Source organism: Oncorhynchus clarkii, chromosome 17 (genome assembly GCF_045791955.1).
Source record: "Oncorhynchus clarkii lewisi isolate Uvic-CL-2024 chromosome 17, UVic_Ocla_1.0, whole genome shotgun sequence".
NCBI classification, from domain to species: domain Eukaryota; kingdom Metazoa; phylum Chordata; class Actinopteri; order Salmoniformes; family Salmonidae; genus Oncorhynchus; species Oncorhynchus clarkii.
The window spans coordinates 43,971,899-44,043,987 of record NC_092163.1 but is presented as its reverse complement, the minus strand read 5'-3'; the positions used below and the strand labels follow the sequence as shown (position 1 = coordinate 44,043,987).

The window sequence follows — 72,089 nt, the reverse complement described above, 5'->3', positions numbered from 1 at the left end:
AAACATTGGTGGTTTACCCAATAAATTAGGGTGAGTTTATACATAGAGTGTGCGACTCTCTTTGTTTTTATAAAAGCATTTATAATGAACATAAAGTTAGGATTTTCTACTTTACATAGGTTACACATCGGCATCCATTTGATTTATATTTCTCTGTATTGCCAACTTAACATTTTCAACAATTATTTGTATTACTGTGACATCAACGTCATGTTTACTATAACTACAATGGGAAAAATAATACAATAAAATGAGCTGTTGAGGGTGGGGTGTAAAGAATGAATTTACAGTGCAGATGACTGGAGTGACATACTTCAAACAGTACTTAATGATGGGTAATGGTCGATAACCGATCATGTCTTCTATATTATCGTACAGACGGTCTGCACCTGTGGAGTAAACATATCAACAGGGACTCAAAATCACAGCAGTCAATAAAAGGGTTTAAAAGTTGGTCTGTCTAATACCCAGTTGGTCTGTCTAATACCCAGTTGGTCTGTCAAATACCCAGTTGGTCTGTCAAATACCCAGTTGGTCTGTCAAATACCCAGTTGGTCTGTCAAATACCCAGTTGGTCTGTCAAAAACCAAGGTAAACATTCTCAAACTAACAGATTAGGAAACCTGGACAACAGCTCTAACCAGGGTTTCCCAAACCCGGTCCTGTGCCCCCCACAGCTGATTCAAATCACCAACATCAAGCTTTTATTATTTGATTCAGTTGTGTAGTACTATGACAAATAACTAAATATGCACCCAGGGGTGGGCCCCACGACCGAGTTTAGGAAACACTGGTCTAAGGTACCTGTATTTCTTTGTACCTGTATTTCTTTGTTTAGAAAATAAGAGCTTATTTTATGGATATTCTTCTGAAAAAGTCTAATTAATATAAAAAGAGGACCAGTGTCACATGTACTCTCTCCAATGCTCATTATTACACACACCCATCACTACACGCACTAGCACCTCATCAGACTCACCTGGACTTCATCACCTTCCTGATTTTTTTATTTTACCTTTATTTAACCAGGCAAGTCAGTTAAGAACAAATTCTTATTTTCAATGACGGCATAGGAACAGTGGGTTAACTGCCTGTTCAGGGGCAGAACGACAGATTTGTACCTTGTCAGCTCGGGGGTTTGAACTTGCAACCTTCTGGTTACTAGTCCAACGCTCTAACCACTAGGCTACCCTGCCTTCCCTATCTCTATCACTTCTTTTGGTTTCTTCCCCAGGCATTAGTGTTTCTGTTCCAGTTTATGTCTGTATTATTGCTTCCTGGTCTTTGATTCGATTTGATTCGATTTGATTTGTATGCTACCTGTGTTTCTTGTTTTGTTCATTTCGGGAACATGCTTCCCGAGTCCCAGCCTACACGCTACAGAATAATGCCTCACCAGAGGGGAGCATCAGTGTCTTTAGTTTTTTTAAATGTCGGGTCTGGGTCATTGGCCGGCTTGTTAGGATTCCATGCCTTAGCTGGCTCTCCTAGTTCCCCGTGCATCACCCAGTCTCTCACCCAGGTTCCCAAGACTCAGCAGAGGGGACCGGTCCGCTCCTGGTCACTGGGATCGTCCCTCTGGTCGGCATCCTGCGGCTAAAGTCATGCGTCAAGGAGGGGGTACTGTCACATATACTCCCTGTCCGGCTCTCTAGGTCATCAGGCTGCTCCTTATTACACACACCTGTCACCTGGAATTCATCACCTTCATGACTCCTAAACAGCTAATCAAAGGGCTACCTAGACCTAGCAACGCTGCTGTTGCTCTGTTTATAATCTATGCATAGTCACTTTAACTCTACCTACATGTACATATTACCTCAATTACCTTGACTAAACGATGTCCCCGCACATTGACTCTGTACCGGTGTCCCTTGTATATAGCCTCGCTTGCTCTTTAGCTGCTGCTGTTAAATTAGTTGTTACTTTAATTTTCTATTTTTTACTTAACACTTATTTGTATTTTTTTCCCATAACTTCTTAGAGCATTGTTGGTGAAAGGCTTGTAAGTAAGCATTTCACTGAAAGGTCTACTACAACTGTTGGATTCGGCGCATGTAACAAATAACATGTGATTTGATTACCTTCCCTACATCTGTCACTCCCTTTGGTTCCTTCCCCAGGTGTTATTGTTTCTGTTCCAGTGTTCATGTCTGTACGCTACCCGTCTTTCTTGTTTTCTTCTATGTTCATTTAGTTATTAAATTCACTCCCTGAACTTGCTTCCTGACTCCCAGCGTACATGTTACAACCAGAACCAGAACCAGAAATTGTTCACACCGAACAATCATCAAGGACTCAGGGCTATAAAGTTCTATCTGCAAAATGTATAGTTTTGAGATAATGAGTACTTTTAAGTACCAGATCTCAGAACTGATTTGTGATGTCCTCCTGTTTTCAAGTATATCACCTTATGTACAATTATTTGTTATTGACAACCCAACATTGTGTGATTGGATTGCATATAGAACCTTAAAGCACCAAGAAAAAATGTGTTTGTAAATTTGACTCATCTCACACGTAAAGGACCACCTAAAGAGCAACTCGATGTGAATAACTCATTTTTGAACAACATGTCAGAACCTGATAATCCCAAAGTAACGAGGTGTCGTTTCACATCAATGTCCAAAGTGGCAATGTCTGCTAGAGGAACAGCTTGGAAAACATCATAAACACCTTGAACAGAAACATCCTGAGGGAAGCTGACCTGCAATTAGTGTTTCTGTGATTGATTATCTGGGATTGATGGAATCGGGCCATGCAGGATATTTTATTCCTTGTTATCAGGGATCCTTGGGATGATCCTACTCCATTGAAGTTGACGTTTAAAATAGTTAAGGTAAGGGTTAGGGTAAGGGTAGGTGTTAAGGTTAGGGTTTAAGGTAGGGACATCCCAAGGATTCCTGGTAGCACTAATTTTACTATTATGTTTTCATAAAAGCTACAATGATAGTGGTAACACATAATAATAACTTACATGAAAATGCCTTCATAAATGTTTGTAATATAATACAAGGATTAGATAGCTGGCAAGACTAACTTACCAAGCCAACTATAACATGGTAGCTGACATGGGCTAATTGGGTGACTGTCAGTGACTGACATAACAAGAGGAAAACTGTGGGTGCACTTCCACATTTAAACATTTCACATTGTGTATTGTACTAAAAAATATATATATATACTATATTAACTAACAGTAAGTTGAGACCACGACTGACATTGAACAAAAGTAGTTGCGGGCCCTAAGCGACACTGGGAGGGGAGTAGGCCGGGCTAACTCACCATAAACCCAGCTGATACACACTGACTGTATTATAACGAAGAGAAGCAGAGTCATCTGCATGATTAGTTATCCAACAGCTACCAACATTTCTGCGGAATGAGGAGGTATGTTGAAACACAGGGATATGTTGAAACAGATCACTTGGGAGGTACATTATCGATCATATATCTGGTTATTGTCATGATTTATCTAATAACGATGGCCTTGAAATTCTATATTTTATATCCTATATCCTTATAGAATGATGACTTCAAATGACCTCCCACCTCTGTGACCATGACCAGGCCAATGAAGAAGCTACCCACACTGATGATGAGGAAAAGGATTTTACGCCGATGGCCAACCAGGAAGATGGAGGGATACATGTCTGAGATAGCTGTCACCAAAGTTTCCAGAGCTACAAACTGAAGGAGAGATGATGGGGAAGTTCAGTGGAAACTCTGTTCTTTTAAATACGAACTACTCATTCACAGTTTCACATCCAAAAGTTTAGTGATGATTGCAGCATCTATTGTAGGTTATGTGACATTCCTTTGCAAAGAAAATATTCCGTAGACCTTCAGGGCCACTCTAACACACCTCACTGTCTAAACCCAGTAGGATTATCATGATGAAGAAGAAGATGGCCCAAAGCTGGGGTAATGGCATCATGGCCACGGCACGAGGGTAGGCGATGAATGCCAGGTCAGGACCTGTATGCAGTAATACAGGTCAACTCATTACTGAACTCTCAGCGGCAGAGGGAATAGTTAGATCCCTGAAATGCTAAGACACCTGTCTTGTAACAAAGCAGAACTTACAAGGGTATGTTCATTTGTTTGTTTGCGCATTTTTTAAGGTTTATTTAATTCATTCATTCATTCATTCATTCGTATCTCACTGCTGCAACACTTACCTGATTTGGCCACTGTTGAGATGTCTGTCCCTTGTTCATAAGCCATGAAGCCCAGCACAGAGAAGATCGCAAAACCGGCCACAAAGCTGGTTCCACTGTTCAAAAGGCACAGGTAGACACAGTCCCTAAAAATAGATTCACTTCCCTGTTAGTCACAACACGAAGGCATCCAAATGACCTACAATATGTAGATCATCACACTTTCCAGATACTCTACCATTTCTTCAACCCTAGCTCCAAAGAATTATGTGCACAGGGGACGTTTTTGCAGGCAAGAGAAAACGTTCTGCCAGCACATTTTATCTAGCAAGGCACATTTACTGTTTGTGTACATAATTCTTCCACACACTTGTAACAGTTTTTGTCACACCTGTGAGACACACCAGAGAGAGACACAATAGTCTTCATAGTTTCACAATTCTTATACACTAGTCTCATCCCAGGGTGTTAGAGGCAAATTCAAATGGTACCTATTTTGACCTTGTACAGTGGCAAGAAAAAGTAAGTCAACCCTTTGGAATTACCTGGATTTCTGCATAAATTGGTCATTAAATTTGATCTGATCTTCATCTAAGTCACAACAATAGACAAACATAGTGTGCTTAAACTAATAACACACAAATTATTGTATTTTTCTTGTCTATATTGAAAACATAATTTAAACATTCACAGTGTAAGTTGGAAAAAGTATAGGAGGAGGAGGAGATTTTACATACAAACATGGTGTCTGACCTTAGATATCCTTGTTATTCTCTATGTTTGGTTAGGTCAGGGTGTGACTCGGGTGAGAAAGTCTAGGTTTTTTGTTTCTTTGTTTTTGGCAGTGTGGTTCCCAATCAGAGGCAGCTGTCTATCGTTGTCTCTGATTGGGGATCATAGTTAGGTAGCCTTTTTTCCCACCATTAGGTTGTGGGATCTTGTCTTTGTTTGTTGCATGGTTTTGCATAGTTGCTGTGGAGCCTGCAGAACTTTACGTTTGTTTTGTATTTTGTTGTTTACCACGCTGCACCTTGGTCTCATTCCAACGACGGACGTACCAGAAGATCCCACCACCAACGGACCAAGCAGCGTGGCCAGGAGGAGTGGACATGGGAGGACATCCTGGACGGCAAAGGACCTGGAGGTGGGAGGAGATCCTGGCCGGAAGGGATCGCCTCCAATGGAAACAGGCGGAGGCAGCGAGGTGCTAGAGTGGGCATTCAGCCGGGACAGATTGTGCCGGCTCAGCGCTCCTGGTCTCCGGTGCATCTCTTCGAGCCAGGATATCCTGCGCTGGCTCTGCAGGATATCCTGCGCCGGCTCTGTGTCTCCGGTGCGCCTTCACAGCCCAGTGCGTCCTGTGCCAGCGCCCCGCAGTTGCCGGGCTAGGGTGAGCATCCAGCCAGGACGCGTTGTGCCAGCTCTACGCGCCCGGCCTCCAGTGGTGATCCATGGCCCGAAGCCTCTAGTGATGATCCATGGCACGAAGCCATCAGTGATGTTCCAGGGCCCGAAGCCTCCAGTGATGATCCATGGCACGAAGCCTCCAGTGATGATCCATGGCCCGGAGCCTCCAGTGATGATCCATGGCCCGAAGCCTCCAGTGGTGCTCCATGGCCCAAAGCCTCCAGTGATGATCCATGGCATGAAGCCTCCAGTGATGATCCATGGCCCGAAGCCTCTAGTGATGATCCATGGCCCAAATCCTCTAGTGATGATCCATGGCACGAAGCGACGGTCCCCAGTCCGGAGCCGTGGAGCCGCACCGGAGGTCTGGAGCGCAGAGCTGGCACAACCCGTCCTGGCTGGATGCTCACTCTAGCCTGGCAACTGTGGGGCGCTGGCACAGGATGTACTGGGCTGTGAAGGCGCATCAGGGACACAGTGTGCAGAGCCGGTGCAGGATATCCTGGGCCGAGGAGGCGCACTGGAGGTCTGAAGCGTAGAGTTGGCACAACGCGTCCTGACTGGATGCTCACCCTAGCCTGGCAACTGTGGGGCAGTAGCACAGGACGCACTGGGCTGTGGATGCGTACCGGAGACACAGTACGTGTAACCGCAAAGCATGGTGTCAGAAGGGTCACACGCTCCTCAAAGCGACTGTCTTGCTCTAGCCTCCAACCCCTCCAAACTCTTTCGTCCCTTTCCACTGCCAACCACTCCTCGCTCAAACGGTCCAAGATCTCCTCCTCTGTCTCGGACTCACCCCTCAGCACCAATGCCCACGTCATCTGCCCCCCCCCCCCAAAAAAAAATTGGGGGCTGCCTCTCGGGTTTCTGTCATGTCCTCTCCTCCTGGCCACGCTGCTTGGTCCGTTTGTGGTGGGAACTTCTGTTAAGCTCGTTGTTAGAAGGAGACCAAGGTGCAGCGTGGTAAGCGTACATCTTTCTTTATTAAGATGAACACCAACAAAAGAATAAACAAATGTATTATTCTGCAGGCAACCTAGTAACTGTGCAAAAGCAAGATCCCACAAACTAGGCTGGAAAACAGGCGGCCTAGGTATGAGTCCCAATCAGAGACAACGATAGACAGCTGGCTCCAATTGGGAAACATAGAAATAGAAAACTAGAATGCCCACCCAAATCACACCCTGACCTAACCAAATAGAGAAATAAAAAGGCACTCTAAGGTCAGGGTGTGACAATTATGGCTAATTGTCTGGCCCTATATGTCACCCTCAACCAGCACATTCTTGACAAAGGCTCCAGACAGAAACTTTGAGTTTATGTCTGTAATACCAATTTAAATCATAACATTTCTTTGGATTACCATGCTACTTTCTCATGTTTGGATTTTGCAGCTGTGAGTTTTCCTGAGTACATACAACAAACAGACAACATTTGGTGTACAGTCCCCCCTTTAATGTTTAATACATTTGCAAAAATGTCTAAATACCTGTGTTTGCTTCGTCATTATGGGGTATTGTGTGTAGATTGATGAAGATTTTTTAACATTTAATCAATTTTAGAATAAAGCTGTAGCTTAACAAAATGTGGAACATGGGAAAGGCTCTGAATACTTTCCAAATGCAGTGTACATAAGCATGCTTCGCGTTATAAATCAGACCCCTCCTGAAACTATGTGTACATGAGCGCATATTAAAACTCAGCCAGAAAAGAAAAACATCATTCACCGTTTATTTTCATAATAACGCCCTCATTTGCTGTACACTTTGGAAGTATTGGAATTATGACAAGGCACCCACTGGGCACAAACAGCTTAAATCAGCTTGAATAATTAAAAAAATAATAATGGTAAAATATTGTACAATCCAGGTGTGCAAAGCTCTTAGAGTTACCCAGAAAGACTCACAGCTGTAATCGCTGCCAAAGGTGATTCTAACATGTATTGACTATAACATGGGTGTGACCACTCATGTAAATGAGATATTTGTGAATTTCATTTTCAATATATTTTCAAACACTTCCCAATATTTTTTTTTATCACTTTCTCGTTATGTGGTTTTGTGTGTAGATGGGTGAGATGATTATTATTTTTTTTACTCCATCTTGAATTCAGACTGTAATACAACAAAATGTGGAATAAGTCAAGGGGTATGATTTTTTTCTGAAGGCACTGTATTTGGCCTTGCATTTTAGGTTATTGTCCTGCTGAAAGGTGGATTTGTCTCCCAGTGTCTGATGGAAAGCAGACTGAACCCGGTTTTCTTCTAGGACTTTGTCTGTGCTTAGCTCTTTCCATTTTTTTTATCCTAAAAAACTCCTTAATCCTTGTTGATGACAAGCATACACATAACACGATGCAGCCACCACTAAGCTTGAAAATATGAAGAGTGGTACTCAGTGATGTGTTGCGTTGGATTTGCCCCAAACGTATCGCTTTGTATTCATGACATATAGTTAATTTCTTTGCCAGATTTTTTTGCAGTTTTATTTTAGTGCCTTATTGTTTTGGAATATTTTTGTTCAGTACAGACTGCGTTATTTTCACTCTGTAATTTGGTTAGGTTTGTGGAGTAACTACAATGTTGTTGATTGTATTTTGTTGAACCTTTATTTATCTAGGCAATATTGTTGATCTTCCTCAGTTTTCTCCTATCACAGCCTATCTATGGAAATAAAAGTGAAGTCAGACACCATTTCAGTTGATGAGATAGTGTGTTGCTTTTGTAGGCTTCGTTGTCTTACATATTCACTACAAGTCGTATTTCTCCTGTTGTAACTTGTAACTTACAATTTTTTACTGCACAACTCATAAGTACTCTGGTGGAGGTAATATATATGTACATCTTCAAACAGAAAAAATGGTTGTTATACTCAGGCACTAAGCTCTCAGTTCTCTTCCCTTCTGGCCTGAAATGTCACATTAAAAAAGCGTCCAAATGTCATTATCATTTAACATATGAATGCAGAAGGCAGTATTACAAAGTACTTGAAAATAAAAGAGAGCCGCACACTCTAGGAGCTCAGATGCAAAAAATGTATTACCAACGTTTCGAGTGCCAAGCTGTCTTCATCAGGGTATAATCACAAACACTGCGGGATGACTCGTTTATATAGTGTCAAAAGACACAGGTGTCTGTAATCATGGCCAAGAGTGGCCTAATATCATTGGTTAATAATCAAATATTAAAATGTCATACAAAGAACAGCATGCAAACAACAAATGGATAGCATACGATCATAGATTAATTTGACTACACAAGCTTACAAACAATTACAATGGCAAAGTCACAATAATCACAAGAATGGCTTCAGATCAAAGTCTACGTTGAGACCGAAGGGCGCAAGGGTCTTTAAATTAAAGATCAAGGCAGCCTCTCGTTTTAACAATAAATTATCAAGGTCACCCCCTCTCCTAGGGAGGGTGACATGTTCGATGCCAATATAACGCAGAGACGAAATCGAGTGGCCTGCCTCCAAGAAGTGGGCCGCAACTGGATAAGTAAAGTTTTTACACCTAATGGTGCTACGATGCTCTGAGATATGTACTTTTAATTCGCGCTTTGTTTTACCTACATAATTTTCAACACAAGGACAAGTTATAAGATAAATGACTGCCTTAGTGGAGCACGTAATAACACCTTTTATTGGGATCGATTTCCCTGTTTGTGGGTGTTTGAAGGATCTACATTTATAAGTGCCATTGCATTGAGCACAGCCATTACATTTGTAATTTCCATCCAGTAGGGGCGCAAATAGACGTTCTTCATGAATATCTTGGGGTGGTAAATCAGAGTAACTACAATGTTGTTGATTTTATTTTGTTTAACCTTTATTTATCTAGGCAATATTGTTGATCTTCCTCAGTTTTCTCCTATCACAGCCTATCTATGGAAATAAAAGCGAAGTCAGACACCATTTCAGTTGATGAGATAGTGTGTTGCTGTTGTAGGCTTCGTTGTATTACATATTCACTACAAGTCATATTTCTCCTGTTGTAACTTGTAACTTACAATGTTTTACTGCACAACTCATAAGTACTCTGGTGGAGGTAATATATATGTATATCTTCAAGCAGAAAAAATGGTTGTTATACTCAGGCACTAAGCTCTCAGTTCTCTTCCCTTCTGGCCTGAAATGTCAAATTTAAATAGGGTCCAAATGTCATTATCATTTAACATATGAATGCAGAAGGCAGTATTACAAAGTACAACTTGTCACTCATCACAGTCACACTGAGAGATCTCATAGTACCACATACTGCAGGCATGTTGTACGACCCGATAACTGGCACACATTTAATAGGCAATCTGTCTCACCTTACACACAACGACAAACTTGTCAAGCTTCCTCATATTTGAATTGCAAGGAGCACATATCTTTTTTTATTCATTTATTTTATTTCACCTTTGTTTAACCAGGTAGGCCAGTTGAGAACAAGTTCTCATTTACAACTGCAACCTGGCCAAGATAAACCAAAGCCGTACGACAAAAACAACAACACAGAGTTACACATAAACAAATGTACAGTCAATAACACAATAGAAAAATCTATGTACACCACAGAGGCGAAAATAATTACAATTTAGAATTAATACTGGAGTAATAGATGTGCAGATGATAATTTGCAAGTAGAGATACTGGGGTGCAAAAGCGCAAGAGAGTAAGGATGAGGTAGTCGGGTGAGCTATTTACATAATGGCTGTGTACAGGTACAGTTATCGGTAAGCTGCTCTGACAGCTGATGCTTAAAGTTAGAGAGGGAGATATAAGACTCTAGCTTCAGAGATTTTTGCAATTCGTTCCAGTCAGTGGCAGCAGAGAACTGGAAGGAAAGGCAGCCAAAGGAAGTTTTGGCTTTGGGGTTGACCAGTGCAATTTACCTTCTGGAGCGCTGGCTACGGGTGGGTTTAGGCTATGGTGACCAGTGAGCTGAGATAATGCGGGGCTTTACCTAGCAAATACATATAGATGACCTGGAGCCAGTGGGTTTGGCGACTGATATCTACTGAGGGACAGCCAACGAGAGCATGCTGATCGCAATGGTGTGTAGTACTGTCTTTGGGTCTTCGGGGATAAAACGGATGGCACTGTGATAGACTACATCCAGTTTGCTGAGTAGAGTGTTGGAGGCTATTTTGTAAATGATATTGCCGAAGTCAAGGATCGGTAGGATAGTCAGTTTTACGAGGGTATGTTTGGCGGCATGAGTGAAGGAGGCTTTGTTGTGAAATAGGAAGCCGATTCTAGATTTAACTTTGGATTGGAGATGCTTAATGTGAGTCTGGAAGGAGAGTCTACAGTCTAACCAGACACCTAGGTATTTGTTGTTGTCCACATATTCTAAGTCAGAATCGTCCAGAGTAGTGATGCTAGTCGTGCGGGAGGGTGTGGGGAGTAATAAACATATCACCATTTCAAATCTCACCGTACCTTCTCCACTATGCAATATGGTTTCCGAGCTGGTCATGGGTGCACCTCAGTCATGCTCAAGGTCCTAAACGATATCATTACCCCCATCGATAAAAGACAGTACTGTGCATCAACCTGGCCAAGGCTTTCGACTTTGTCAATCACCACATTCTTTTCGGCAGACTCAATAGCCTTGGCTTCTCAAATGACTGCCTCGCCTGGTTCACCAACTACTTTACAGATAGAGTACAGTGTGTCAAATCGGGGGGGCCTGTTGTCCGGACCTCTGGCAGTCTCTATTGTAGTGCCACTGGGTTCAATTCTAGGGCCGACTCTTTTCTCTGTATATATCAATGATGTCGCCCTTGCTGCTGGTGATTCTCTGATCCATCTCTACGCAGACGACACCATTCTGTATACATCTGGCCCTTCTTTGGACACTGTGCTAACAAACCTCCAAACGAGCTTCAACACCATACAACACTCTTTCTGTGGCCTCCAACCACTTTTAAATGCTAGTAAAACTAAGTGCATGCTCTTCAACAGAGTAAGGAGAGGTATATCTATAATTCCATGTGTATAACTTGTATTATCATCTACATTTATGATGAGTATTTCTGTTGAATGATGTGGCTATGCAAAATCACTGAATGTTTTTGGAACTAGTGAATGTAACGCGCCAATGTAAACTCATATTATGATAAATATAAACTTTATCAAACTAAACATACATTGTGTAACATGAAGTCCTATGAGTGTCCTCTGATGAAGATCATCAAAGGTTAGTGATTCATTTTATCTCTATTTGTGCTTTTTGTGACTCCCTCTTTGGCTGGGAAAATGACTGTTTTTATTGTGGTTTGGTGGTCACCTAACATAATCGTTTTTGGTGCTTTCGCTGTAAAGCCTATTTGAAATCGGACAATGTGGTGGGATTAACAACAAGACTACCTTTAAAACGGTATAAGATACATGTACAGTGGGGCAAAAAGGTATTTAGTCAGCCACCAATTGTGCAAGTTCTCCCACTTAAAAAGATGAGAGAGGCCTGTAATTTTCATCATAGGTACACTTCAACTATGACAGACAAAATGAGAAAGAAAATCCAGAAAATCACATTGAAGGATTTTTAAAGAATTTATTTGCAAATTATGGTGGAAAATAAGTATTTGGTCACCTACAAACAAGCTAAATTTCTGGCTCTCACAGACCTGTAACTTCTTCTTTAAGAGGCTCCTCTGTCCTCCACTCGTTACCTGTATTAATGGCACCTGTTTGAACTTGTTATCAGTATAAAATACACCTGTCCACAACCATCTCTAAAATAATCTGCCGAAATGGTTGCAACCCCTATTACTAGTCTATTCAACCTCTCTTTCGTATCGTCTGAGATCCCCAAAGATTGGAAAGCTGCCTCGGTCATCCCCCTCCTCAAAGGGTGAGACACTCTAGACCAAAACTGTCTGGGGGGCAGTATTGACTAGCTTGGATGAATAAGTTGCCCAAAGTAAACGGCCTACTCCTCAGTCTCAGTTGCTAATATATGCATAGAAAACTCTCCAAAGTTTCTAAAACTGTTTGAATGATGTCTGTGAGTATAACATAACTCATATGGCAGGCAAAATCCTGAGGAGAAATCAAAACAGGAAGTGAGAAATCTGAGCTTCGTATGTATTCACCACAGTTCCCAATGAAATCCCTGTCGTGGAATAATCAGAATTTGTTGGTAACATATGTAAGATGTTTTATATTCATCATATGTTTGCAAGTTACTTCTCATCAAGAATGTTATTTTTGTATAATACTGTGGCAGGGTTGCAGTTATCTGTTCTATGTCAAGACTAAGTTGCATGGGCCGCAGAGAGGGGAGAGGTCAAAGTATCATCATGTGTAAACATATCTCTTGGCTCCACAATGTCTGTGTGCCAGTCAGTGTGTCTCTGTGATCTTGTCAAGATAGGATTGATTGTATTTAGAATTGGTTGTATCTAAATTACAATTTGATATATGCCTGTTGATATGGAGGGTTGGTTTATGGTTCTGAGTTTGAGAAAGGAGACAAAGCTGAACGATGAATTATGCCGATGCTGTCTTATCCTGTGTGTGTCTTTGCTATAAAGGACCTCATTTGAAATGTGGAAGGGGCTCTCAGAGAATTCATTTATAGACACTGAATTGCCTGAGAGTCACAGGGTTGTGATAAAGCTCATATAATTAAAGATGGACTTTGATAACTAACTCTGACTTGTGTTGTAGTTTGCTCCCATGATTTGGTAAATAGAGGACATTTCCACGACATCCCTTTGAGATATTAATGATGTTGCACTTCCTAGGGATTCCACTAGATGTCAACCATCTATAGAAATTTGAATGACACTTCTACTGTGTTGTGGGACTGAATGAGAGCAGAATCTATCAGACTGGCAGTCAGCCATTTTCTGATCACTCACATTCCTCATGGTATCCACTTGTGTTCCATTGCTCATCAAGACACAAAATAATACTCCGGTTGGAACTTTATTGAAGCTATATTTAAAAAAACATCCTAATGATTGATTCTGTACATAGTTTGAAATGTTTCTTCGACCTGTAATGTAACTTTTTGAAGTTTTTGTCCGACGTAACGCTGACCAGAATGAGCGTTTTTGATATGTATACCAAACGCGCTAACAAACAGAGGTATTTGGACATAAATACTTGGACATAAATAACGGACATTATCGAAAACAAACATTTATTGTGGACCTGGGATTCCTGAAGTGCTTTCTGATGAAGATCATCAAAGATAAGGGAATATTTATCGTGTAATTTCTTGTTTATGTTGACGCCAACATGGAGGCTATTGTGACTATTTCTTCTGAGCGCCGTCTCAGATTATTGCATGGTTTGCTTATTCCGTAAAGTTTTTTTGAAATCAGACACAGCGGTTGCATTAAGCATGTCCCAGTTTAGGTCACCTAACAGTACGAACTCTGAAGATAGATGTGGGGCGATCAATTCACATATGGTCTCCTGGGCATAGCTGGGGGCTGGGGGGTCTATAGCAAGCGGCAACGGTGAGTGACTTGTTTCTGGAAAGATGGATGTTTAAATTAGAAGCTTGAATTGTCTGGATAGTATGACAGAACACTGCAAGCTATCTCTGCAGTAGATTTCAACTCCGCCCCCTTTGGCAGTTCAATCTTGTCAGAAATTTTTATAGTTAGAGATGGACATTTCAGGATTTTTGGTGGCCTTCCTAAGCCAGGATTCAGACATGGCTAGGACATCCGGGTTGGCGGAGTGTGCTAAAGCATTGAATAAAACAATCTTAGGGAGGAGGGTTCTAATGTTAACATGCATGAAACCAATGCTTTTACGGGTACAGAAGTCAACAAATGAGAGCACCTGGGGAATTGGAGTGATGCTGGGGGCTGCAGGGCCTGGGTTAACCTCTACATCACCAGAGGAACAAAGGATGAGTAGGATAAGAGTGCAGCTGAAGGCTGAAAGAACTGGTTGTCTAGTGCTTTTGGAACAGAGAATAAAAGGAGCAGGTGTCTGGGTGTGGAAGAGTAGATTCAAGGCATAATGTACAGACAAAGTTATGGTAGGATGTGAATACGTTGGAGTTAAACCTAGGCATTGAGTGACGATGAGTGAGGTTTTGTCTCTAGATGCACCATTTAAGCCAGGTGAGGTCACTGCATGTGTGGGGGGTGGAACATAAAGGTTAGCTAAGGCATATTGAGCAGGACTGGAGGCTCTACAGTGAAATAAGACAAAAAATAATCACCAAAACAGCAATTGACAAGGCATATTGACGTTATGAAGAGGCATGTGTAGTCAACTGATCATAGGGTCCAATGAGTAGATAGGCGAGCTGGTGGCACGGCGATTCAGACAGCAAGCAGGCCGGGGCTAGCTGCAGGCTAGCAGATGTGCCTCAAGGGGACGTCGCAATGGGAGAGCCTATTTAAATCCCCTCGGACGGTTACATCGGCAGATCAGTAGTGATGGATCGGCGGGGCTCCGTGTCGGCAGCAAAGGGTCCAGGCCAATTGGCAAAAGAGGTATTGAAGCCCAGGAATTATCTGATGGATATCAGTTTTGTTTTGTTCTTCTTTATTTACTGTAATGCAATAACATAACAGGGCAACAAGGGACCCTTTCAAATGCTTGTTTATGTTAAGATGACTTTGGCATTATACTTTGTCAGTCTCTCCCTGGATTGGCTACTCTTTGAAATTTCAAATCAGTATTAAAAAGGTAGGAAATAATGGGCCAGTTTCCCAGACACAGATTAAGCCTAACCCAGGACTAAAAGGCATTCTCAATGGAGATTCTGAGAGATATGTTGTGTGAATTCATTAATTCTAATTATAATTCTTTGTCCAGAAAACCTGAATGACCCAGGGCTCTATTCAATCTGTGTTGCATAAATTCATCTTTGCAGAGTGATTGAGATTTAAAGGCAATGTTCATGCTTTAGTGGAGACTGCATTCACCGCAAACGCTGTATATGTTGGTCCAATCGGAAATTACCTTCACATTTCTATCGCAGAATCTGTAATGCTTCAGATTTACAGATTGAATAGAGCCCCTAGTCTTTAAACTCAGTGGAGTTTAGAACCAGAGTCTAACATCTCTGTTAGAACTAGTATTACAACATGCTGAAACACTAAGGGTGATAGCCTGACATGTGGAGTGACACAACCAATCACTGGACCTCAATGTCAAATACTACTGTAATACGTCATGTGCAGCTGGGGAATTGTGTAAAATGATCACAAGAACAACAAAAATACATCAAAATCTTGAAACACTATTATCACCCTAACCTGCTACATTGAGGGTCATAATGGTATCTATGAATGATAAAACAGACTGTCATCAGTGATAGTAGGTCAGCAATCATCAGAGCCATTTGTACACTGTAACACAGACCACAGTACCTCAATAAAGGATGAATATAGATAGATATTCTACAAACAACTGTCCAAAGCTACAAGTATTCATTTTTCATATCAGGCTAATTTCACCTCAGACACAATTGCAGGTGGGGTGTGCTCTGTGTTGGTTTAGCCTGAACTAATGATAACTGCTGTTAACTGGTCTTACTGGTCTTATCTGTAACTCATAGAAGGTCATTGCTCCTGTATTAGTCTTCAGCTCGGCTATAGAAAACTGTCTGTACCCTGTGGGGGAAACTTATTTATAGTCAGTGCAATAACGATGTCTCTGTTCAATTACCTCAGAGTAGGAGCGCTTATCTAGGTTCAGTTTAGCCTTTTCTATGATCCTAGATCATCACTTCTATTCTAGGATGCTTTAGGAATATGGGCCGCAGGTCTCTGATTATTGTGACACCTGAATATATTTCTGCAGCGAATTACACTTTTAATTTAACATACTCCAAAGAATAAGGGTGGAAAAAATAAGATATAAATCATGGCACAAGGTTTGATAAGTTTATTGATATTGGCATCAAATCCTATCACAGTATTTTACAGTGTTTCTACTATATATGTATTTCCACAATCCCTTCTCGTTAACCATCAATTTTCACAATTTTCAATTTTTTTTCACAATTTTCACAAATGTCATTCTTCACAAAGTCTTAAGAAATTACATAGTAGTAGAAAAAACTATAAAGGTATATGATTATTAAACCCACCCAAAGATAAAATGTTTCTTCAAAAAAATTGTTTGTTCACTTGTATATACAGACTCAGTTAACCAACAGGGACTAATAGCATAAATGTCCTGTTTTTGTTTCCACCATGTTGTGTGACAGGTGTTTGATCCATTCATCCATTACTCTGCCACGACCACAGTCCTGGTTAATTAAAGGACAAGTGCAAAGGTCCATATTTTGTGCCGGACCTTACTCAATATGTTTTCTCCTCATTTTGACATGCGTCAGAAAGATTGACCTGCAATTCTATTAATTCAGGGTTTTCTGGGCCAAACAGAATGACCGCATCTCTTTTTTCACACCAAGACTTCCCATAACCAGTGCTTCTACGTCTCATCAGCTCTCATACAGGAAATAGTGTGTGTTTTGGAAACACCCACATCTCCCTCCCAAGAAAAAGGCATGGGGTGGATTATGTTCTGTACTATACTTTTCTAAGCCTCTCAGGCCAAGTGAAGGGTCACATAAGTCTCTGTTACCCAACGGGAAGTATTTGTATTGTTTATGTCAGGACCTTGAGTGACTGCCTGGACCTGCTTATCTCTAGTCCTATAGGGATGGTAGCTGAGAGAGGGGGCCAGTGTCTCTACAGGGGGCCAGTGTCTCTGTCTAGCAGGTTGTGGCCCCAGGCTGGTATCTCTGTGTCCCCCAGGGGTCTGTCCTGCTCTGACTGCTTGGCCAGGAGGGAATTCTTCTGGGCCTTGGTCATGGGGAGATCCTTTGACGGCGTGGTGAGGATGGACAGTCTCTGAGGAATCAATAAAGAGGACAGAGGAGCATTTCAAAGAGAGACCACCAAAGGACTGAGACATAAAATAACTGGTGATGTTTGCAGAGCGTTGATTGTTTGACTTCTTTTCTTAGTTGGTAGAAGAAACATCATCATCAGTGTGTTTGGGGAGTAAATGGGGTTTGGGTAATGGATCTGATCATTGTATAAATAGAGACATAACTAGCGATAACAACACAAATGGTACCTGCCAACTTTTAAAATATCTGAAGTTTGGAATTGATAGTGAGAAATTAACCATGGTCTCTCATGACCATTGCTCCATCTTTGGAGAATGTACTCAAAGACTTAGCCTCTATCGCCAACCTATGTAACTAGCTATAGCTAGGCTACCTAAGATATATTGCTTGAATTTGTTGCTTTTGGACCACTTTGAGATGCTTTTCTGTTTTGAAACTCTAGTGCTTGACTTGGGCTGAGACAGTTGCCGGCACTCATGTTTGGTGCCGGTATTGTTTACAATTAGGTGCAGGAGCTCCACAATACTTTTGAGTTAATATTTGTTGTGGAAATGTCCTCTATTTAGCAAATCATGAGAGCAAACCACACACAAGTCAGAGTTAGTTATCACAAAGTCCATCTTTAATTATATGAGCTCTATCACAACCCTGTGACTCAGATCAATTAAGTGTCTATCAATGAATTCTCTGAGAGCCCCTTACACATTGCAACTAATATCCTTTATAGCAAAGACACACATAGCCAGACAGCATAGGCATAATTTATCGTTCAGCTTTGTCTCCTAAACTATGTTATTTTCTCAAACTCAGAACCATAAACCAATCCTCCATATCAACAGGCATATATCAAATCCATCCTATCTTGACAAGATCACAGAGACACACTGACTGGCACACAGACATTGTGGAGCCAAGAGATACACGCTTGACCTCTCCCCTCTCTCCTGCCCAAGTAACTTAGTCTAGAGACAAGGGAAATCTGTTTGATAAATGGCATGCTGCTAGTAAGGTAACTGATTTCAACTCTCTCCGGGAGTTAATCTTGTTGGAAGAGTTTAAAAATTGCTTACCCGAACGCATTGTAGTTTATCTAAACGAACAGAAAGTATCCTCCCTGGCAGAAGCGTCTGTGTTGGCAGACGAGTTTGTGTTGACGCACAAGAGTGTGTTTTCGGCTCAAACTGAGAGTAGAACCACTGAGTTTCCTACCTTTAGCCCTAGTCGGCCAGCAGTAGTATATCAAGCACGGCAGTAGAATGAGCGTTCCTGTTTCTATTGTCATAAAGTGGGACATATGATCAATGATTGCTTCATGCTTAAACGCAAACAAGGGATGCCTCTTCGTGCCAAGCCACCAACCGGTGTTGCTCTAATTCGTACGGTTGTGAGGTCTGCAACAAAACAGGTGCCTCAGGGTAACTGTAGTTTGAAAGTCTCAGTCCCCGACCGCAGTTATGAACCATTCATTTCCGAGGGGTTTGTGTCCCTAACGAATGACAAAGCGTCTCAGCGTCCGGTTAAAATCCTTCGAGATACTGGTGCGGCGCAGTCGTTTATATTGTCTGATGTGTTGCCCTTATCTGACGATACATACTGTGGTTCCAGTGTGTTAGTGCAGGGTATTGAAATGGGTTTAGTCCCAGTGCCATTGCACTTTGTGAAAGTACACTCTGAGTTAATCAGTGGAATATTCAGAGTGGGGGTACGTCCTAAGTGGCCAGTGAAAGGTGTGACCTTTATAATGGGTAACAATATTGCCGGAGGAAAGGTAGTACCTGTATTGGAAGTATTGGATAAAAGTGACCACTCTCTCTCGAATGAGTTGGCACAGAGTTATCCACATGTGTTCCCCGCTTGTGCTGTCACTCGTGCTCAGGCACTACAAGAGGGTGACGTGATAGATTTGTTGAACACTGTTCTGTTCAAAGAGGATGATCAAGAGGATGGATTGTGTGATACCTCTGAGAAGCTGATCACCTCTGACAAACAGCCCAGGAAAGAATCAAAGAACGTTGAACTTATTGCTGATGCAATACAGTTACCAGTCACTCGTGAGCAGCTGATTGCTAACCAAAAGGTTGACAACAAACTTGCTAAATGTTTTTCTAGTGTTGTCTCGTTAGAAGAGGTGAAGAAGAAGAATGTGGCTTACTTCATTGATGGTAATCTCCTCATGCGTAAATGGAAATCCCATGTTGACGCGGGTGGAGATTGGAATGCTGTTTACCAAATAGTGATTCCTACAGCCTTTCGACAAAATGTGTTATCCCTTGCTCATGATCACCAGTGGTCTGGTCATTTAGGAATTACAAAGACGTATGATCGGATCCTTCGACATTTCTTTTGGCCTGGTTTAAAACAAGATGTGGCACAGTTCTGTCGGACATGCCACACCTGTCAGATAACAGGAAAACCAAATCAGGTTATTCCTCCCGCTCCTCTTTGTCCAATACCTGTCATAGGTGAACCATTTGAGCATGTGGTGGTTGATTGTGTCGGACCGTTACCGAAGACAAAATCGGGTAACCAGTTTTTGTCTTGTGTCTAATGATTTTTGTATGTTTTGCAAGGTTGTTTGCTTTGTTGTGAGTATTAATTGTAATACTGTGATCGCAATCCCCCCTAGGGTTGCTCTTTTAAGGGTGGGAGTGTTACGGATACAAGTATCCTGTGTGTGTATCCTGTGTGTGTTTCTTTTCTCTCCGTCTCCCCTCACAGGTGAAAATCATCACTCCCCAATCAGTCAACAATCCAATCAACAATCAGAAGACACACCTCCTCCTGTTTCCTACCCTATCACAGTTCCTTCCCCATGGTTTAAAAACCCCATCATTTGTTTGCTCTGGAGCTCAATCTCTTTGTAAATGCCATGTTGGTAGATCTCTGTTCTTCATAGATGGCAGTAGCTCAATCTCTTTGTAAATGCCATGTTTGTAGATCTCTGTTTTTCGACTCTCTCTCTTTGTGTCTTAAACCTCTCCTTTTGTTGGAGCACCTCCAAATCACTTTGTCATCTCCTGTGAGTATTGTTTTGGTTATGGTGTTTGTTTGTTGCTGGTGGGAAAAGGGGGAAACCAAGACAAGTCGCCCATGGGCATACACTACCCGTAGGTAAACTTTGTTAAAACACACTAGTTAGAACTGGGCGGACCACCCACTGTATTTTTGGTTAGTTAGTTAGCTGTTGTTAAAGTAGGCTAGTCTAGCTTAGGGGTGTTTTGAATACTTATTGTTTCTTTCCTTGGGTCCAGCTCAGCCCCTTTTCCTGCTCCCCCCATTACCGTGTGTTTATCAAATAAACCTTGAGTTTGACGGTAGATTTCAGTTGTCGTGGTTATTACGTTCACACTTTTACTTTGTCACAATTATAATTTGCATGAGTTATGTTACGCGTCTCATTACCATCCCCCCTAGACTGTCGGGCCAAAAGGGATTCGTAACAACATAGAACAGATACTGCAACCCCGCCACAGTATTATACAAACACATTCTGATGAGAAGTAACTTACAAACATATGATGAATATAAAACATCTTACCTATGTTACCAACTAATTCTGATTATTCCCCAACATATTCTATAAGAGGAACAGGAGCTCAAGCTGTTAAACATTTTAGTTGCTGGTACTCAGCTCCGGAGAGCTCCTGCCCAAGTCAAGCAATGTGAAACTCTACAGAAACATAATAAATGATGTCCCTATTTACCTGTCGCAGTGTACCAGGAGTGACGCTCACGATGTAAACCATCCATAGAGGAACCATGAGGGTGGAGGAGAGAGTGAACCACCAGCCAAGGGCGGAACCCCACCAAGGATACTGAAAGGTGTTGTTGAACTTCAGCGGGGCTAACTTTATCAAGGAGAAGACAAATGTAACCTAGAACAAAAGATATGGATGGAGGTTGTAAAATAAACATTAAAGAACACAATGTATTTTCTGATAGCATTGTACTAATTATAACATATTAGGGTAACAGTGAGGGTTGAGTGAGGACAGAGATGAACAAGATAAGGTTAAGATCAATGTTATAGTTTCTCCAGTACGTTTAGGTCAGGCTTCTGGTGGAGCATTTATAATGGTCTAATAAAAAGCATGAGCTGGCGCACATCCAATATGTTCCCCCTGTTGATGATGCTTATCAGGCATTATAGTTGAAACAAAAGATTACATGTAACAAACATTTAATGAAATTGGAACAATTAAAAATACATTACTAGTAATAAGTTTGGACACACCTAATCATTCAAGGTTTTTTCTTAATTTTTTTTACCAATGTCTACATTGTAGAATAACAGTGAAGACATAAACAACTATGAAATAACACACATGGATTCAAGTAGTAACCAAAAAAGTGTTTAACAAATCAATTTATTTTAGATTCTTCAAAGTAGTAATTTGCCTTGATGACAGCTTTGCACACTCTTGGCATTCTCTCAACCAGCTTCATGAGGTACAGTAGTCACCTGGAATGCATTTCAATTATAAGGTGTGCCTTGTTAAAAGTTAATATGTTGAATTAAAGCGTTTGAGCCAATCAGTTGTGTTGTGACAAGGTAGGGGTGGTATACAGAAGATAGCCCTACTTGGTAAAGACCACGTCCATACAATAGCAAGAACAGCTCAAATAAGCAAATAGAAATGACAGTCCATCATTACTTCAAGACATGAAGGTCAGACAATGCAGAACATTTAAAGAACATTGAAAGTTTCTTAAAATGCAGTTGCAAAAACAATGCAGTTGCAGAAAAGTGCTATGATGAAACTGGCTCTCATGAGGACCTCCACAGGAAAGGAAGACCCAGAGTTACCACTGCTGCAGAGGACAAGTTCATTAGAGTTAACTGCCCCTCAGATTGCAGCCCAAATAAATGCTTCACAGAGTTCAATTAACAGACACATCTCATCAACTGTTCAGAGGAGACTGTGTGAATCAGGCCTTTATGGTCAAATTGCTGCAAAGAAACCACTACTGAAGGACACCAATAATAAGAAGAGACTTGATTGGGCCAAGAAGCACGAGCAATGGACATTAGACCAGTGGAAATCTGTCCTTTGGTCTGATGAGTCCAAATTTGAGATTTTTGTTTCCAACCGCCGTGTCTTTCTGAGATGCAGAGTAGGTGAATGGATGATCTCCGCATGTGTGGTTCCCACCGTGAAGCATGGAGGACGAGGTGTGATGGTGTGGGGGGTGTGGGCTTGGAAAAGCATTCCTCATGAAGCTGGTTGAGAGAATGCCTAGAGTGTGCAAAGCTGTCATCAAGGCAAAGGGTGCTATTTGAAGAATCTAAGATCAAAAATATATTAGGATTTGTTTTACACTTTTTTGGTTACTACGTGATTCCTTGTGTTTTTTTATTGTCGTGAGGTCTTCACTCTTATTCTACAATGTAGAAAATAGTAAAAAGAAAGAAAAACCCTTGAATGATGAGATGTGTTCCAACTTTTGAGTGCTACTGTATATGTGAAATTAAATTAAACAGTAATGTATGTTAATGTTAATCCTATGCTAGTGCTAATGATAACAATAGCCTAATATATTCAATGTAAATGTCGTGTTTACTATAACTTTTATTGGACAAATAACAAATTAATTTGCTGTTGACAGTGGGGTGTAAATAAATAAAACTTACAGTGCAGATGACTGGAGTGAAATACTTCAAACAGTACTTCAGGATGGGTAATGGTCGATAACCGATCATGTCCTCTATATTATCGTACAGACGGTCTGCACCTGTGGAGTAAACATATCAACAGGGACTCAAAATAACAGCAGTCAATAAAAGGGTTTAAAAGTTGGTCTGTCAAATACACAGTTGGTCTGTCAAATACCCAGGTAAACATTCTCAAACCACCAAGTAACAGACAGGTTTAAACAATTACAGATTAGGAAACCTGGACAACAGCTCTAACTAGGGTTCCCCAAACCCGGTCCTGTTCCCCCCACAGCTGATTCAAATAACTAACTCATCATCAAGCTTTTATTATTTGATTCAGTTGTGTAGTACTATGGCAAAAAACAAAACATCCACCCAATGGTGGGCCCCAGGACCGAGTTTAGGAAACACTGGTCTAAGGTACCTGTATTTCTTTGTTTAGAAAATAAGAGCTTATGTTATGGCCATTCTTCTGAAAAAGTGGTGAAAAAAATCAAAGTAATATAAAAAGAGAACCAGTGTCACATATTCTCTCCCTCCGACGCTCATTATTACGCACACCCATCACCATCATTACACGTACCAGCACCTCATCAGACTCACCTGCACATCCTCACCTTTCTGATTACCTTCCCTATATCTGTCACTTCTTTTGGTTCCTTCCCCATTATTGTTTCTGTTCCAGTGTTCATGGCAGTATGCTACCTGTGTTTCTTGTTATGTTTAGTTATTAAATACACTCCCTGAATTTGCTTCCCGACTCCCAGCGTACACTTTACAGAATAACGCCTCACCAAAGGGGAGCATCAGGGAGTATTTTTAGTTTTTTTATGTTGGTCGGTGACGTCGGGTCTGGGTGCCGCTGCCGGCCGAGGATGCCTCAGCTAGCTCGTCAGGCTTCCATGTCTTAGCTGGCTCGCCAGGTTCACAAGACTCGGAAGGCTCGGCAGGCTCCCATAACTCAGCCTGCTCGACAGGTTCCCGTGCCTCAGCAGAGACAACCAGTCCGCTCCTGGTCCATGGGATCGTTCCTTTGGGCAGCGTCCTGCAACTGAAGCTGCGCGTTCTGGGAGGGGGTACTGTCACGTATACCCACTGGCGCTCTAGGTAATCAGGCTGCTCATTATTACACACACCTGTCACCTAGACTTCATTACCTTCCTGACTCCTGAACAGCTAGTCAAAGGGCTACCCAGACCCCTCTTCTACGCTGCTGTTAACTCTAACTACATGTACATATTACCTGAATTACCTCGACTAACCGGTGCCCCCGCACATTGACTCTGTGCCGGTACCCCCTGTATATAGCCTTGGTTGTTATTTTACTGTTGCTGTTTTAATTATTTGTTACTTTTATTTTCTATTTTTACTTATCTATATTTTACTTAACACTTATTTGTATTTGTTTTCTTAACTTCTTAAAGCATTGTGGGTTAAGGGCTTATAAATAAGCATTTCACTGGATTCAGCACATGTAACAAATAACATGTGATTTGATTACCTTACCTACATCTGTCACTCCCTTAGGTTCCTTCCCCAGGTGTTATTGTTTCTGTTCCAGTGTTCATGTCTGTACACTACCCATCTTGTTTTATTCTATGTTCATTTAGTTATTAAATTCACTCCCTGAACTTGCTTCCTGACTCCCAGCGTACATGTTACAACCAGAACCAGAACCAGAAATTGTTCACACCGAGGACTCAGGACTATAAAGTTCTATCTGCAAAATGTATAGTTTTGAGATAATGAGTATTTTTCCAAGTCCCAGATCTCAGAACTGTTTGGTGATGTACTCCTGTTTTCAAGTATATCGCCTTACTTACATACAACTATTTGTTATTGACAACCCAGCATTGTGTGATTGGATTGCATATAGAACCTTAAAGCACCAAGAAAAAAGGTGTTTGCATAGATAGAACTTCCCATTTTTCATTTTGTCATTGTAAATGGACTCACATGTAAAGGACCACCTAAAGAGCAACTCTATGTGAATAACTCATTTTTGAACAACATGTCAGAACCTTATAATCCCAAAGTAACGAGATGTTGTTTCACATCAATGTCCAAAGTGGCAATGTGTGCCAGAGGAACAGCTTGGAAACAGAAACATTCTGAGGGAAGCTGACCTGCAATTAGGGTTTCTGTGATTGATTATCTGGGATTGATGGAATGGGGCCATGCTATCCCTGTTATCAGGGATCCTTGGGATGATCCTACTCCATTGAAGTTGACATTTAAAATGGTTAAGGTAAGGGTTAGGGTAAGGGAGGGGTTAAGTTTAAGGTAGGGACATCCCAAGGATCCCTGATAGCACTGACCATATTTTACTATTATGTTTTCATAACACCTACAATGATAGTGGTGACACTTAATAACTTACATGAAAATGCCTTCATAAATGTTTGTAATATAATACAAGGTTTAGATAGCTGGCTAGACTAACTTACCTAGCAAACTCTACCATGGTAGCTGACCCCGACTGACATTGAACAAAAGTGGTTGCGGGCCCTAAGCGACACTGGGAGTAGGCCGGGCTATCTCACCATAAACCCAGCTGATACACACTGACTGTAGTATAGCGAAGAGAAGCAGAGTCATCCCACTGCATGCATAGTAATCAAACAGCTGGAAGATATACAGGCCTCCCTGCAAATAAAGGAGGGGTAGAAAGAAAGTATAAGGTACAGTCTTACTGAGCACAACAATAAGACTATAATCTACCTCCAGAGCCTACAAAACACTCAGACAATGATCGTAGGTGTGTCCAGCAGCCCAATCGCTTACGGAATAAGTGGAATCAACCAACAATTCTGCGGAATGAGGAGGTATGTTGAAACACAGGGATATGTTGAAACAGATCACTTGGGAGGTGCATTATCCATCATGTATCTGGTTACTGTCATGATTGATCTAATAACGATGGCCTTGAAATTCTATATTTTATATCCTATATCCTTATAGAATGATGACTTCAAATGACCTCTCACCTCTGTGACCATGACCAGGCCAATGAAGAAGCTACCCACACTGATGATGAGGAGGAGGATTTTACGCCGATGGCCAACCAGGAAGATGGAGGGATACATGTCTGAGATAGCTGTCACCAAAGCATCCAGAGCTACAAACTGAAGGAGAGATGATGGGGAAGTTCAGTGGAAACTCTGTACTTTTAAATACTAGCTACTCTTTCACAGTTTCACATCCATTAGTTTAGTGATGATTGTAGCAACTATTGGCTATGGTAGGTTATGTAATTATCCTTCACTAAGGAAATATTCCGTAGGCCTTCAGAACCACACTAACACACCTCACTGTCTAAACCCAGTAGGATTATCATGATGAAGAAGAAGATGGCCCAAAGCTGTGGTAATGGCATCATGGCCACGGCACGAGGGTAGGCGATGAATGCCAGGCCAGGACCTGTATGCAGCAATACAGGTAAACTCATTACTGAACTCTCAGGGGCAGAGGGAATAGTTAGATCCTTGAAATGCTAAGACACCTGTCTTGTAACAAACCAGAACTTACAAGGGTATGTTAATTTGCTTGTTTGTGCATTGGTACATTTGTTTATTCATGAATTAATTAATTCATTCATTCGTATCTCACTGATGCAGCACTTACCTGATTCGGCCACTGTTGAGATGTCTGTCCCTTGTTCATAAGCCATGAAGCCCAGAACAGAGAAGATCGCAAAACCGGCCACAAAGCTGGTTCCACTGTTCAACAGGCACAGGTACACACAGTCCCTAAAAAGACATTCACGTCCCTGTTAGTCACAACACGAAGGCATCCAAATGACCTACAAAATGTAGATCATCACACTTTCCAGATACCCTACCATTTCTTCAACCCAACCTCCAAAGAATTATGTGCACGGGACGTTTTTGCAGGCAAGAGAAAACGTTCTGCCTGCACATTTTATCTAGCAAGACACATTTACTATTTGTGTACACACAGTGGGTATAACAAGTATTTGATACACTGCTGATTTTGCAGGTTTTCCTACTTAAAAAGCATGTAGAGGTCTGTAATTTTTATCATAGGTACACTTCAACTGTGAGAGACGGAATCTAAAACACAAATCCAGAAAATCACATTGTATGATTTTTAAGTAATTCTTTTGCATTTTATTGCATGACATAAGTATTTGATCACCTAACAACCAGTAAGAATTCCGGCTCTCACAGACATTTTTCTTTAAGAACCCCTCCTGTTCTCCACTCATTACCTGTATTAACTGCACCTGTTTGAACTCGTTAACTGTATAAAAGACACACACTCAATCAAACAGACTCCAACCTCTCCACAATGTCCAAGACCAGGGAGCTGTGTAAGGACATCAGGGATAAAATTGTAGATCTGCACAAGGCTGCTTGGTGAGAAGGCAACAACTGTTGGCGCAATTATTAGAAAACGGAAGAAGTTCAAGATGACGGTCAATCACCCTCAGTCTGGGGCTCCATGCAAGATCTCACCTCGTGGGGCATCAATGATCATGAGGAAGGTGGGGGATCAGCCCAGAACTATACGGTAGGACCTGGTCAATGACCTGAAGAGAGGTGGGACCACAGTCTCAAAGAAAACCATTAATAACACACTACGCCGTCATGGATTAAAATCCTGCAGCGCACGCAAGGTCCACCTGCTAAAGCCAGTGTATATCCAGGCCCGTCTGAAGTTTGCCAATGACCATCTGGATGATCCAGAGGAGGAATGGGAGAAAGTCATGTGGTCTAATGAGACAAAAATAGAGTTTTATATACTCCACTCGCCGTGTTTGGAGGAAGACGAAGGATGACGAAGGACGAAGGATGAGTACAACCCCAAGAACACCATCCCAACCATGAAGCATGGAGGTGGAAACATCATTCTTTGGGGATGCTTTTCTGCAAAGGGGACAGGACGACTGCACCGTATTGAGGGGAGGATGGATGGGGCCATGTATCGTGAGATCTTGGCCAACAACCTCCTTCCCTCAGTAAGAGCATTGAAGATGGGTCGTGGCTGGGTCTTCCAGCATGACAACGACCCGAAACACACAGCCAGGGCAACTAAGGAGTGGCTCCGTAAGAAGCATCTCAAGGTCCTGGAGTGGCCTAGCCAGTCTCCAGACCTGAACCCAATAGAACATCTTTGGAGGGAGCTGAAAGTCCGTATTGCCCAGCGAGAGCCCCGAAACCTGAAGGATCTGGAGAAGGTCTGTATGCAGGAGTGGGCCAAAATCCCTGCTGCAGTGTGTGCAAACCTGGTCAAGAACTACAGGAAAAGTTTTATCTCTGTAATTGCAAACAAAGGTTTCTGTACCAAATATTAAGTTCTGCTTTTCTGATGTATCAAATACTTATGTCATACAATAAAATGCAAAGAAATTACTTAAAAATCATACATTGTGATTTTCTGGATTTTTGTTTTAGATTCCGTCTCTCACAGTTGAAGTGTACCTATGATAAACATTACAAACCTCTACATGCTTTGTAATTAGGAAAACCTGCAAAATCGGCAGTGTATCAAATACTTGTTCTCCCCACTGTAATTCTTCCACTCACTTGTAACAGTTGTTTTCATATTTGTTGTAGCTGCCAAGAGCAGTCAGGCAGCCGAGGCAGATAGCATAAGAAAATAAGATTTGTGTTCCAGCATCCATCCACACCTGTGAGACACACCAGAGAGCGACACAATAGTCTTCATATTTTCACAATTCTTATACACTTGTCTCATCCCAGGGTGTTTGAGGCAAATTCAAATGATACCTATTTTGACCTTGTACAGTGGCAAGAAAAAGTAAGTGAACCCTTTGGAATTACCTGGATTTCTGCATAAATTGGCCATAAAATTTGATCTGATCTTCATCTAAGTCACAACAATAGACAAACATAGTGTGCTTAAACTAATAATTCACAAATTATTGTTTTTTTCTTGTCTATATTGAAAACAGAATTTAAAAATTCACAGTGTAGGTCTGAAAAAGTATATGAACCCCTAGGCTAATGAGTTCTCCAAAGGTGAATGGGAATCAGGAGTCAGCTAACCTTGTGTCCAATCAATGAGACTAGATTGGAGATGTTGGTTCGAGCTGCCTTTCCCTATAAAAAACTGTCGCAAAATTTGAGTTTGCTGTTCACAAGAAGTATTGCCTGATGTGAACCATGCCTCAAACATCAAGAGATCTCAGAAGACCTAAGATTAAGAATTGTTGACTTGCAAAAAGCTGGAAAGGGTTACAAAAGTATCTCTGAAAGCCTTGATGTTCATAAGTCCACAGTAAGATATATTGTCTGCAAATGGAGAAAGTTCATTACTTTGCTACTCTCCCTAGGAGTGGCCATTCTGCAAAAATGACTGCAAGAGCACAGCGCAGAATGATCAATGAGCTTAAGAAGAATCCTAGAGTGTCAACTAAAGACTTACAGAAATCTCTACTGGCAGCACTACTGGCAAAATATTCTGTGGACAGATGAAACTACAGTTGAGTTGTTTGGAAGGAACACACAACACTACATGTGGAGAAAAAAAGGCACAGCACACCAACATCAAAACCTCATTCCAACTGTAAAGTATGGTGGAGGGAGCATCATCGTTTGGGGCTGCTTTGCTGCCTCGGGACCTGGAAAGCTTGCTATTGTCGACGGAAAAATGAATTCCCAAGTTTATAAAGACATTTTGTATGAGAATGTAAGGCTATCTGTCCGCCAATTGAAGCTCAACAGAAGTTGGGTGATGCAACAGGACAACGACCCAAAACAAAGAAGTAAATCAACAACAAAATGGCTTCAACAGAGAAAATACGCCTTCTGGAGTGGCCCAGTCAGAGTCCTGACCTCAACCCGATTGAGATGCTGTGGCATGACCTCAAGAGAGCAGTTCACATCAGACATTCCAAGAATATTGCTGAACAGAAACAGATTTGTAAAGAGGAATGGTCAAAAATTCCTCCTGACCGTTGTGCATGTCTGATCCGCAACTACAGAAAAAGTTTGGTTGAGGCTATTGTTGCCACATGAGTATAAACCAGTTATTAAATCCGAGGGTTCACATACTTTTCCCACCCTGCAGTGTGAATGTTTACACGGTGTGTTCAATACAGACATGGAAACGTATAGTTGTTTGTGTGTTTAGTGTAAGCAGACTGTGTTTGTCTATTGTTGTGACCTAGATGATGTTCAGATCAAATTTAATGACCAATTTATGCAGAAATCCAGGTATTTCCAAAGGTTCACATACTTTTTCTTGCCACTGTAACTATAATAAGTCAACAGGAAATGCATTTGCTTTGAAAATCAGACTATTTTCTTTTATCAGATGCTCTTTTTAAATAAATCCGATGCTCTTAAAACCACAAACTGTTCCACCAAGGGAGTTATGTCTCTTGGGCCATTGGTAATGGTTGCTGCCCTCGGTCATGTTGACCAGCATTCAAACACCGGCAGAAACATTACCATCTATCCCGCACAAATCACTACAGTATGCACTGATAGTTTTTGTTACACCTGAACACAAATTATACAGTAAAGTGTGTTCCTACCTGTGGGTCAGTGAGGCGGGCTGGGTCTGGGTAGAGGTAGAACTTGATACCATCTATTGCCCCCGGCAGTGTGAGTCCACGGACCAGCAACACCACCAGCATCAGATAGGGGAAGGTGGCAGTTAAGTAGACCACCTGAGGGGAGGGGGACCAGACCAGCATTACTTTCACTCAGTCTATGGCTCATCTTAACAACTCTATAGCATTCATGGTGTCATCAGGTTGAATGGCAGAGTCCCCCTTTACCTTCCCAGTAGACTTCACTCCTTTCCAGACACAGAAGTAACAGAGAATCCATGACAGTAGAAGACACAGAGCCAGCTCCCAGCGAACACTGCCTAGATTGCTTGGACTGTCTGTGAGATTCAAAACTCTTCTCCTGAAAATCAAATTTTGAGTTACAATCCCACCACTTGCTTTTCACCATTCTCTCTGCGCCTCCTAAGGCACATAGCCATGATTTCCATCTATAAGGACTTAATAAGGAGTTGATAAATTTGAATGATTTTGTGTACTCACTCCCAGAACTCTCTCACTGGTGATGTTGCGTTTCCTGCTACTGTCCAATTTAGATGTCCCACTACTCTTCTGTCAAACTCCATGCAAGTTGCTGGTTAGGAGGAAATTACACAATAACAAGCATGTCTCAGAACTCTCTGAATCTTTCCTGGATAAGGAGACATTTACAAAAATACAACTAACTTGTCAAAAACAGAATATCTCAGTTTGAAGTAGTGTCCATACATTTAAGATACGTTCTATATTTTGGGCATAACAAAGTTATGTCACCATCAACATGTCTACACACTGAAGTTAACCTGGTCTCAGATATGTTTGTGCTCTTTGCAATGCCAACTCCATTGCTATCCTTGTCAATCCAAACAGGTTTGCTATGACAATGAATGACAAGCAGTTGGTATGACAGCACAAGCAGACTGGCACTCAGGCTACACTGAAGTACATACCTGTGTTCCAGCTGTTTCTACAACTGGCCCAGGGGAGCTCAGAGCTGAATGAGGAGAAGAGGTAGAAGAAGGCCCAGGCTAGAATGATGATGTAATAGATGTCTGAATATAGAACCACCACCTGACTACCATAACCCAGTCCTGAGGAGGAAGATGAGGAGGAAGAGGAAGAGATTTTACAGACAAACATGGAGACTCCTTTCAATGCCATCAACCCTGATTAATGAAGGATGGTGCCATTCCAACAAGACAGACATTTGTGAATGTTTGAACACAAGACAAGTGTCCTGAATGCACGTGTCATGTCACATTAAGGACTGTCACTTATTCTATCATGAAATAGCTAATGAATTAGTGTGAGCATTCGGTATACTGTTGATGTTTAATCCAAGCTTCATCCAATAACTTGAGTGAAATGTCTTGTTACTTTAACCCCTTTTTCATTTTTGAAGTTAAAACAGGTCAGAAACAGACCAGTCATCGCCCCCAAGCAATCTAAAATGTGTCCTTATATTGTTTCAAACTGGTGAAGCAATGTGATTCAAATCATGGTGGATTGTCTTTTACAAATGCAATAGTGTGATATCATTTACAGAAGGAAAAGCCTGCATGTACTGTGCATATATTGTACCTATTATGGCTAATTGTCTGGCCCTATATGTCACCCTCAACCAGCACATTCTTGACAAAGAATCCAGACAGAAACCTTCACTTTATGTGCTGAATACCAATTTAAATCATATTGACATTGCTTTGGATTACAATGCTACTTTCTCAAGTTTTGATATTGCAGCTAGGAGTTTTCCCGAGCACAAATACAATAAACAGACCAAGTTTGGTCTACAGTCCCTCTGAATGTTATATTTTCTTTTGGAACAGTTTATAGTACTATCAAATCTTTACTTATCAGGTTTTCACGTCTATTTCCACAATATGGCATTTACATTAGGAAGTAAATGCCATCAATTGTCAGAAAAACACTGACAATTTAATTCCTAAAATGGATGCAATACGTACAACAAGACCCCGTGGCCACATTCATATAGCATACCAGTGGGATTTTTTTTATTTAACTAGGCAAGTCATTTAAGAAAAAAATCTTAATTACAATGATGGCCTCGGAACACTGGTTTAATAACTGCCTTGTTCAGGGGCAGAACGACAGATATTTATTTACCTTGTCAGCTCGGGGATTAGTTCTAGCAACCTTTCGTTTACTGGCCCAATGCTCTAACCACTAGGTTACCTGCCATCCCATGGATGGCTGATCTAGGTTCATATTAGCCTTTTAGATCATAATGAGTAAGCTTATATGGACAGAGGGGGCCTGATTCTAAATCAGTAGGCTTACTCATTGATGCTTATAAAAAATGAGCTCTGACATTTACCTTCAAACAGGGGGCAGATCTTCCTCCAGCAGGTGATGCTGCCCTGCGTGGTGTACTGGCCCAAGGAGGTCTCCAGGAGAAAGAGTGGAATGCCACAGGTGAACAGAAAGAGCACATAAGGGATGAAGAACACCCCTTACGAACAACACAAGTTAAACCACAATTAAACATATGGCCCAAGACCATAACTTAATGTTTCACTTCACTTGATTATTTTTTCACTGGACACATTTTCTTTCCCCCGAAGCCATCTTATTATTATTCCCAACCTTCAGCTCCATTCAACCCCACCCATCTATCTCTTAACACCATCCATATTGGATTTCTATTTGCCATATATTTTTCAACTGTCCTGTGATGCTTCACAAAGTACTGAACCTTTCTATTCTCAGAGTTTCGACAGATCGTAAATTAAAGATAACATTTTTTGCTAAAATTATTGATCGATTGACTATGACTTTTCAAATCCCTGAGTATTGTTATCTGCAGCGTTAGATCGAGGTAAATGTTGCAATTCTTCTGCCATTCTTGGACCTGTGACCAAAAAAGAGCTACATCTGGACAGTATCAAAATAAATGATCTGATGACTGCCTCCTCGCAGCAAAATCTGCAGAGCTGGGAAGATTGCATCCCCCATAAATATATATATATATATATATATATAACATTCTATTCATTGCAATAATTTTGCATAGTAATTTAAATTGAGAAATTAGAAGTTTTGAATCCGGTGTCATTTTGCGTGTCATTTCATAAACCATGTGCCTTGGAATAGGTACATCGAAAATCTCTTCCCAACTATTTTGCAATTTATATGGCACAGCTGTCAATTTTCTGGTCCTTAAATGAAACAGGTATATATTTTCATTTATCACAATTTTCTTTAACCAATTTTGGTCTTTAAGGCAGGGCCGACAGACAAGTTCCTTACTTTATGCCCCTTCCACTTGCCTCTTCCATTTTTGTGGTAATGCTGCAATTACTTGGTTGTAATTTTGGGTAGAGTAGACATTTACATATGTCTGTGTTAGCTGCATGTGTGACATAACTCCACCAGTCCTATTTATGATATCATTTACAAATATGGTCATTTAAAAAAGAAATGTATCGAAAAATACAATTTTTTTTAATCAATTATTATATTAGAGTTTAACCACAGGAACGCAAATATTTGTTTATGTAGCTGACGGACTTAGCTACCACCTGAAGTGTTGTGCGTCCATTTGGCATGTAAGTGTTAGGGATATTATCATGGGGTTTCTGGGACACGTTCAGTAGCCTAACATCATTGAACATTGCAGATAGAAAGGCCATGAATAGAGTCGACCTGATTCCTAATTCTACATGTCAGAGAGGCACGTTTTCTCCATAGCATATTTCTATCAGAGTGTAACAAAATGTTGTACAGTAGTGATGTGCATATCAGTATAGAGATTCTGGAAGCACCTAGAAGGTTTTGGTGCCTTTTGTGCACCAAGGCATGCACTGTTGTTTTTATTATAGTGCCCACCTGATAACATCTAGCCCTAGTGTGTAAATATCCCTATAATATTATAGCAACCACTGACATGTTTATATCAGGCCATGATTGCACATCTTTTAATGATTATTCCATTACCGTCTTGTAATTGTGTGATTTCAATATTATCCTAAGATATGAAAAGAACAACCCTGTACTGTCTCCACCACAATGAAGTTAAATGACGTGACTAGCTCTTTTGCATTGATAATGTAAAAGACAAAGGCTCACCTTGCCATATATTTAATGTGTGTTTAATTGTATGACCATGTAAAGATGTGATGTGAGACTCACCTCCTCCATTTTTGTAGCACAGATATGGGAACCTCCATACATTCCCCAAGCCTATGATCTGTCCGGCCACAGCCAGGAGGAACTCCAGCTTGCTGGACCACTGTCCCCTTGTCTGGGTGCTTGGCACAGGGACAGGATGGACCAGACCCATCTCCTGCTGGGAAAGCATATTGAACCTCAAATTGGGATCATTATGCTTTTCCAAAACACTGAGGAAGACAAAGACAAAGTTGGTTTTATGCGGTGAACACACGTTAATCTAACATAGTCTGTGTGTTATGAAGACAGTATAAGGACACACATATGACCAGCTACATACAGTGCCTTGCAAAAGTATTCACCCTCCTTGGCGTTTTTCCTATTAACTTGCATTTACAACCTGTTTTAAATTGTTTTTATTTGGATTTCATGTAATAGACATACACAAAATAGTCCAAATTGGTGAAAGGAAATTTAAAAAATAACTTATATTTTTTAACTATAAAGTGGTGGGTGCATATGCATTCAACCCATTTGCTATGAAGCCCGTTAATAAGATCTGGTGCAACCAATTACCTTCAGAAGTCACATATTAGTTAAATAAAGTCCATTTGTGTGCAATCTAACTGTCACATGATCTGTCACATGATCTCAGTATATATACACCTGTTCTGAAAGGCCCTAGAATCTGCAACACCACAAAGCAAGGGGTGCCACCAAGCAAGCAGCACCTTGAAGACCAAGGAGCTCTCCAAAAAGGTCAGGGACAGAGTTGTGGAGAAGTACAGACCAGGACTGGGTTATAAAAAAATATCAAAAACTTTGAACATCCCACAGTGCACCATTAAATCCATTATTAAAAAATAGGTGAACATGGCACCACAACAAGTCTGCCAAGAAAGGGCCGCCCACCAGCACTCACGGACCAGGCAAGGAGGGCATTAATCAGAGAGGCAACAAAGAGACCAAAGATAACCCTGAAGGAGCTGCAAAGCTCCACAGCGGAGATTGAATTATCTGGCCAGAAAAAAGCTGTTGCATAAAGAAAACGAGAATCAAACATTCTTTTTTGCCAAAAGGCATGTGGGAGACTCCCCAAACATATGGAAGAAGGTACTCTGGTCAGATGAGACAAAAATGTACCTTTTTGGCCATCAAGGAATGTCTGGTGCAAACCCAACACCTATCATCACCCCGATAACACAATCCCCACAGTGAAGCATGGTGGTGTTTGCTGACCGACTAAATGGGTTTTAATGTTGTACAGCAAGCTTTGGCCCATCTAGTCAAGCAGCATGATAAGTGGGGGAGTATCATAGATTTGAAGTGCAGTTTTGTCACCTCTGTACTCAAACAATTTCGGATATATCAGAAATTAGCTAGGTCGAATTTGGTTATTTGAGTTAACTTTTTCTCTTGCTTTTTAAAAGAGAAGTTGGAATCAAGTATGATGCCAAGGTGATACAACCTGGAGCTTCTCCCCTGACACATAGACATCTGTCTCAGTGGCATCAGTTGCCTTCTTTGTGAGGAACATGCAGACAGTTTTTTCACTTTGTAACCTGGACCATTACAGTAGTGAGTTCTTGTGCAGCTTGCTGTTTGCTCTTTGCATGCACATATATCGCTGTATCATCTGCATACGTTTGAACTTCAGACCCAGTACAGACAGAAGGCAGATCATTAATGTACCGTATTGATCCTTGGGCGGCAGTGTGGCAGTTAGCCTAGTGAAGGTAAAAATCTGTTATTCTGCTCCTGAGCAAAGCAGTTAACCGCGTGTTCCCCAGGCACCGAAGACGTGTATGTCGATTAAGGAAGCCCCCACACCTCTCTGATTCAGAGGGGTTGAGTTAAATGCGGAAGACACATTTCAGTTGAATACATTTAGTTGGACAACTGACTAGGTATCCCCCTTTCCCCTGGGGCAAGCCCACATCATAACTAAGAGTTGGCGACAGTTCGTTTTGACTATTACGCTGATGAGACAGCACCAACTTTTTGAAGGATCTAGATTTGTTAAACAAGAGGTTTATATTTTTACTGAAAGATGCAACAGGTTGAAATGATTAGATTACTGAAAAGGGGTTACAGGTTTGTTAATTGTTTATTTTAGATGCCAATTCCACTTAATGAAACACTATACTATGTGATGTGTTTTGAGTAGGATTCTTCCTTCTTGGACTTGTAAAGTCCCCTACAGTATGTATGTTAAGGGAGACTTTTTAATAGATGCCTGGGATCAAATATTACTGATTCCTTACGCTGAGAAATTGACTACATTTGCGACAGAACAAAAAGTATTACATTTATTAAGGATACCAGGATACTGTTATATGGTTGTGGAAAAGAGAGACCAGTCATATAATACAGTGAATATTTAGAGATACATGCTAAATTAAGCGCACATAAACGTTGGGGTACATTAAAACAAACAATTAATGATTTGAGGGAGTACAATGGACGTATCATTATCATAAACATTTGGGTTACTGATTATGATATTAGTATAGTGAATGCTAATTAAATTTTGAAATTTTGTTCTGGGAGAATGGGGGTTTCATTGTCTCTCTTTGGAATGTTTCCCGAGACTATGGTCTTGGGGAGAGCAGTGAGTGAAATTGAGGCCGTAAACTACCAAATTAATTAACATTTTTGTTTGTTTTTACCTTAAGATTTTCAAATACACACACACAACACACTTCTCATGACTATTTGTTGGTGTTTTTAAAATACTATGTTTGATTCATTGTGAGTGTTCTATTTAATTTGGGTTTAGTGAGTTTTCCATTTGTATCGCGCTAAGGTATCTTAAAGGGGAACACACACACATGGAATTTTATGAAGTTTTTATTTTCTGAGTTTTAATTGAACACGTGAATTATTTTATAAGACATACACTGGAAACTTACTGGAAACCTGGGACACGAAATGTATGAAATACTTGACTGTTTTTATTAATTTGTCTAATATAGTAAGAAACACTTATTGGAAGGGTTTGTATGACCTCTGACCTCTGTCCTGACTTTCCAGTGTGGTTTGATCACCCTCATTGGAAAGCAATTTGGATAATGACACTTAAGGTAATTTGTAATACTGATTTGAAGGTCATTTGTAATATTAATAATTATGATGACATTTATAGTTCTTAGCCATATTTGTGATTTGGACCAAAGTGAAGAAGGAGAGGGTGTTGCCTTTGACTAAGGGTAGGCTGTCTTAAGTCTTTTTTCCTATGACCATATGGGTACAAATATTTTCTTTATGGAGTTATTAAGGGTAGTGATTCTAGTTCGATTTTTTAATTTGAAATTATTTTGTTTTATTTTTAACCAGTAGTAGTGTTTTTTATACACATTACTCACATTGGGAGTTATGTGTCAAAATGGGGGAGGTAACAGTCATCTGAGGTTTTGGATTGAAGTTTACACGCCTTGAGTGATATGTAGGAGTGTATTGCGTGATATGTGAAGGAGTGTATTTTTGTGTTGTTTGTTCTGTTCTGTTTTGATACAAATCTCATCAGATTAGGACTGCTGGATTGTTGGGATTTCTCCCAATGGTTTATAGGTCTAATTTCCTGATCCTGTGGCTCTGCGATGAAGTTGACAGTGTGATGGGGAGTATAAGCCCATTTGAAAAAATACATGTTTCAATAAAACGTGTTGTTATTCTCTTTGACATATGTTTAGACATTAGTATTTCGAATAATTGGTAAAAGTAATAATTTATCATATAGTCAATGCTTGTCTGGATTTCCTGAATCAAATATGAACTGAACTAAACTGTTGTTCTGAACTGAATGCTTTTTAAAACGGAAGGATTGATTTGAGTTTAATATGTTAATAATTATACGAGTGAAGCAATTAATTTATTATGGATTGATTGTTTTTGATTGCTGTTATGAACTAAAGATATTGACAATATTCTCAGCATGCCCTGGTGAATAGAGAGGAGAACAGATCCGGAGAGTGAAACTGATCCTAATCTATTTGATCTATAGGCATTGCCTTATAAATAGTGGAATCATGATGCTTGTCTTGGGTCATGTTCATTAGGCACCAACGGAATAATGTTTTACTTAAACCAGGAGTTACGACCTGGATTTGTCCAACAAGATATGCTAATTTTAGTTTCTCGGATGGACATATTTTGTTCCCACCATGCAGATCCATTGGAGTGTGATAAATAACTAAGGCTTATTTTATTAAACTCCATTGTTGCATGCACTGCATTAAGCATTTAATATTCGATTTCCACTGTCTATGAAGATATAGCCTTGAATCGTACAAACTGTATGCATCTTTTGTTTTTCTTCATGGGTTTGTGCAGGTGACTGTGTATCATGACCTACCCAGACAAAATCTTAGAATACTTAGAATAAGTGTTGGAGGATGAAATGGAAGAGAGTGCTAAGTTTCTCGGGAGGTGGCTGAGCCAGTGCTATAGCAGCCGGTCACGTGCAGCAACTCATGCAATGAATTATTGCTTTTATGCTTCTTGTTTTATGAAGAATGTTGGCATTTTTTCATCTGAATTAATGTTTTTAAATCTTGTAGTTTTATTTTTAAGTTGAGAGGACTCCCAAAATGGGGGAATGTGAGAGCAAAATTGTAAGATTATGTTATAATACTGTAATTGCATCAAATGGTTGTTTTATGCAGCAGAATAGAAGGTTTGTAATAACTATATTGTGTCTGTGTGAACTGAAAGTGGGCCTCTGGGAGATTTAACACTGACAGGAGATTCACAATGTCTTTGGGCGATACCGCATTCCAGAGCATGAGTTAATGTTTCTGTTCTATAGGGTAGCGGGGAGAGATGGCTCGGGGCCAGACCCTGGTTTCTACAGAATGAGAATAGTTTTTACAGCAGATACTGTCTGCTGTGAATTCTAAGTACCTTTCATACAAACATTTACCTTGTGACCCATTCCATACATCTGTTGTTTGTAATGTGGACTGAAGTTGGTGTATCTTGGCTATAAAAGACCTTTGCACCTTTATCTCGAGGCTCTCAACGAATTTGTCGACCAGACATTATTATCATAGAGCACTCAATCGATTCACTTTATATGTGTGTGTTGTATTGACTTGCACCTTTTTAAATAAGTTAATAAAGATTTAGTTTAAATACAACTCTGACTTGTGTGACAATTTTGTCCCTCCTCATTTGATAGAAAAGAAATTAACCACCACAACTGTCAAGAAAAATAGAATAGAGGGAAAAAGGGAAGGTCTAGTACAGCAAAACATGAGCCCCTTTCTTCCATGCATTGGATACATCTGCATTGCTTGCTGTTTGGGGTTTTAGGCAGGGTTTCTGGATAGCATTTTGTGGCATATGCTGATGTAAAAAGGGCATGATAAATAAATTAGATTTTATAGGTCCATTGTTCATGTCTCTGTCTAATATTTTAGCTTACTGTCATGTTTCTTTTTTTCTGTTAAGGTTTGTAGCTTTAATTATGAAAATAATATCTACCTCAACAACCAGTAATTCTGCTTTCAAATCGAAAGAAAGCGATAAGAGGACTTCTACGTTTATTAGACTTGCACAAAACAGGAAGACATTGCTGCTCTCACTGGCACTGCTGAGCCTCCAGCCTTTGGCCTTCATTCCGTGCCTATAACAAGTGCTACTGACTGCAGATAGAGAGAGAGAGAGAGAGAGAGACAGTGAGAGAGAAAGAGAAAGAGAGAAAGCTACAGTACCACTGTCTGAAGCCTCATGTCTGTCTCTGTCTCTCTATACAACCAGGGAGATGTCTAGGTGTTATCACAGCCCCCACCTGCCAAGTCTGCTAGATTTCAAATACAAACAGTGATAAACAGTCTAAAAATGTTTCTTGGTAGAAATGGAGGAGACTAGAAAGCGAGAGAGAGAGAGAGAGAGTACCTTAAAACTTCTTCAGGGTCGGTGGGTCCCCTGCGGGACATTGAGCAAACGTAGCCTAATGCGATTAGCATGATACACAATTTTGAACAGAAATGCAATGGTTCATTGGATCAGTCTAAAACTTTGCACATACACTGCTGCCATCTAGTGGCCCAAATCTGAATTGCAGCTGGGCTGGAATAATACATCATGGCCTTTCTCTTGTATTTCAAATATGATGGTATAAATAAAATACAAAAGAACGGTTGTTTTTGTCTTTGTATTATCTTTTACCAGATCTATTGTGTTATTCTCCGACATTCCGTTCACATTTCCACAAACTTCAAAGTGTTTCCTTTCAAATGGCACCAAGAATATGCACATCTTTGCTTCAGTTACAGGCAGTTTTGGGTTTGTCATTTTTGGCGAAAATTGAAAAAAGTGTTCGTTCCTGAAGATGTTTTAAGGATGAAGTCTGTTGTAGTAGTCCACTTCTCCATTAAGGAAGACTTGTTCTGGTCCCTTTCATTGGAAGCAAACCTAGACCCTGCGTTTCTCCCTGTCAAATGCCCTTCCCAGAACTAACCCATGTGGATAGTTTGGAGTGTGTGTGTGTTCATGTGCCTGTGTGTGTGTGTGGCGGAGCTATTAGCTCTGGCTCCTTCATTGAGGGGAAGAGGAGGATATTTGCTCTGTGAAAGCGACAGCAGCAGGCAGGCTTTTTCTTTAACCTTTATTTAACAAGGCAAGTCAGTTAAGAACACATTCTTATTTACAATGACAGCCTACCAGGGAACAGTTGGTTAACTGCCCTGTTCAGGGGCAGGGGCAGAAGGACAGATTTTTACCTTGTTAGCTCTGGGATTCGATCCAGCAACCTTTCGGTAACCACGAGGCTACCTGCTGCCCAAAAATTGAATGCTGAAGGGGCATAGATTTGTGGAATGTGAACAAATGAACTCTCTGCATTATGACTTTACAATGGATAGAGGATAGAGAAGTGACAGAACACGAGCACTTAAATGAATTGGAAAGGGGGGCATAATACATCTAATGTAGAGTTCTTGCAAAACTATTGAAATGTAATGGAGAGTGATAATGTTACATCTAGTTTGACAAATATATATTTTTTATTACCTCATACCAAAGTCCACTGATTTCAACAGTCTAAAATATGCTGTATATTATGCAGTATTTCAACATATCTGCATGATCAACAATTGCTAGTTTGATGGACTGTGCCTAATGACTGTGGATGGAATCTAAAACTTCAGCCAATTAAATATGATTTAAATAAAAGCATTCTGTCAAGGCCTCTTTAAGGCCCATAGTGTGATTCCATATGTGCTATTTCATAGTTTTGATGTCTTCACTATTATTCTACAATGTAGAAAATAGTCAAAATAAAGAAAAACCCTTGAATGAGTACAGTAGGTGTGTCCAAACTATATTTTACAGCACATAAATGACCAGCCATTTACTAAGAAATAACATGTTAATGACACAGTAATTATGTTAAAGTAGTGTACACACATCCAGTGACCTTCAGGTGAGGGTCACGTCAAGAAAATCTGTTACATTTTACATTACAGTGTAAGTACGGTATAATAATGAGTAATTACAATACTGTTGCACTGTACTTACAGGAATAATTCCACTGTAATAAGGGCACTGTAATATAAAGTGTTACCAAAACATCTAGCTCAAAGAAAATAATGAAATCTGTAGTGCTCACCATTCTCCACGCTTTGTAGATGAGCAGTATTCTTCAAGCATTTCCTCTGGATGCCTCTCAACTTCATTCACAACCTATTTTTATGACTTGAATGTTGCACTATATTTGCCTATGTGGAACTTACTGTATGGCAGAGCTCTCTGAAAAGACAAAACTGAGAAAGATGCTCCTTTATTCTAAATGTTGAAACCTCTTAAGGATCCGCCCCTTTTTTCAAAATGTTCTTGTTGAATAACAGTGAAGATATCAAAACTATGAAATAACACATATGGAATCACATATGGAATTTCTGTTTAGGAACTCTGTTGAAACAGAGATATCTTTAATTAAAGGAGATATTCTGGGACGAGTTACCCAGGGTAGGGGTTTCTGTTGAAGCAAAGAAGAGGCTATGGGATGACATGACTTGGTTTCACTGTGTGTGAATTTTCACTTTGTGAAGTAGACCTTATCTTAGTGACAAGGAGGTTTCTTCTGTGTGTGGAGGAAAATTCACTGTGTGAGTTTTCACTGTGTGTGAAAAAGACCTTGTCATAGTGACAAGGAGGGCTCTACTGTGTGTGGAGAAAAACCTGTTTTATAACAGAGGTATTCCTGTGTAAATGTGCTTTATTTGGCAAAGTACTAAATTAATATTAATTGATATGCCATGGTTTGCAATCGTCAGATGTAAATGCATGAACTACAGTATTTGATTCCAGGAAAAGCTCCTGAGATAGAAGCAAGAAAATATTCCTGCAAGTTTGCAAAATTTGACCAATGGAGCCATAGGAGAATTGGATATACTTGGGAAATAATTGTTTACGTGCATACAACACATACAGTATTTCCCACTATACAAAATGTTGTATGGGTACAGAATTTTGCCTGCTCGACCTGACTGGACCGGTGAAGGTAATGTTGAATAAGTTGGTCAGGGACATTCTGGAACAGGTACCGCTCTGGCACAAGGTATTAGGCGTTCCCATAAAAGGCACATTGAGTGAAGCTTTATTAGCAGAATGTAGAAATAAGTTACAGGACTTTGAAGAAACCAAAAAAGGCAAGGCAAGTAGAATAGACTGGGAGGATTTTAGGAAAGTGGGAAAGAGAATTAGAGAATAGGGCAGACAAGAAAATGTAAGGAAAAATGGTGAAGGATGATAAGAAGAGAAGGACAAACAGGGATGATGATAATGACTTTCCACCTTTCTATCCAATGCATGTATCCAATGCACCAGCACCTGCCCTGGTTGTCCAACAGCACCCCGCTCAGCTGCCTCCCCCGACGCAGCTTTACCCCCAACAAGACCTGATACGACTGTAGGACCAACAGACCCCTCGGAGGCAGCCCCAGAGCAGTAGGAATCCGTTCTACACAATGCCTACAATGACTCTCGTTTAACTGGACAGAGGACAGACTTTATCAGACCCAGCTGGCTGCACTGGCTGTTGGCTGGCTGTTCTTGAAAATTTCCCAGTCCTGACCCTGATCCTGCCCGCCGTCCTGTACCTGCCTGACTCTGATTTGGATTAGGACCATTTCCTGTCTTGACTTACCTTTTGCCTGCCCATTGTACTATAATAAACTCTGAGGCTCGTACTATCCGCCTCTGCATCTGGGTCTTAGCCTGAGTCCTGATAGACGTTGTTTTCAAGGTACAAATTCAACATAATACTAGAAATACATTTGATTGATTGTTAGAAATGTCACCCTCAAAACAATTTTTTTTCAAATCAAAGTATTTTCCATGTAGTTTAAGGGCACATTGACATATTACATTGAAACAAAGTTGATTCAACCAGTTTGTGCCCAGTGTGTAGTTTACTGTAAATAAATACAAATAAAAAAGATGATTGCGGTCTCCCCTTGTCCATGCTTTCAAAGTAAGGATTCTGTATTTATTTAAATGTTGTTAAGTTAATTGGATGAACTATCCCTTTAATGTTGTGTTTAAAGTACATCAGCAAGCATTCTAGCTCATTGCAGCCAGGGCCGGATTCCCTAAAGGGCACGAAGACTCCCAACAACACAAAAACATAGATTTCTTTTCAGGGAGGGTTGGGGGCCCCCTGGAGTTCGGCAGTAGTCCGGCCCTGATTGTAGTTTACTTAAAGGAATAGTTATGTCCTGTTTTTCTTACCCTGTAAACAGTCTATGGACAAGGTATAACAGCAATCCATGCTTTGGATTTGTTTACCTGGCAACTGTAATTGAAAGTTCCTGGGGCAGATCTGCTCTAGAGGAGAATTAATTTGATTTGCTTTTGAAAGGTGTGGCATAACAAACTTTTCAACGGAAGTCCTGGGATCTCATTTATAACTTTTGTATACATTTCACATACAGATATGTGCACTGTGTGCACTATTTCTAAGAAGTCTGTTGGTTAAGGACTTGTAAGTATGCATTTCACCTGTTGTATTCGGTGCATGTGACAAATACAATTTGATTTGATTTGACTTTCACAAATATTTAGATTTATAAACTTGGCACACGCAATACAGTGCATTCGGAAAGTATTCAGACCCCTTAACCTTTTCTACATTTTGATACGTTACAGCCTTATTCTAAAACGGATTACATTTTTTTCCCTCATCAATCTACGCACAATACCCCATAATGACAAAGCAAACAGTTTTTTATACATTTTAGCAAATTTAAAAAAAATACCAAACTGAAAAATCACATTTACATAAGTATTCAGACCCTTTACTCAGTATTTTGCTGATGCACCTTTGGCAGCGATTGCAGCCTCAAGTTTTCTTGAGTATGACGACACAAGCTTGGCACACCTGTATTTGGGAGTTTCTCCCATTCTTCTCTGCAGATCTGTCAAGCTCTGTCAGGTTGGATGGGGAGCGGCTCTGGCTGGCCCACTCAAGGACATTCAGAGACTTGCCCCGAAGCCACTTCTGTGTTGACTTAGCTGTGTGCTTAGGGTCGTTGTCCTTTTGGAAGGTGAACATTCGCCCCATTCTTAGGCTCTGAGCACACTGGAGTAGGTTTTCATCAAAGATCTCTCTGTACATTGATATGTTCATATTTCCCTTGATCCTGATTAGTCTCTCAGTCCCTGCCACTTAAACACATTCCCACAGCATGATGCTGCCACCACCATGCTTCACCGTAGGGATGGTGCCAGGTTTCCTCCAGAAGTGATGCTTGGCATTCAGGCAAAATAGTTAAATGTTGGTTTCATCAGACCAGAGAATCGTGTTTCTCATGGTCAGGGTCATTTAGGTGTCTTTTGGCAAACTCCAAGCAGGCTGTCATGTGACTTTTACTGTGGAGTGACTTCTGTCTGGCCACTCCACCATAAAGGCCTGATTGGTGGAGTGCCTTGGAGATGGTTGTCCACAAAGGAATTCTGGAGCTCTGTTAGAGTGACCATCTGGTTCTTAGTCACTTCTCTGACCAAGACCCTTCTCCGATTGCTCAGTTGGCCAGGCAGCCAGCTCTAGGAAGGGTTTTGATGGTTCCAAACTGCTTCCATTTAAGAATGATGGAGGCCACTGTGTTATTGTGTTCTTGGGGACCTTCAGTGCTGCAGAATTGTTTTGGTACCCTTCCCGAGATCTGTGCCTACAGACAATTCCTTCGACCTCGTGGCTTGTTTTTGCTCTGACATGCACTGTCAACTGTGGTACCTTATATAGGCAGGTGTGCGCCTTTTCTAATCATGTGCAATCAATTGAATGTACCACAGGTGGACTCCAATAAAGTTGTAGAAACATCTCAAGGATGATCAACGGAAACAGGATGCAACTGAGCTGGTTTTCGAGTCTCATAGCAAAGGGTCTGAATACTTATGTAAATTAGGTATTTCTGTTTTTAATGTTTAATACATTTGCAAAGATTTCTAAATACCTGTTTTTGCTTTGTCATTGTGTGGTATTGTGTGTAGATTGATGATGACTTTTTAAACATTTAATCAATTTTAGAATAAAGCTGTAAAGTAACAAAATGTGGAACATGGGAAAGGATCTGAATACTTTCCTAATGCAGTGTACACACGCATGCTTTGCGTTATAAATCAGACGCCTCCTGAAACTATGTGTGCGTGAGCGAGTATTAAAACTCAGCCAGAAAATAAAAACATAATTCACCTTTTATGTTCACAATAACGCTCTCATTTGCTGTACACTTTGGAAGTATTGGAAGTATGCCAAGGCACCCACCGGGCGCAAACTGGTTAAATCAACATTGTTTCAACATCATTTGTCGACGTATTGTGACGTGGAATCTATGTGGAAAACAAATTGGATTTGAGAAAAGTCATAAATTCTAAGGACTGTAGAGTTTTTCATTGACTCTAACATGGGTGTGAATACTCATATACAGTGCCTTGCGAAAGTATTCGGCCCCCTTGAACTTTGCGACCTTTTGCCACATTTCAGGCTTCAAACATAAAGATATAAAACTGTATTTTTTTGTGAAGAATCAACAACAAGTGGGACACAATCATGAAGTGGAACGACATTTATTGGATATTTCAAACTTTTTTAACAAATCAAAAACTGAAAAATTGGGCGTGCAAAATTATTCAGCCCCTTTACTTTCAGTGCAGCAAACTCTCTCCAGAAGTTCAGTGAGGATCTCTGAATGATCCAATGTTGACCTAAATGACTAATGATGATAAATACAATCCACCTGTGTGTAATCAAGTCTCCGTATAAATGCACCTGCACTGTGATAGTCTCAGAGGTCCGTTAAAAGCGCAGAGAGCATCAAGAAGAACAAGGAACACACCAGGCAGGTCCGAGATACTGTTGTGAAGAAGTTTAAAGCCGGATTTGGATACAAAAAGATTTCCCAAGCTTTAAACATCCCAAGGAGCACTGTGCAAGCGATAATATTGAAATGGAAAGAGTATCAGACCACTGCAAATCTACCAAGACCTGGCCGTTCCTCTAAACTTTCAGCTCATACAAGGAGAAGACTGATCAGAGATGCAGCCAAGAGGCCCATGATCACTCTAGATGAACTGCAGAGAGACTCTGTCCATAGGACAACAATCAGTCGTATATTGCACAAATCTGGCCTTTATGGAAGAGTGGCAAGAAGAAAGCCATTTCTTAAAGATATCCATAAAAAGTGTTGTTTAAAGTTTGCCATGTGGAAGAAGGTGCTCTGGTCAGATGAAACCGAAATTTAAACGCAAAACGTTATGTTTGGCGTAAAAGCAACACAGCACATCACCCTGAACACATCATCCCCACTGTCAAACATGGTGGTGGCAGCATCATGGTTTGGACCTGCTTTTCTTCAGCAGGGACAGGGAAGATGGTTAAAATTGATGGGAAGATGGATGGAGCCAAATACAGGACCATTCTGGAAGAAAACCTGATGGAGTCTGCAAAAGACCTGAGACTGGGACGGAGATTTGTCTTCCAACAAGACAATGATCCAAAACATAAAGCAAAATCTACAATGGAAAGGTTCAAAAATAAACATATCCAGGTGTTAGAATGGCCAAGTCAAAGTCCAGACCTGAATCCAATCGAGAATCTGTGGAAAGAACTGAAAACTGCTGTTCACAAATGCTCTCCATCCAACCTCACTGAGCTCGAGCTGTTTTGCAAGGAGGAATGGGAAAAAATTTCAGTCTCTCGATGTGCAAAACTGATAGAGACATACCCCAAGCGACTTACAGCTGTAATCGCAGCAAAAGGTGGCGCTACAAAGTATTAACTTAAGGGGGCTGAATAATTTTGCACGCCCAATTTTTCAGTTTTTGATTTGTTAAAAAAGTTTGAAATATCCAATAAATGTCGTTCCACTTCATGATTGTGTCCCACTTGTTGTTGATTCTTCACAAAAAAATACAGTTTTATATCTTTATGTTTGAAGCCTGAAATGTGGCAAAAGGTCGCAAAGTTCAAGGGGGCCGAATACTTTTGCAAGGCACTGTAAATGAGATATTTGTGTCACGTTCTGACCTTGATTTCCGTTGTTTTGTATTTATTTAGTATGGTCAGGGCGTGAGTTGGGTGGGCAGTCTATGTTTGTTTTTCTAAGTTTCGGGGCTTTTCTATGTTTCGGCCTAGTATGGTTCTCAATCAGAGGCAGGTGTCATTGGTTGTCTCTGATTGAGAATCATACTTAGGTAGCCTGGGTTTCACTGTGTGTTTGTGGGTGATTGTTCCTGTCTCTGTGTTTGTTGTCACAGGATAGGCTGTATAGGTTTTCACGTTCCGTTTGTTGTTTTGTAGATTTAAGTTATTTCATGTATCATTCATTTTTCCATTAAAGAACATGAGTAACCACCACGCTGCTTTTTGGTCCGCTTCTCCTTCTACAGACGAACGTCGTTACAGAATCACCCACCACAACAGGACCAAGCGGCGTGGTAACGGGCAACAGCGGCACAAGGAGGAATGGACTTGGGACGATGTGTTGGACGGCAAGGGTTGCTACACATGGGAGGAGATCCTGGCGGGAAAGGATCGCCTTCCATGGGAACAGGTGGAGGCAGCGAGGAGAGCAGAGGCAGCCGGAGAGAGGAGCCGGCGATATGAGGGAACACGGTTGGCAAGGAAGCCCGGGAGTCAGCCCCAAAAATTTATTGGGGGGGGGCTAACAGGGAGTATGGCTACGCCAGGTAGGAGACCTGAGCCAACTTCCTGTGGTTACCGGGGGGCTAGAGAGACCGGGCAGGCACCGTGTTATGCTGTGGAGCGCACGGTGTCCCCAGTGCGGGTGCACAGCCCGGTGCGGTACATTCCAGCTCCGCGTATCGGCCGGGCTAGAGTGGGCATCGAGCCAAGTGCCATGAAGCCGGACCATTCAACCGGGTAAGGTTGGGCAGGCTCGGTGCTCAAGAGCTCCAGTGCGCCTGCATGGCCCGGTCTATCCGTCACCACCTCCACGCACCAGCCCTCCGGTGGCAGCTCCCTGCACCAGGCTGTCTCTCCGGCCCATCCTTACAGGGGCTCCCTCTCCAGCGCTGCCGGAGTCTCCCGCCTTTCCGGCGCTACCAGAGCCTTCCTTCTGCCCAGCGCCGCCAGTGCCGCCCGTCTGCCCAGTGCCGCCCGTCTGCCCAGCGCCGCCAGTGCCGCCCGTCTGCCCAGCGCCGCCAGTGCCGCCCGTCTGCCAGGAGCCGCCAGTGCCGCCCGTCTGCCAGGAGCCGCCAGTGCCGCCCGTCTGCCAGGAGCCGCCAGTGCCGCCCGTCTGCCAGGAGCCGCCAGTGCCGCCAGTCAGCCAGGGGCCGCCAGTGCCGCCAGTCAGCCAGGGGCCGCCAGTGCCGCCAGTCAGCCAGGGGCCGCCAGTGCCGCCAGTCTGCCCAGCGCCGCCAGTGCCGCCCGTCTGCCAGGAGCCGCCAGTGCCGCCCGTCTGCCAGGAGCCGCCAGTGCCGCCAGTCAGCCAGGGGCCGCCAGTGCCGCCAGTCAGCCAGGGGCCGCCAGTGCCGCCAGTCAGCCAGGGGCCGCCAGTGCCGCCAGTCAGCCAGGGGCCGCCAGTGCCGCCAGTCAGCCAGGGGCCGCCCGAGCAGCTGCCCCTCTGTCCCGAGCAGCTGCCGCCCCTCTGTCCCGAGCTGCTATCGCCCCTCTGTCCCGAGCTGCTGCCGCCCCTCTGTCCCGAGCAGCTGCCCCTCTGTCCCGAGCAGCTGTCCCTCTGTTCCGAGCAGCTGTCCCTCTGTCCCGAGCAGCTGCTTCACCTCTGTCCCGAGCTGCCCCTCTGTCCCAAGCAGTCCCTCTGTCCAGTGGGGTCATTGAGAGGGGTGGCCATGGTGAGAAGGCCACGGAGGCGGACAATAAGGCGGACTAAGACAATGATGAAGTGGAGTCCGCGTCTCGCGCCAGAGCCGCCACCGCGGACAGACGCCCACCCAGACCCTCCCCTATAGGTCAAGGTTTTGCGGCCGGAGTCCGCACCTTTGGGGGGGGGGGGGGGGGGTACTGTCACGTTCTGACCTTGATTTCCGTTGTTTTGTATTTATTTAGTATGGTCAGGGCGTGAGTTGGGTGGGCAGTCTATGTTTGTTTTTCTATGTTTTGGGGCTTTTCTATGTTTCGGCCTAGTATGGTTCTCAATCAGAGGCAGGTGTCATTGGTTGTCTCTGATTGAGAATCATACTTAGGTAGCCTGGGTTTCACTGTGTGTTTGTGGGTGAATGTTCCTGTCTCTATGTTTGTTGTCACAGGATAGGCTGTATAGGTTTTCACGTTCCGTTTGTTGTTTTGTAGATTTAAGTTATTTAATGTATCGTTCATTTTTCCATTAAAGAACATGAGTAACCACCACGCTGCTTTTTGGTCCGCTTCTCCTTCTACAGACGAACGTTGTTACAATTTGTGTGTTTAATTTTCAATATATTTTCAAACATTTCCTTAAAAAATGTTTAGCACTTTCTCAATATGTGGTATTGTGTGTAGATGGGTGAAATTATTATTGTTTTTTTTACTCCATCTTGAATTCAACAACAAAATGTGTAATAAGTCAAGGGTTATGAATACTTTCCGAAGGCAATGTATTTGGATTGTGTTTTAGGTTATTGACCTGCTGAAAGGTGGATTTGTCTCCCAGTGTCTGATGGAAAGCAGACTGAACCAGGTTTTCCTCTAGGACTTTGCCTGTGCTTAGCTCTATTCCATTTATTTTCATCCTAAAAAACTCCTTAATCTGTGTTAATGACAAGCATTCCCATAACATGATGAGGCCACCACCAAGCTTGAAAAAATGAAGATTGGTACTCAGTGATTTGTTGTGTTGAATTTGCCCCAAACATAATGCCTTGTATTCAGGACATATAGTTTATTTCTTTGCCAATTTGTTTTGCAGTTTTACTTTAGTGCCTTATTGTTTTGGAATATTTTTATTCAGTACAGACTTTCTTCTTTTTGCGCTGTAATTCGGTTAGTATTGTGGAGTAACTACAATGTTGTTGGTTTTATTTTATTTTATTTAACCTTTATTTTAAAATGTTGTTGATCCATCCTCAGTTTTCTCCTATAACAGCCATTTAACTGTATCTGGTTTAAAACCACCATTGGACTCATGGTGAAATCCCTAAGTGGTTTTGTTCCTCCTCATCAACTGAGTTAGTATCTGTATCTTTGTAGTGACTGGATGTATTGATACACCCTCCAAAGTGTAATTAATAACTTCACCATGCCCAAAGGGATATTCAACGTCTGCTTTTTTTTAACCCATCTACCAATAGGTGTCCTTCTTTGCCAGGCATTGGAAAACCACCCTGGTCCTTGTGGTTGAATGTGTGTTTGAAATTCACTGCTCAACTGAGGGACCTTCCAGATATTTATATGTGTGAGGTACAAAGATGGGGTAGTCATTCAAAAATCATGTTTAACACTATTATTGCACATGCAACTTATTATTTGACTTGTTACACACATTTTTACTCCTGAACGTATTTAGGAATGCCGTAACAAGGGTTTGAATACTTATTGTCTCATGATATTTCAGCTTTTCATTTGTAATTAATTTGTAAACATTTCTAAAAACACAATTACACTTGGATATTATGGGGTATTGTGTGGAGGCCAGTGACACAAAATCTAAATGTAATCCATTTTAAATTCAGGCTGTAACACATCAAATATAGAAAAAATCAAGGCATGTAAATGCTTTCTGAAGGCACAATAGATTGGAATAGTATAGGAGATTATGTATTCTCTATTAATTATATTTATATCTTCAACATGCAGTTCCAGATCCAGCCCTGCCATTAATTGAAGGCAGCCAACCCAATAGTGTCTGAAATGTAGTCACTTTTCTAGATCTGTATTGAAATATATTTTTCTCAGATCTGAATTTTAGAAAAAGTAGTCACTTCTGAGATCTGTATGCAAATAGCTTTAAAACGTAGTCTTTTGGAGGGATCTGTATTCAAATATTTGTATTTTTTGAAAACTTTCCATAAACTACATTTATCACAGGCCTGATCTGGTGGCCGGGGAGCCAGCTAACTTCTTCAGAGGGAGATGAACAACTTGTATAAGTCTATGAGAGGTGGCTAACACCCCTACAGGCGGCTACAGGTAAACCCAGCCTAAATACTGTTGTGTTGGGAAGGTGTCAGGAATGAGGGATCTTGAAAGCAGCAACGTTTTTGTAAGTTGGCTTCCACCCACTACTGGCAAAAGATAGGAACCATCTATGTAGGTTGTGGGAACGATGTCAGGGTTGGGAGATCTTAAAAGCCACTGAAGAGGTTCAGTCTCTGAAAGTCTTCTAAAGGTGTTTGGCTCCCCCTGCAGGTTCCAGAGTAACACTGTGGATTTGAAATAAGGCCTTTGGGGCTGTCTCAAGACCCTACATGTAAAAAAAAAAATAATGTAAACAAGATCTAAGCTTTTATAATGGTGTTTGGCGGTGTTTTGTATGTATATATATGCTGTGCTGAGAGATGTATGATGCATTGTGATGATGAGTAAATTAGTAAATTGCCGCAAAAACATAGCTTTCCAAGCATGTCCATACTGAAATAAACTGTAGCGATAGAAATCCTGGGTGCATCCTAATAATATGTCCTTGCTCCTGAAGTGTACACTCATTCACTACTTCCCATCAATCTAAAAGCATAGGATTGGTGGAGGCATGGGCTAGTTGATTTCAACATATTTATTAGTAAAACCCAAGTGATGTAGCATATATAACAGCTTAGTACACACACCAAACATTTTCTAATGTTCAAATCGAAAGGCTATTGCACAGAGAAACGTATACAGTCGTGTACATCGCAAATTCAGAACCGCTGGACAGTATCATAATAAACTAAAGTACTGATCATTGGGAACTAGGCTTGATCCATAAATAAATATAAATTACAGAAAGCCTAACCTACAAAACAAACAATCCATATGTTCAAATCAAAAGGCCTGATTAACATGACATCAACTTCATTTTTTCACATACTCAAAACGGCCTACTATTTAGGGCACGAGTATGGGTATTCGGACACGACCAGTGTTTGAACCCATCAACCCTCGAACCCTTCCATCTCTCCAAACCCCTTCCACATCTCCCGCCCTCCACACAGCCGTGGCATGTGCATTCTAACCCTTCATTTCCTGGTGATCTTAATTGTTATACTGTTGGACACCTACACTGCAATTTCCATCCTTGTCTTTCTGTGGCCTGGACACCTGCTGTTGCCGTTTAGCTAACATCTCTGTGGAGGGTCGGCCTAACACACAAAGTATGCATCTCAAATGGCACCCTATTTCATATACAATAGTGTACTACTTTTGACCGGAGTCCTATGGGCCCTGGTCAAAAGAAGGGCACTACACAGGGAATATGGTTCCATTTGGCATGTGACCAGAGAAACACTGCCTCGCTCTCTCCACACTGTATTTAATGGCTGTTCACACACAGAAGAGTCCATGCAGCCCACAGAAACTTAATTACAACCCTCGTGCCACGTTATTAAACAGGCTTACCATTGGGTAATGTCTGTCCATCCGCTCTTTCCTGCTCTGTTCTGTTCTGTTCGGGCTCTTTTCTTATCTCATCTCTTCTCATGTATTTTACATCCCAGCTGTCATACTGGGATGTTAGTCCCATTTCAGTGTTTGGCATTTCGTCATGGTATTTGTCTTAGTTGGATTCCTCATTCCATTAGCCTGCTCCTTGGGAGCCTGTAAATTCAATTATGCAGAGATAGAAAATATAAAAATATAAATATAATATAAAAAAGCTTTCCCACTTGGTCTCAATTATAGGGACTGAAATGATGGAAAGCTGTTGCATAAGGTGTTAGATTTCACCATTAGGACTTTATCTGGATTAAAACATGTGTTTTTATTATGTCAATATCTTTGGGGCTCTTCGAATAACATTTGATTGCTGATATTGCAGAGATCTAATTATGCAGCACTGGCTGCAATGCATTAGCTGCTGTATATGAAAGGCATGCATTTAGAATACTCAGCCAAGATACAGTACTATAATTTCTTAGCATGACCCTCAGTAATAGACAGAATTGAAGAAAGAGAAAGATAATCCATGTTTTGTGATGTGAGCAGGCTTGGATCTCATTAAAATACCTGCGTTCAAAGGAATAGAATAGAGTCCCTGAGCCAGAGAGAGGGGCCCCATGGGCCCTTGTGTCTGTGCCTGTATGAGCCTTTAATCTGACAGCCTTTCTACTCACTTGTCTAGTCTAGCCACAGAGCTAAACAAGGTACTGTGTGCATGACAATATCTAGGGGACCGGGCAGGTGCAGTTAGCACTCTCCTCAACACAAACTATACATTCACACCTACTCACACACTTTATTTTTCTCTCTTATCAATGTGCTTTCTGATCTTTTCTCCTTCTCCTTCTTCTGTTACTTCTGTATTTAATATCCTCCTTTTCTCTTTCCTTTCCCTGTTTTGTATCAAATAGCCCACATTGCCATGGAAACGAGGCAGTGCTGAATCTTATTTGTCTTGTTACAGACTCCCACTAAAGCAGAAAAGGATGACAGCTCTCACCTATTGTACCATACCTGCATTGCCATGGTAACAGCTCTAAGGTAGATCTGATCTGATCACTGTGATAGGACAGCAGAATATCAGAGCACCTTTCACCTGTGTGATAGACCGTGTATTCAGAGCACAGAGTTACAGTCGAGCTGTAAGTGTTCATATATTTGGAAAGTCAGGGCTCAGAGCAGTGGAGGTTGGTCGGAGGAGCTATAGGAGGACAGGATCATTGTAATGGCTGGAATGGAATAAATGGAATGGTATCAAACATATGGAAACCACATGTTTGTCAGGGCTCAGAGTTAGAGTTCAGCAGTAAGTGTCCATATCATTAGAATGTCAGATCTAAGCCCATAGGTGTGTTCATAAACTGCCCTTGTAGTTGGTTGTTGTATAGAGACAGACAGACTGGTTTGACTTTAGTTTCATAATGTTTTGTACAGTATTCACACAGAAACAAACCATTTGGATAATGCCAATGTAATTTTTTATTTGTGCATCTTCAAAGTCAGTATTATTAAGATCCCTGTGAAATATCAACATCACTTTAAAACCATTGAGAAATGACAACAAGTATACAAAATGTGTGGAACAACTGTGGAGCATCACCGCATAACACTATCAACACACAGCACAGCCACCCACCACCAATCAAGCACACTGCATCAATTGAAGAATCAGATTGTATAATTAGAGTATATATAATATACAGTTCACAAACAAATGTACCCACCACAATTTTAAATTCAATAGCACAAACCTACTGAAGCATAAAACAATTTGTAAGTAAAAACATGAATCATTGAACCTCAAGTGAAACACAGGTAACACCTGTGCACCGGTGCACCAAGTTCTAAACAAAACACACCAAGTTCTAGACTAAACACACCAAGAAAACCACTTCCATAAGACAGCCACCACATATAATGCAAAGTCACTACTCACACAGACAATCTTCTCTCACTCCATTTCGATTTCTGATATATTCTCCAATTCACTCCGATCTCCTCTCAATAACTCACTCGCTAAATATCCCTTACCTCCTTTTACTATACCATCTTATTCCCTCTTATATTCCACCCCCTTAGATAATTACAACCTCCTGGCCCTCGCAAACTTCACATCGGAAAATCTACATGACTTACCATTGTGGTCACCATTGTGGTCATTATGGTCAGGTATCAATATACAATAGTATTTTCAGATCTAGTCAAGTTTGTGAGGGTAAGTAGATGAGGGCAAAATGTATACGAAATGTGATCTAAATATCATTGACAAATATGATAGGATTAGGCCCTTTAGGGGTGACATCCCCCTGACTGATGATGATTGGCTGTCCTAGACTAGTCTGCGGCAAGCGTAAGCTGCCCATTGATTGGTTGAAGCTGCCTTGGCTGTAGTGCTGTTGGCCAAAGCTCTCCCGTGATAGGTCAAAACTAGCCTGCCTGTATGGATGTTGATAGAAGCTGTCCCCTGATTGGTCGAAACTGTTCTGGCTGCAGAGTCGTTGGCTCATCCCATTGGCCCGTCTCTCAGAGGCGCTTCTCATCGGATACCGCTGGCCAGTCTTGTACCAGCCAGTCTCTTTGAATACAAACCAGATGTTGCCGGCCCAGAGGATAAAGTTTACAAAACCAAAGGCCTGCATAGAGGTATAGATAGAGGGTGTTTAGTTTGGGTCTAAACATAAAAATGACAGATTTAGAATCAGAAAATGTAACAAATGGTTGCTAAGAATTTTGGTTGGTGTGTACACATGATGTAAAACGTAATCAACAACCGTTAAACACCACCTGTCGGAACTGAAGACCTGAAGTCCTGAAAGAGCTGCAGAATCTGGATCCCTACAAATCTGCTGGGCTAGACAATCTGGACCATCTCTTCCTAAAATGATCCACCTCTTTCGTATCGTCTGAGATTCGTAAAGATTGGAAAGCGGCTGCGGTATCCCCCTTTTCAAAGGGGGAGACACTCTAGACCCAAACTGTTACAGACCTATATCTATCCTGTCCTGCCTTTCTAAAGACTTCGAAAGCCAAGTGAACACACAGATCATCGACCATCTCGAATCCCACCGTACCTTCTCTGCTATGCAATTCGGTTTCTGAGCTGGTCATGGGTGCACCTCAGCCACGCTCAAGGTCCTTAACGATATCATAACTACCATCGATAAAAAACAGTACTGTGCAGCCGTCTTCATCGACCTGGCCAAGGCTTTCGACTCTGTCAATCACCACATTCTTATCGGCAGACTCAACAGCCTTCTCTAATGACTGCCTCACCTTGTTCACTAACTACTTCTCAGATAGCATTCAGTGTGTCAAATCGAAGGACCTGTTGTCCGGACCTCTGGCAGTCCGTATGGGGTGCCACAGGTTTCAATTCTCAGGACGACTCTTTTCTCTGTATATACTGTATCAATGATGTTGCCCTTGCTGCGTTGATTCTTTGATCCACCTTTACGCAGACAACACCATTCTGTATACATCTGGCCCTTCTTTGGAGACTGTGTTAACAAACCTCCAAACGAGCTTCAATGCCATACAACACTCCTTCCGTGGCCTCCAACTGCTCTTAAACGCTAGTCAAACTAAATGCATGCTCTTCAACCGATCGCTGCCCGCACCTGCCTGCCCACCTAGCATCACTACTCTGGACGGTTCTGACTTAGATTATGTGTACAACTATAAATACCTAGGTGTCTGACTAGACTGTAAACTATCCTTCCAGACTCACATTAAGCATCTCCAATCCAAAGTTAAATCTAGAATTTGCTTCCTATATCACAACAAGGCCTCCGTCACTCATGCTGTCAAACATACCCTCGCAAAACTGACTATCCTGCCAATCCTTGACTTCGGCGATGGCATTTACAAAATAGCCTCCAACACTCTACTCAGCAAATTGGATGCAGTCTATCACTGTGCCATCCGTTTTGTCACCAAAGCCCCATATACTACCCACCATTGCGACCTGTATGCTCTCGTTGGCTGGTCCTCGCTACGTATTTGTTGCTAAACCCACTGGCTCCAGGTCATCTATAAGTCTTTGCTAGGTAAAGCTCCACCTTATCTCAGCTCACTGGTCACCATAGCAACACCCACCCGTAGCATGCGCTGCAGCAAGTATATTTCACTGCTCATCCCCAAAGCCAACACCTACTTCGGCCGCCTTTCCTTCCAGTTCTCTGCTGCCAATGAGTGGAACGAATTGAAAAAAATCGCTGAAGTTGGAGACTTATATCTCCCTAACTAACTACAAGCATCGGCTTACCGATCGCTGCAGCTGTACACAGCCCATATGTAAATAGCCCATCCAACCAACTACCTACCTCATCCCCATATTTGTTTTTTGTTTTTTTCTGCTCTTTTGCACACCAGTATTTATATCAGTATTTATAAATGCACATCCTTATCTACACATCTATCACTCCAGTGTTAATTGCTAAATTGTAATTACTTCGCCACTATGGCCTATTTATTGCCTTACCTCCTTACTTAATTTGCACACACTGTATACAGATTCTCTATTGTGTTATTGACTGTGCGTTTGTTAATCCAATGTGTAACTCTATGTTGTTGTTTTTGTCACACTGCTTTGCTTTATCTTGGCCAGGTCGCAGTTGTAAATGAGAACTTGATCTCAACTGGCCTACCTAGTTAAAAAAAAGGCAATGGAGCTAACGTTGATCAGCATTCATGTTTCACATAGAGTATAAGGGCTGTGTCCCAAATGGACCCTACTCCATATATCCCTCAAACTCAACTCTAGACCTCGAAGCCAGTTCCAGTGCATTGTATCATAGTTCCCCTCAAATCAGGGACTGATTTAGACCTGGGACACCAGGTGAGTGCAATTTATTAACAGGTAGAACAGCTAAACCAGGAGGCTCTGGACCTCATAGGGTAAGAGTTGAATACCCCTACCATATAAGGTGCACTACTTATGACTAGGGCCCATAGAGCTCTGGTCTAAAGTAGTGCACTATATAGAGAATAGGTTGCCATTAGGGATGCATCCAATGACTCACCACAGACGTGTTGAGCTCAGACCAGACTGGGTGGTGGGAAGCTGAACACCGGTTGACTGGGCGTCTGCAGGCGGAGATGAGCAGGAGAACCTGGGTGGGATCTGTGGCTGACTTCACATCAGACAGAGCTTTGGCCCAGGCACAGGAGCTCACCAACCACATGAAGGCGAAGAGCACAGTCACTACAAAGTCCTGTTTAGGAGGGAGACATGGAGGAGGTTATTATCAGATGTAATGAGATTGTGAGAGTTGAGGAAGAGGATAGGGTGAAGTTATAAATTAGATTTAAGGGGACATTGGAAGAAACGAGGGGTTACTGCAATGTCGTATGGAGGGACTCCATACCCTGGCGTTCAATACATTGCTGGAGCAATTCCGTGGATTCCCTACTGGGCATCGGGTCACACCAGTAATCTCCCAGCCTACATTAGTGTCCCGAGAACCCCGCTTACCTCCTTTGGAGCGCTATGCTGGAGATTATGGAAACTGCCAGACTTTTCTCTCCCAGTGCTCCCTCATTTTCGAGCTGCAGCTTTCTTCGTTCCCCTCGGACCGCTCGAGGATAGTGTACCTCATAATGCTGATGTCCGGGAAGGCACTTGCTTGGGCTATGGCGGTGTGGTAGCAACAGTCCGCCATCTGCCTCTGTCTGGAGGAGTTCGTGGCAGAAGTTTGGAAGGTGTTTGATTCTCCATTGTCCGGGAGAGAGGCTGCGCGTACACTGCTCCAGCTAGGTCAAGATTCCCACAGTGCGGCAGACTACGCAGTGGATTTTTGCACGTTGGCGGCTGAGAGTGCCTGGAACCCGGAAACATTCGGAGGTGATCAAAGATGTGCTCACAGACCTGGAGCTGCCCATGTTCCTTGATTCCCTCATAGCATTGACCATGCGGATTGATGGCGGCTTTGAGAATGTGGGAGGGAGAGGGAGTCTGCCCTGTCACGCTCGTTCACCCTCGATTCCCACCTCGCCTCTGAGGAATCCCGGAGACCCCCAGAGTTTACGTGTCTGAGTGAACCCGACATCATCCGAGTTCTCTTGGGAAGCACGAAGGGCTGCCGACTCGTCTACTCCGGCTGAGTGCTTACTCTGACTCTAAATGGCGGAGCTACGGGACATTTCGTAGCTACCTGCCCATTAAATACCCAGGCTCATCAAGAAGGGACGAGTACTCTGGTGGGCCATAAGGATAACTTTTCCTCTCCCCTAACTCGCAACCCTTTACATGCCATCCTGCTGTTGGGGAACCAGTCCAAATCTCTCCGTGTACTCATCGACTCTGGGGCAGATGAGAGTTTTTTGGATGCCACCCTGGCATCCGAGCTGGGCATCCCCACTCAGCCCTTCTCAATTCCGGTGGACGTTAGAGTGCTGGACGGGCACTCTATATGCCGGGTCACTCATAATACCACTCCCATCAACCTACCATTGTCAGGCAAACACAGTGAGGCAATTCAATTTATGCTGATTAAGTCTCCTCAGGTTCCCATGGTATTGGGACTAACTTGGCTCCAGCGACACAATCCCCTCATAGACTGGACTGCTGGAGCCATTATGGACTGGAGCCACGGCCATTGTCTGAAGTCAGCACAGCCTGCCCCAGGACGTCTTCCTGTGGGCTTGGAAGTTGCCCCAGACATCTCCGCCATTCTCGCGAAGTACCAGGTCTTCCAGGAGGTTTTCAGTAAGGTCCGGGTCACTTCACTTCCTCCGCACTGACCCTATGACTGCGGGATCGACCTTCTTCCAGGCACTACACCGCCCTGGGGACGACTGTACTCTCCTTCGGGTCCGGAGACCCTGGCTTCCCCCTGTCTGCACTTACTTCTCCCAAGGTTCAGTTCACATGGTAATCTGGAGGCGAAAGAAATGCACACCTGTTTAGGTGGGGTGCTGGCTAGCAGAGTAGAACACTTGAAAAAGAAAAGGAGAGCACTCTAGGAGCTCACACTCTAGGAGCTCAGATGCAATAATTTAATAACCTGATATCCAACATTTTAACAGACAAGCTGCCTTCATCAGGGTATAAGGTCAGGGTATACGGTACCCAGCTTCTGACTGGGTGTTCCGGGACCTCAAGCAGCACTTCACCACTGCTCCATATTGTTTCATCCTGACCCGTCCCATCAGTTCGTGGTGGAGTCTCATGCTTCGGATGTCGGAGTTTGAGCTGTCTTGTCCCCCCAGCGTTCTGCCCTGGACCTCAAGTTTCATCCCAGCGCATTCTTCTCCCATCACCTCAATTCCACGGAGAGGAACTACAATATGTGGAATCATGAGCTTCTCACGGTGAAGATGGCATTGGAGAAGTGGAGATGCTGGTTGGATGGGGTGGAACATCCATTAATTGTGTGGACGGACCACAAAAACCTGGAATATCTCTGCACCGCCAAGCGTCTCAATTCCAGGCAAGCTAGGTGGGCCCTGCTTTTCCAAGAATATCAACCGGATGTGCTGTCACACCGCTATAGCCCTGTGGCTACACTCTCGGACCCCAAGACCATCCTTCCTACCTCCTGTCTGACGACGGCACTTAGCTGGGAAATAATAGGGAAGCAGATCCGTGAGGCACAGCGTTCCCAGACGAATCCCGGGGGGGCACAGATAACTGGATGTTTGTACCTGACGCTGTCTGCTCCCGTCGCACGCTGGCCTTTGTGCGACAACGCTTTTGGTGGCCTACTATAGTCCTGGATGTCTCCGCGTTCATCGCTGCCTGCACGGCCTGTGCACAGAACAAGACTCCTCTGCAAGCTCTGGCTGGTCTCCTTCAACCACTGCATGTCCCTCACAGTCCCTGGTCTCACATATCACTGGACTTCGTCACGGGTCTTCCCCCGTTTGATGGCAACACCGCCATCCTGACAGTAGTGGATCGGTTTTCCAAAGCCACCCACTTCATTCCTCTCCCAAGCTACCCTCTGCCAAAGAGAGGGCCCAGCTCATGGTGCAGCATGTCTTCCGGATCCATGGACTCCCAGTGCACATGGTCTCCGACCGGGGTCCTCAGTTCTCGTCCCGGTTCGGGTCGTTAGCCAGTCTATCCTTCGGGCTCAGTCGAAGCGAGCCAATCAAGACCTGGCGGTGACTCTTCGCTGCTTTGTCTCCGCCAACCCCACCACCTGGAGCCAGCAACTCGTGTGGGTTGAATACGCACGCAGCACCCTCCCCTGCTCTGCCACTGGGCTCTCGCCTTTCGAGTGTTCCCTGGGGTATCAGCCCCTGCTCTTCCCAGAACAAGAGGAAGAGGTCGGCATACCCTCGGTCCAGATGTTTGTCCTCCACTGCTGCTGTATCTGGAAGAGAGCCCGGTCGACTCTTCTCAAGACCATGTCCAGGTATTGATGACAGGCTATACCGGACCCCGGCTCCCCGGTATAGTCTCGGGCAGAGGGTATGGCTGTCCACTCGTGGAGTCCCTCAAACTTTCCCCCCGCTTTATCGGCCCTTTCCCCATCTCCAAGATCATTAGCCCCTCTGCTGTTCGTCTTCTGTTGCCCCGTACCCTCCGTATACATTCCACTTTTTATGTGTCTGTGATTAAACCTATGTCACACAGCCCTTTTTCTCCTGTCCTGTAACTGCTATTTAAAGAATGCAATAATGTACCACGCCTTTTATAGGTAATAATCTTGAATCACATTTCTTTATATGCTAAACTACAGTCCTGTAAATTATTCAATTTATTGTATCTCAATTAATACACATGCAAATTATACAAATCCCATGGCATGAATGAATCAAAGGCAGCTCTTGGTAAGTAAATCAACTCACCACCAGTGGTCCTCTGTTACCCTCGCGGTACTTGTTCTGGTAGTAGATGTACACCACGGTGGCCAGCAGGGAGTAGAGGAAGGCAACAACTGCCACGGTCACGAAGAACTGAGCTGAGGAGGAGTAGTCGCCTACCATGAAGATGGTCTCCTGTCTGTTACCCTCACACAATGTGGGCTTGAAATGGACCTGCTGTAACCTATCAGATGACAGGAACAAGGACATGGTCACAGAGACCTTTATTGAGTAACGCAAGGCTCTGATCACAGTGTAGGCAATTTAAACCTTTCAAGCATGAATCCATAGCAGTGAAACTGCCACATCCGTTTGTGATATTACAACAACAAAGATGTTACTACATTGATTTTACTACATTGGGGGGGAAATCCTTCCATTAGCAATGGCATCTGACCTGATCTGACAGGCTTTGGGAGGGGGGAGGGAGGGAGAAGAGAAAGGGGAAGAGGGGGAGAAAGAATACTCATCTAAAGAGATTGGGGTATACAGTTGAAGTTGGAAGGTTACATACACTTAGGTTGGAGTCATTGAAACTCATTTTTCAACCACCCCACACATTTCTTGTTAACAGAGTCGGTTAGGACAAGTTGGTTAGTACATCTACTTTGTGCATGACACAAGTACTTTTTCCAACAATTGTTTACAGACAGATTATTTCACTTATAATTCACTGTATCACAATTCCAGTTGGTCAGAAGTTTACATACACTAAGTTGACTGTGCATTTAAACAGCTTGGAAAATTCCAGAAAATGATGTCATGGCTTTAGAAGCTTCTGATAGGCTAATTGACATCATTTGAGTCAATTGGAGGTGTATCTGTGGATGTATTTCAAAGTCTACCTTCAAACTCAGCGCCTCTTTCCTTGACATCATGGGAAAATCAAAAGAAATCAGCCAAGACCTCAGAATTTAAATTGTAGACCTCCGCAAGTCTGGTTCATCCTTGGGAGGAATTTCCAAACACCTCAAGGTACCACGTTCATCTGTACAAACAATAGTACACAAGTATGAACACCATGGGACCACGCAGCCGTCATACCGCTCAGGAAGGATACGCGTTTTGTCCCCTAGAGATGAACGCACTTTGGTGCGAAAAGTGCAAATCAATCCCAGAACAACAGCAAAGGAACTCGTGAAGATGCTGGAGGAAACAGATACAGAAGTATCTATAGCCACAGTAAAACGAGTCCTATATCGACATAACCTGAAAGGCCGCTCAGCAAGGAAGAAGCCACTGCTCCAAAACCGCCATAAAAAAGCCAGACTACGGTTTGCAACTGCACATGTGGACAAAGATCGTACTTTTTGGAGAAATGTCCTCTGGTCTACTGAAACAAAAACAGAACTGTTTGGCCATAGTGACCATCATTATGTTTTTTAGGAAAAAGTGGGAGGCTTGCAAGCTGAAGAACACCATCTCAAATGAAAAGCACGGGGGTGGCAGCATCATGGTGTGGGGGTTCTTTGCTGCACGAGGGACTGGTGCACTTCACAAAACAGATGGCATCTATCTATTATGTGGATATATTGAAGCGACATCTCTAGACATCAGTCAGGAAGTTAAAGCTTGGTCGCAAATGGGTCTTTCAAATGGACAATGACCCCAAGCATACTTCCAAAGTTGTGGCAAAATGGCTTAAGGACAACAAAGTCAAGGTATTGGAATGGCCTTCACAAAGCCCTGACCTCAATCCTATAGAAAATATGTGGGCAGAACTGAAAAAGTGTGTGCGGGCAAGGAGGACTACAAACATGACTCAGATACACCAGCTCTGTCAGAAGGAATGGGCCAAAATTCACCCAACTTATTTTGGGAAGCTTGTGGAAGGGTACCTGAAACATTTGACCCAAGTTAAACAATTTAAAGGCAATGCTACCAGATACTAATTGAGTGTATGTAAACTTCTGACCCACTGGGAATGTGATGAAAGAAATAAAAGCTGAAAGAAATAATTCTCTACACTATTATTCTGACATTTCACATTATTCAAATTAAGTGGTTATCCTAACTGACCTAAGACAGGGAATACCTACTAGGATTAAATGTCAGGAATTGTAAAAAAAAAAAAAAGAGTTTAAATGTATTTGGCTAAGGTGTATGTAAACTTCCGACTTCAGCTGTATGTACTCTTCAGAAACACTGCATGATGCTCAGGACTCTCAATTACAAATCTCTCCACCGATCTCTAAGGGACTAATTTATCAAAGGTGCTTGCACACACAAAAAAGACTAAACCTTGCATGTGCCAGTTTTGACGAGGAAGTGTGCATATCTCCATGTACTGTACCATGCGTACGCACAACTTCAAATGGTTGAAGAATTGTATTACATGCTTATATTGCTATTTTGGGTCAAATGGAGGTGTTTGACACACGGGAATTATGATAATAGTTGGATAATATGAACATTAAAGAGTATGCCTAATGATAAAATCGATGCATTTGCCATTGGTAAGGAGGTTGCATAACAGCATGTATAGCCTATGTACACTTTTATTATATAGACCTAAATCTGACATGGCCCAATTCTAACATCAACCAAATCATACAGCAAATGAGGAAGTTTTGTTACCATAAAAGGTGGGGTTTTAGCGCTTGTTCATAAGCACACAAATATACTATGGCTCTGATTTATCAATGAAAACATGCATATAATGTTGCGAGCGACAGTTTGATAAATCCCAATAATTTGTTACAGAAATCCTAGAATCTCCACATACGCCATCATTTATTAAGAAATGTATGCACGGTTGATAAATGAGGCCCCAGGAGTTGAAAAGGTTAAGGGTTTTCAAGGGAGCAGGTACTGTAGATAGATACACATGAGATACTGAATGTGGAAACATGAATCATTTCTGGGGATCAGACAAAGACTCTGACACCACAGTCTGTCTGACAGCTCCATATTTCATCAACTCAATGCTGTTCTCTTTCTTCCATCTTTTATAGATGGAAAATAAAACTCAGCCACCACACTATTTTTCAAAACACATGCACAGGCAGACAACACTGTCAAAGCTATATCTCCACATGCACCGTAGATTCAATGATACCTAGACCGGAAGCGCTCTTGCTTTGAAATATCAAAGCAAACTCTGAACCAACTATATTCATTTGGGGACAGATCAAAACACATTAAACATTAATGGCAATTTAGCTAGATAGCTTGCTGTTGCTCGCTAATTTGCTTTGGGATATAAACATTGGGTCGTTATTTTTCCTGAAATGCACAGTATGGGTAGGCTACAGTAGGCCTACAGTATATCCCGGAACAATTAATCCACACATAAAAGGGTAAAAGTTTGCTTCTAGTAATCTCTCCTCCTTCAGACATCTTCTTCTTCTTTGGACTTGACATGGTGGTTGGCAACCAATTTTAAGGTGGATTACCGCTACCAACTGGACTGGTGTGTTGACCTCAGTTCATCTTTCAAACACCCACGTAGGTATATGCTCCTAAAAACCAATGAGGAGATGGGAGAGGCGGGACTTGCAGCATGTCAAGCTGTCACGGATCCCCGGTTATGATGCTCATTCTGTTCACCAGTTTCGGAGGTCTACGTCACCTGCTTTCTAGGCTTCACTGAACAGGATTCATTATCATCAACCCCGGACAGTTTCTGATTACACACACCTGGTTCCCATTTCCCCTGATTAGTATATTATATATGTGTCCTTTGTTCCCTCTGTCTTTGTCGGTTATTGTTCCCATGTCTGTTGGTGATGTGAGTACCTATGCGTTGGTGTGAGTACCTATGCGTTGGTGCAAGTACCTATGCGTTGGTGCGAGTACCTATGCGTTGGGGCAGCTGTTATGCTGAGTGCTATATATATATATACACTGTTCAAAAAAATAAAGGGAACACTAAAATAACACATCCTAGATCTGAATGAATGAAATATTCTTATTAAATACTTTTTTCTTTACATAGTTGAATGTGCTGACAACAAAATCACACAAAAATTATCAATGGAAATCAAATTTATCAACCCATGGAGGTCTGGATTTGTAGTCACAAATTAAAGTGGAAAACCACACTACAGGCTGATCCAACTTTGATGTAATGTCCTTAAAACAAGTCAAAATGAGGCTCAGTAGTGTGTGGCCTCCCTGTGCCTGTATGACCTCCCTACAACGCCTGGGCATGATCCAACTCCTGGACAGTCTGTGGTGCAACGTGGCGTTGGTGGATGGAGTGAGATATGATGTCCCAGATGTGCTCAATTGGATTCAGGTCTGGGGAACGGGCGGGCCAGTCCATAGCATCAATGCCTTCCTCTTGCAGGAACTGCTGACACACTCCAGCCACATGAGGTCTAGCATTGTCTTGCATTAGGAGGAACCCAGGGCCAACCGCACCAGCATATGGTCTCACAAGGGGTCTGAGGATCTCATATCGGTACCTAATGGCAGTCAGGCTACCTCTGGCGAGCACATGGAGGGCTGTGCGGCCCCCCACAGAAATGCCACCCCAAACCATGACTGACCCACCGCCAAACCGGTCATGCTGGAGGATGTTGCAGGCAGCAGAACGTTCTCCACGGCGTCTCCAGACTGTCAAGTCTGTCAGATGTGCTCAGTGTGAACCTGCTTTCATCTGTGAAGAACACAGGGCGCCAGTGGCGAATTTGCCAATCTTGGTGTTCTCTGGCAAATGAAAAACGTCCTGCACGGTATTGGGCTGTAAGCACAACCCCCACCTGTGGACGTCGGGCCCTCATACCACCCTCATGGAGTCTGTTTCTGACCGTTTGAGCAGACACATGCACATTTGTGGCCTGCTGGAGGTCATTTTGCAGGGCTCTGGCAGTGCTCCTCCTGCTCCTCCTTGCACAAAGGCGGAGGTAGCGGTCCTGCTGCTGGGTTGTTGCCCTCCTACGGCCTCCTGAACGTCTCCTGATGTACTGGCCTGTCTCCTGGTAGCGCCTCCATGCTCTGGACACTACACTGACAGACACAGCAAACCTTCTTGCCACAGCTCACATTGCTGTGCCATCCTGGATGAGCTGCACTACCTGAGCCACTTGTGTGGGTTGTAGACTCCGTCTCATGCTACCACTAGAGTGAAAGCACGGCCAGCATTTAAAAGTGACCAAAACATCAGCCAGGAAGCATAGGAACTGAGAAGTGGTCTGTGGTCCCCACCTGCAGAACCACTCCTTCGTTGGGGGTGTCTTGCTAATTGCCTATAATTTCCACCTGTTGTCTATTCCATTTGCACAACAGCATGTGAAATTTATTGTCAATCAGTGTTGCTTCCTAAGGGGACAGTTTGATTTCACAGAAGTGTGATTGACTTGGAGTTACATTGTGTTGTTTAAGTGTTCCCTTTATTTTTTTTAGCAGTGTATATAGTGTATTACGGGTATCGTCCCGTGTCATTCAATGAGGTTTACCCTCGCGCTTTTGTTTGGGTACAGCCCAGTGTTTTTGTATACGTGTTTGTTTTGGGTGTACTAAAAACCCCTATTGTCTATTCCTGCGCCTGTCTCCAAAATCCTTTATACCAGCAGGACCCAAGCGTCGCAAATAGAACCAAGTTCTGAGTACGCAGATGCTCGTTGACGAGCTCGAGCAGTATGGGTGCACTGATTGAATAACGTATCTTATTTTGCAATGCTCGCGCACGTGACACGAGCAGTGTGGTCACCGTGTTAATCTAGGTAAATGTGACTTGCCTCTCAATGTGACATACCCATGAGTCTGAAAGTACATGTGATAATGGCATGAGCCTTCTGCTCCAGGTTGCACATGACTGTAGTGTACTTCAATGTAAATTCTGCTGAATTCCTGTTTTGGAGAAAGTTGACCATGAACCACAATAAAATGGGTAAAAGTATAGTAGTCAGACTATGGAAAATGTCAGCATGTGTTACCTGAAGGGATAGGCAAAGTTTACGGTGATGCTGAGGTTGCTCTGGCTCTTGTCTAGACATTCCACTCTAACCCGCAGGTGACCAGAGTACCCTCCACATGTTGCAAATCCACAGACGGCAAAAATCTGGGAAAACAAAAATGAAATACTTCATTAGACTCCTACCCATTGAGCATTCTAGACATAGGTTTTGTCCCAAAATGGCACCCTGTTCCCTACATAGTAAACAGCTTTTGACCAGAGCCCTGGGCCTGGTAAAAAAAAAGTAGTGCACTACATAGGGAATAGGGTACCATTTGGAATGCACCCATAGTTGCTCCTAGTCACACCTCTCCTGTCTGGCCCTCTACAGAGCTGCTAGACTAGCAGCTGGAATTAATGGGCCACAGAGGACCATCAACATCCTGACAAAGGATGACTCTGTGAAAGTAATTAGGGAATTTTTCATGTGTAACATGGTATATGGTATGGATACAGTATATGGTGTTATACAGTTGGTTGTCTTTAGCTTTTGCCAACTTGATCGATCCCTAAAGAAAATAAAACCTGCTCTTTCCAGTATCACTTAGGTTTATGAAGCAACAGTCACTCTGCGTTTGTCAGAGCTGAATGCAAACAGGTGAATGCATGTTGTATCTCCGTATACATCTATTGGACGTCTATGAGGCATGCACATCTTTCAAAGGGATCATGTGTCTATAATTTCTGTCAGTGGCCGGGAGACTGATGTCAGCATGTTATACATATTTCATCAGGAACCGTCCAAGGGCATGGCAGGCAGTCAGATACTGTAGGCTACTGGCACTAATCTCTTTCAGTTATCTACCTTTGATTCCTGTGAAAGGACTGAAGCATTGGTCAATTCTAATCAAGACCTAGCACTCCCACGCCCGTGCATGGACACACACAGCAAGTAATTATCCATAATCTTTAGCCTTTATCATAATTTAGAAAGACGACACAACTCATCTCTCTGATGAAATGTTATGTTTGTTTGTTGTGTTTCTTTGTGTGGGTTTGTTTATATTTTAGAAATAGAGAGATTGACAGTGACAGGGATAGAGACAGAGACAGAGAGAGAGAGAGCAAGACAGAAACAGAGACAGAGAGAGAGAGCGAGCGGGACAGAGACAGAGACATAGACATAGACAGAGAGAGTTCCTTAAAGGGATAACATACAGCCAGGAGACCCCATCTAATTAAGTATGTGTGGCTATAATTAAAAGTCAGTGATTGGATGGATCTATGGAAGGATTGATCTGTCTGTTGTCTGCAAACCCCTTGGTCATTCACTCATTAATATTCAAATGGATAAGGATGCTTTCTAAATTATTCTGATCATTAATGACATTAGAGAGAGAGGTGATAGATGAAAGCTAGCGTCAATTTAATCCGTAGCACTGAAGATATGCATTGTAGAGTGATAGACATTTAAAGGCAATGTTACCAGAAACTGCATTTACGGAAAACACTGGATATGTTGGCTAAGTCGAAAATTACCTTTCAATTTTAATTGTGCTATAACACTGAACTTCAGCACTGCGTATTTAATCGAGCCCCTAATCTTGGCACCATATCTATTAAGCAGACTGATGATCAAGGTTTGGGATTGATTTTCTTGAAAACAGCATTATAAAAACAACTGAATAATTTAGAAATGGGCTGACTGCAAACAGAGGATCGCCTACTGTGGGTTAGAGGGTGGGCAGAGTGACTCAACCTGTTGGAATACTGTACATGCCACACCACACCCACCCACCCACACACACACACACACACACACACACACACACACACACACACACACACACACACACACACACACACACACACACACACACACACACACACACACACACACACACACACACACACACACACACACACACACACACACACACACACCAAAAGACTCCACTGGAAACAACATTTGATAACATTCCCACAAAACATAAATGTTATTCCTTACAAACTAAAATGGATATGAAGAAAATGATTTAAAAAACAGATTTATCACTAGCCTACCATAGAGCACATCCATACTTCATAACTGGATAATTGTAATGCTCTATTATATTGTTTAACCAGGAATGTACTTACTAATGAAAATCAATTAGCCACAGTCCAAATATGAAAGAAACAACAACTTACCGGAGCAAATATGACCATACACATTTAAAAAGCAAAGTGAACAAGTTCTACTCCACAAGATGGTGTTAGCAGCTTTCTCCTCATACTGGTGTACTGTCACTGATGTAGATGGCACAAAGACAGAAAGCAGAGAGAGAGAGAGAAAGAGAGAGAGAGAGAGAGATAGCAGAGAGAGATAGCAGAGTGCAGAGGTTGCCCGGAGGGTGGGGAGAGCAGAGACCAGATATCTGAAGTGAGGAGAGGAGAAAGCAAAGCGAGCTATCTGGGGTTGGGGTAGGTGTTGTGGGGGGAGTGAGGATGTAGTGTAGAGAGTGTCTGTAGTGTAACTTGGTGTTTCTGCTCCTCTCTTCGAGGACAGACCTACCTACCAGACACTGGTAGATAACAGATAGACAGATCTGTAAAAGTATGAGGATTCACCTAGGAGATTTCCACCCATAGGTTCAGAAGAGACAGGGACAGAGTGCCTTCAAAAAGTATTCACACCCCTTTACTTTTCCCAAATTTTGTTACAGCCTGGATTTAAAACGGATTAGATTGAGATTTTGTGTCACTGATCTACACACAATACCCCATAATGTCGGAGTGGAATTATCTTAAAAAATATATATACATTAATTTAAAATGAAAAACTGAAATATCTTGAGTCAATAAGTATTCAACCCCTTTGTTATGGCAAGCCTAAATAAGTTCAGGAGTAGAAATATGCTTAACAAATCACATAAGTTGCATGGACTCACTCTGCGTGCAATAATAGTGATTAACATGTTTCCTCTGCTTGGAGCAACAGCGAAGTGGGCAGGGCAGTACGAATTTCTTATCTTACATCTGCAAGCAGAGTCTGAACATCAGACAAGATGGCATTGTCCCCATCGATCTGTGCAATGGCTACTGCTATAGATTTCAGGAGTTTCCGGCTGCTTACCACTCTCTCCAAAAATACATCATCCAGGAGGATCCTCTTGATGGGGCTGTCCGTATTGGCAGACTGTGATATGGCCATTTCTTGGAGAGACTCCTTCCCCTCCAGGAGACTGTCAAACATGAAGACCACCCCAACGGCTGTTGCTGGGCAGCTTCAGTGGTGCTCTTATTCTTCTCACTTTGCTTGGTGAGGTAGATTGCTGCTATAACGTGATGACCCTTCACATACCTAACCATTTCCTTGGCTCTCTTGTAGAGTGTATCTATTGTTTTCAGTGGCATGATGTCCTTGAAGAGCAGATTCCATGCATGAGCAGCACAGCCAATGGGTGTGATGTGAGGGTAGGACTCCTCCACTTTAGACCAAGCAGCCTTCATGTTCGCAGCATTGTCTGTCACCAGTGCAAATACCTTCTGTGGTCCAAGGTCATTGATGACTGCCTTCAGCTCATCTGCAATGTAGAGACTGGTGTGTCTGTTGTCGTTTGTGTCTGTGCTCTGGAATATTGGTTGAGGGGTTGAAATTATGTAGTTAATTATTCCTTGCCCATGAACA

General features: G+C 42.3%; 2 protein-coding genes across 3 annotated transcripts; both read right to left on the bottom strand.

The window, feature by feature from the left end:
* Positions 1-16,407: 16,407 nt before the first annotated feature.
* On the bottom strand, positions 16,408-42,487 carry LOC139370891 (sodium- and chloride-dependent GABA transporter 2-like). 2 transcript variants are annotated; one of them, XM_071110753.1, is made up of 15 exons: positions 42,346-42,487; positions 34,755-34,963; positions 32,941-33,075; positions 31,553-31,693; positions 31,107-31,197; positions 30,834-30,966; positions 30,588-30,722; positions 28,612-28,715; positions 26,687-26,811; positions 26,370-26,482; positions 26,050-26,187; positions 25,606-25,708; positions 23,039-23,139; positions 21,111-21,281; positions 16,408-17,404 (listed from the first exon to the last, which is right to left on the bottom strand). In XM_071110753.1, the coding sequence occupies exons 1-15, from the start codon at positions 42,384-42,386 to the stop codon at positions 17,243-17,245; spliced, it is 1,902 nt and encodes a 633-aa protein (XP_070966854.1). In that variant the 5' UTR covers positions 42,387-42,487; the 3' UTR covers positions 16,408-17,242. The 2 variants fall into 2 exon arrangements, with proteins under 2 accessions (XP_070966854.1, XP_070966855.1); XM_071110754.1 differs by having other exon boundaries at positions 32,941-33,010; positions 42,346-42,482.
* A 13,509-nt stretch (positions 42,488-55,996) lies between these two features.
* Positions 55,997-70,708, bottom strand: LOC139369764 (synaptoporin-like). The gene is made up of 5 exons (XM_071109027.1): positions 70,610-70,708; positions 68,460-68,584; positions 62,563-62,761; positions 58,788-58,979; positions 55,997-56,399 (listed from the first exon to the last, which is right to left on the bottom strand). Exons 1-5 carry the CDS (start codon positions 70,631-70,633, stop codon positions 56,019-56,021), a joined length of 921 nt encoding a protein of 306 aa, XP_070965128.1. The 5' UTR covers positions 70,634-70,708; the 3' UTR covers positions 55,997-56,018.
* Between the last annotated feature and the right edge of the window lie 1,381 nt (positions 70,709-72,089).

Bases quoted from the DNA above. Each gene is read 5' to 3' on its own strand.
- LOC139370891 (XM_071110753.1), bottom strand. From the start codon at position 42,386: ATGCTTGAAGAATACTGCTCATCTACAAAGCGTGGAGAATG. The intron at 34,964-42,345 runs GTGAGCACTACA...TGTCTTCCTCAG, and splicing joins TCTACAAAGCGTGGAGAATG to TGTTTTGGAAAAGCATAATG. The intron at 30,967-31,106 runs GTGAGTACACAA...TTTGATTTTCAG, and splicing joins CCAGTGAGAGAGTTCTGGGA to GAGAAGAGTTTTGAATCTCA.
- LOC139369764 (XM_071109027.1), bottom strand. From the start codon at position 70,633: ATGTGTATGGTCATATTTGCTCCG. The intron at 58,980-62,562 runs GTGAGTTGATTT...CCTCCTAAACAG, and splicing joins GTAACAGAGGACCACTGGTG to GACTTTGTAGTGACTGTGCT. The intron at 56,400-58,787 runs GTGAGTCATTGG...ACCTCTATGCAG, and splicing joins CTGAGCTCAACACGTCTGTG to GCCTTTGGTTTTGTAAACTT.